Genomic DNA, 72,089 nt, shown 5'->3' with positions numbered 1-72,089 from the left:
TTACCAGTTCCCAATACAAATCTTACACAGTCTCTAATGAGCTTTCCTGGTGGACAACATTTCACACGTGTTGTCACAATTCCATTGGAAGAATTAAGCACGTCCTGTGTGACTCCACTGGGAGAGGACTCTTGGAACCTTGCACCTGGTTTCCTTTGGACTGTGCCCCATGCACCGTTTCCTTTTTTGTTTTTTCTTTGTATCCTTTTACTGTAATAAATCATTGCACGAGTCTGACTATATGCTGAGTCCTGTGACCCCTCCTGGTGAACTGTTGAACCTAAAAGAGCCGTGACACACAGTCATTTCATCTCAGAACACTGGATATATTCCACCATTTTCTGGCTTCCAATCTTGCTGGCGAGAAGTTAGCTGCAAGTCTTGATGTTATCCTTATATTCTCAGCTCAAGCACAGTGATTGTCATATGGTTGGAACTCAAGTACTTGCTCAAAAATGGTGGAGAAGGGGATTCTACAGGAAGAAGAGGTCCTAGGTCGTTAAATACCCAGAGGCTTTCCTGCTCATGATAACTTGTGACCTGGGCTGCCTGAAGAACTACTAAGGCCTGGAAATAAGCAAGAAGGTGTCTCCAGGATGAAAGATTAAAATAGCCTTTAAATAACTCCGGCAACACTGAGGCACCTGCCTCTGTCCACTGGACTCCCAGGTCAAACGTGGGACGCACAGACTGAGAGACATAGAAGCTGAGGATCAAGGATTCCTGATACTGGCCATGTGGGGAGGAGGGTTTAAGGGCCAATGGATGGGAAGACAGGAAGAGGCTGGAGGTCCATGCTTAGTTTCGGGGGAGAAGGAGCAGATCTCCTATGTGGAATGGCTGCAGAGGAAGATACACTAAATGCAGAATTTGGAGGGTGGGGTCAAGCCCCAGAGCAGAGAGATGGTGGGGAAAGTTGGTCTTGGGAAACAGGATACAGGGCTTGTGCAAGTAACCTCTTTCCTTGCTTCCAATGTCTTTTGCCCCAGTCTGTCCTGAGGGAGATGCTAGAAATGAATACAAATTCCCGAAGCTTGGGTTCCAAAAGGGAGTTCTGTGCTCATTATGTTGCTGATGACTCCAGTTATCTGTAAACACTTTAGTTGGTCTACTCCTGCTTGTGACCCTACAAGATCATCTTCTTCTTCTTTTTTTTTTTTAACCTAACCCAGACTTGGTCTCAGGAGGTCCTAATTCCACCTCGAATCACCTTTGAGCACAGCCAGAGGGTGGGAGAGTTACACCCTGGGGTAAGACTGTAAGTGGTCCCTACCAAGGATACAAAAGAACCATTTGCTAGACCACTGACTGCCTACAGCATTCGCCCCACCCATAGCCTGTTTAGCTCCCCCAAGAAGACATCTGGATGCCCTCTCAGGCGAGGCAGTGATAACCACTGGGGCTACCCTTTGGTTGTATGCAAGCTGTCTACTTGCCTTCTGCCAGGACAGAAAGTATAGTTGGTGTAGGAACCAGATGTAATTTAAAGGAGGTATGATAAGCACCTCTTTCTGCACATTCTTTCCTCTTTATGAGTCACACTAATCTGGGCCAATCCCCCTGGGATGAGTGGTGTTTTTTTTTTTTTTTTTTTTTTTTTTTGAGTGTTGTTTTTGATGGATTATTTTGGTCAGAGGAAACAGTCTCAGGGCTTTTACTTGACCTTTCCCACCTTCCCTACAGGCTAAGGACTATGTGGGGTTATTCCCATTGGCAAGCATGTCCATTCCAATGATCTATTTGTGGATCAGGGAAATGAGCATAAGGTGGATCTATGGACACTGTGGATCCACTATGACTTGCCCTGGCCTAGGACTCCACATATGACCTTGCTTTTGTAATGATGATGCTTCAAGCCTCTACTTTTCAGTGTTAACTCAGGTCCTGTGTCCAACAGTCCTTGAAATGTCTGGTTATTCCCCTTTCCTCTGGGGTCCTTTTATTTTTTTAACTTATTTATTTTTGAAAGATTTTATTTATTTATTGATGAGACACAGACACACACACACACACACACACACACACACACACACACACACACAGATTGAGAGAGAGACAGGCAGAGGGAGAAGCAGGCTCCATGCAGGGAGCCCGATGTGGGACTCGATCCTAGGACTCCAGGATCACGCCCTGGGCTGAAGGCTGACGCTTAACCGCTGAACCACCCAGGGATCCCCAACCTCTGAGGTCCTTTTGGAGATCCATTTGGAAAAGGACTGAGGGCATCATTACCATGTACATTTGCCATGACATTGTATAGGATCCTTCCTCATGCAGCCTGGCCTCCCTTTCAGTTAGAAGTCTGAGGGGCAAGGGATCATAATTTTTTATTGGGATGGCTGCCTTGAACCTTTATCATCCATCCTGATTCCTTTTAGTTGTATAAATTAAGCTATATCTTGCCCCCTAGGAATACTATGTTTTAATACTATCTCTCTAATTCTCTGTGAGAACAGACTCCTCTGGCTGCCATGAATCACTACCGTTCTTGTCATGTATTACAGTCAGCTCATCCGTCTTGCTGCTGGCAGTGGCTGGCCGTCACCTGGCCTTGGTTATTCTGAGATTCCGTCATCCCTATTAGGATTAGAAGCATACTTTCTTTCTTTCTTTCTTTCTTTTTTTTTTTTTAGATTTTATTTATTCATGAGAGACAGAGAGAGAGAGAGGCAGAGATACGGCAGAGGGAGAAGCAGGCTCCACATAAAGAGCCCAATGTGGGATTTGATCCTGAGTCCTCAGGATCACACCTGGAGCTGAAGGCAGAGGCTCAACCACTGAGCCACCCAGGCGCCCCAAGCATACTTCTTTCTTAACTGGCATCTCCCATCTAGCCCTGGTCTAGAAAGGAGCCACCACTGAACTTCTCACTTATGCTGCTGGCCGTGTTCACCAGCCCAAGCCTTCTCACTCAAGAGAATAAAACATTCTTCAGGTCTTCTTGTGGACCATAGCCACCTGGTGGGTTTTCTTTTTTTTTTTTTCTGGTGGGTTTTCTGTCTCAGTAGCCTCTCTACACTAGCAGGCCCATTTCTCTGAGTTTTTGGATCCCTTCACCCCTATTTGCCATGGTGGTTCTGACAGTTCTGTTTCCCTTAGTGTGGGCCATTGCTTTTCCTAAGTTTCCATGAGCCAGCCAAGTGGAGCTTTTTTAAAAAAAAAAAAAAAAAAAAAAGATTTTATTTATTTATGAGAGAGAGAGAGAGAGAGGGAGGGAGAATGTGTGTGTATGTGTGTGTGTGTGTGTGTGCATACGTGGGGGGAGGGGCAAAGGGAAAGGGGCAAGCAGATTCCATGCTGAGCACAGAGACAGATGTGGGACTGGTTCCCAGGACTCTGAGATCATGACCCAAGCTGAAGTCAGATGCTTAACCTACTGAGCTACCCAAGCACCCCTAGAGCATTAGTGCATTGCCAGGGTGCTAAATCCTGTACTACACGACAGTGCTCCCAGCTTAATCCATTCTCCCTTATCTAACTTCATGTTTTGCCTTACTTGGTGCAGCATGAGGAGAACCCAGTCCCGTGGATTCCCCAGCTCCTGCTGGACACACTGGCCATGTCCCGCAGTTCCTCTGGTGTTCCATCCCATCCTCACCCTGTAGGCCTGCTATCTTCCTGCTGTGGCCAAGCAGGAGGTAGCCCCGGCACTCCAGCAGCTCTAAGGCCTGGCTGACATGTGGGCAAAGAACAGTGAGCCCTTTTTCAGATTGGACACTTTAAGAATGAAAGAGGGACGCTTGGGTGGCTCAGCGGCTGAGCATTTGCCTTTGGCTCAGGGCGTGATCCTGGAGTGCTGGGATGGAGTCCCATATCAGGGTCCCTGCATAGAGCCTGCTTCTCCTTCTGCCTGTGTCTCTGCTGCCCTCTGTGTGTGTGTGTGTGTGTGTGTGTGTGTGTGTGTCTCGTAAATAAATAAATAAATAAATAAATAAAACTTTAAATAAATAAATAGATAAATAGATAAATAAATAAATAAATAAATAAATAATAAAAGAAAGAAAGAAAAAGAAGCCACTCCATCAAATACTATAGGTAGTTGTGCTGATAGGGACTTAGACCAAATCCTTTTTCCTTCCTTTAGGCAACATTGAATGAGAGTGGACACAACCATGACTTCTCTTAGGACAACAAGGCCAACTTAGAAGATGGATTGCAATCAGGCTTCCCATCCCGGCCCAGGCTAATGTAATATGTCATTATTTTTGGTGCCAGAAGAGGTGTTGGTTGTTGTACATACCCTGCCTTGACTGGTCAGCAGACAGCCCAGGGCAGTGTGATCATCCATCACCACTCACATGAGATAGGTTAGACTGTTTACTAGTGGCAGGCAATTATGTACCTGATATTCCCTGTAAACAGTACTGTTCACTTGGGGCAAAGGTATATTCGAAGTATAACTATCCAGCTATCATATAGCCCAGGCCAACACTGTGTCCTGCCCGAGATGATTTAGATTCTGCTAATAGCAAGTTCAAGTTACCTCAGCAGCAGCATTTTGCTAATGTGAAGCCAAGGTCCAATTCTTACAAGACTGGTGATTGGGATTAGCCATGTAAAGGAAACTTAAGTACCAGAAAGAACCTATAAGAGAGAATACTTTCTAGAAAAATACTTCCAAAGTATTCAAAGGAGGACCTCTCAGTGGTTTGTCAGCAGGGTCAAAAGGGGTAAGACAGATTCAGCAATCCATGGGAATTTTGTGGGTTTTTTTTAATATGTTGGGCCCAAAGTCTCCATTTTCCAGGCCTTAATTTAAGGTCTCCACTAGAATAGGTGTCCTGTAGTTAAGTTGAGGGCAGTAGTGATAGTGTGGGACCAGGTTACTGAAGTGCTCCAAGATGACAGGCAGAGCCAGGTGTTCTGCAGCCAAGAGAGGTCTAAGGTATTCCTTCACCACGAGCCTGGGTGGTTGCTCTACTTACATGGTCGTGTAGTTGGTCCAGTCCCTGCAAGCCTCTGGCTCCTGTTCATGAATCACTGAACACATAGCAACATACATTTTGGAGGGTTTATTTAGGACTAGCACGATTGACTCCAACTGTCCATTGGGAAGAGTTTTCTTTTTCATGCAAAGTTGTAAACACTTGTTTTCTGTGACTGCACGGCTGCACGGACCAAGCACATTCCACTGGCCTTTAACTTGGCTGATCCATCTATGAATGGGGCCCAGGCATCCTCTGAGACCTTGGTGCACTAGTGCCCCCAAGAAGCTGGAGGCGCTGGCATGAACTTTTCCTCTGGGGTCACTGCATCTGGGGATGTCTGATCTCATTTTTATGCAGCATCATGACTCTTTTGATGCCTGGAGGCTCCAGCCTGTGGAGTAGCCAGTCACTGACTTTTGCAGTTTAAAAGGCTCACAGGTGGGGCATCTGGGTGACTCAGTGGTTGAGCATCTGCCTTTGGCTCAGGTCATGATCCCAGAGTCCTGGGATTGAGTCCCACATCGGGTTTCCCACAGAGAGCCTGCTTCTCCCTCTGCCTGTGTCTCTGCCTCTCTCTCTCTGTGGGTCTTATGAATAAATAAAGAAAAAAAATCTTAAAAAAAAAAAAAAAAGACAAGAGAAAAGGCTCACCGGGACTAACTGGTCAGAGGGGGTGGGCAGCGCAGACAGACTGTGGGACAGTGGTCTTAAGCACTCCTGCCCACACCAGCTCTTCCATCAGTGAGGTAGGCTCATTCCCACATCCGTACTGCCTCCCCACACCACAGGGCCTGGCTGGGGCACCTGCTGGGTCCCTCACGGATATTCATTCCACTGGCGCTGTCCTTGTAGCATCTGCCCAGTGGGGTCTCTTACCATCAAGAGAAGTTCTACACATACTTGAAATAGCTGTGTGTCCCCACACTGTGGAGGGTGCATGACCTGGACACAATTGTTCCTGTGGGCTAAGGTCATTCTTGAAGGGGACTCAGCTGGGAGTAACTAGCAGTGAATACCTTGGCAGCTTGAGGAGTGAGTCCTGATAGGGATTCAGGGAAGTGCCCGGAGGTCTACTACTCACCCTAAAGTCATTGTGTTCATACTGCCACCACAATGAGACTCCAGCAGGCTGTCACATCATTCTGGGAGGCTAGCCACTTCTAGGAGATACGGCATGTGGTAACATCAGGGAATTCCATGATTTGGGCACACAGCCCACATTTTTTTGTCATAAAATAGTGTCTCGTGGCCAAATAATTTGTGGGACACTATTATAATTGAATAAGCATTTGTAAATGTACATACAGTGATGTTGATAGAAGTGCTGTGGGCAGGTAAACAAATCCATACCAAGAATATGTTTCGGGATGCCTGGGTGGTTCAGCGGTTGAGTATCTGCCTTTGGGTCAAGCCATGATCCTGGAGTGCTGGGATCGAGTCCCACATCGGGCTTCCTGCATGGAGACTACTTCTCCTTCTGCCTATGTCTCTGCCTCTCTGTGTGTGTGTGTCTCTCATGAATAAATAAATACAATCTTCATTAAAAAAAAAAAAAAGAATATGTTTCTGTTCACTTTCCTTCTTTGCCCACCACAACCACATAGGGGAGGTCAATGCAGATGTGGTAACAGTCATTAACCCTGCATCTTTCAAATTTTTATGGAACTAATTTCTGCAATGTCCCAGAAGCACAGAATTTTGGGGTTTTATCTTGGCTGTAGGAGGCCTATTCAAGGACTTCATTTGGCTGTTCTTACTGTAGTAGTCCTATTCGTCTGGTAAAGGAAGCAAGGCTGGCAAAATAGCCGCACAGTGTGTCTGTGATCCCACCTGACCCTCTATGAGATGGACTCTGGCCAACACTTATCTTTCTGTCCTCTCTAATCCTTTCTCCAATGAATCACAGTGCTCCAGGGATTAGGCTCAGATAAGCACCAGTATCTACAAATGTGGCTTTCAGTAAAATGAGCATAGACTGAGATTAAAGCACCTGATTCCCAATCCTCTCTCTTGCTAGGCGTGTATCGGGAAAAATCCTTAAACTCTCTGAGCCTGTTTACTCATTCGTAAAGCCAAAAATATTCTTCTGATTGTTTCTTGTTTGTGCTGATATGATAAGATTACACATTGAGTGCTTTACACCCTGCCTAGGATACAGCCTAACACCCATCAGGACCATCCACTTCTTCCAGAAAGCATAAAGAAGAATATAAATATATATATTACTATCTATGAGTATTTTAATAGCTCATTTTATGCATTTTTAATAATTTCTCATTTATTTCTAATTTTTTGTTACTTCTTTTTTTAAAAGATTTTACTTATTCATTTGAGAGAGAGAGAAAACACGTGAGCATGGGCAGGGGGTCAGGTAAAGGCAGAGGGAGAAGCAGACTCCCTGCTGAGCAGGGAGCCCAGGACCCTGGGATCATGACCTGAGCTAAAGGTAGATGCCTAGCTGACTGAGTCACCCAGGTGCCTCTTTTTTGCTTCTTAATAACAGAACTTAGGGATAGGAACTTAGGTCTAGGTCACTCATTAGGTTGAATGAATATTCTTATGTGACAGATTGGATAATAAGGACCAGAGAATCAAATGACTTGATCCTTATCTTCCAGTAATTGAGCTATGAGATTTATCTCTTACTTCTTAACATCTAATCTGTACCCCTAGTCTAAGATTTAATTTGGGAAAGATTTTATAAAAGTTCATAAGACTGTAGAAAATATGTGCTCTAACCATAGCTTGTAGCAGTGTGAATTGGTAAAGCATTGCTGTAGAGCAAATATCGTTAAAACACCAATTTCTGGATGCCAGCCTTAGTTTGTGATCCAGTAGGACTGCGGTGGGGCCAAAGAATTTGCATTTATGATAAGTTCCCAAATGATGCTGATCCTGATGCTGCTGGTCCACAGACCACACTTAACTACTGATGTAGAGTATTCAGAGTTTTCTGTTACTTTTTTTTTCTTTAGAGAGAGGGAGTAGGGGAGGGGCAGAGGGAGAGGGAGAGAGAGAATCTTCAGTAGGCTTCATGCCCAGCGGGTGGGGGGGGGGGGTTGGATGGGGATGGGGAGGGGGAGTACGGGGTTGGGTTGGGGTCGATCTCACAATCCTGAGCTCATGACCTGAGCCAAACTCAAGAGTCTGATGCTTAACAAACTGAGCCACCCAGGTGCCCTGAGTTGTGGTAACATTTAATTGAAGCCAGAAAAATATTCATAAACTTCGACCCAGAATAAATGAAGATAAGCAGCCCCCACCTCAACATTTGCTTCGGATGCTCCTCAACTGATCCCCCAGGGTCTTGCCACAGGCCCTCCTGGTCATGTGGATAAGCCCCTCAGCAACAGTAAGCACAGCGGAGGCCTGACTCATGAGGGCAGGGGGTAGCCAGGCTCTCAGGGTGTGGCTAAGGCAGAAGAGAGGTAGGGCATTTGGAGGAGCCTCAGCCCTTCATCCTACTTAAGCGTTTCCCATGGCCAGTGTAAGCATCTAACACATCACAGATTTGACTGATTTATCTCCTTTATTGCTTGACTCCCTCACCCCTCTACAGTGTAAATTCCCTAGAGCAAGAATTTTTGTGTTTGGGCCAAGAACAGTGCACGAATCATAGCAGGTGTTCGATAAGTACTGATTGAATGAATGACTATACACCCACATCTTTATGTTTATGATACTGTTTCTATAAGGATCTGCAAGGAAATGGCAGGAGACCTCCTGTGGGTAAGGGAAATGGGAGAAAGAGTGGGAGTGAGCATAATTTTCACTGACTCTGTTCAGCCTTTGAATTTTTCCTACCCATTGTTAAAAACAAGACAAGAGGCTCCAAATAAAATTGTTCATGCTGCGCCCCACATCACCAAACCAAGAGTGACAGAAAGGGAATAATACTAAAGCAGTCGATCAGGAGTCACCTGATCAACACTAGTTAGGCGACCTGCCTGAGAGACCCGTGCCATCCCCTAAGGGAAATTAACCTTGCAATACCCTATCCATTTTTCCCCCTAATATGACTTCCTTCCTTGTTCTTGCCCCTTCTGGCTATAAAAGTCTTTCATTTTGTATAGCTCTTCAGAGCTCTTTTCTGTGTGTTAGGTTGAATGTTGCCAGATTATAATTACTTTTTGCTCAAATAAGCGATTTTTAATGTGCCTCAGTTTATCTCTTTTTAAGATTTGTTTGAGGGATGCCTGGGTGGCTCAGCGGTTGAGTGCCTTCCTTCGGTTCAGGGTGTGATACTGGAGTCCCAGGATCAGGAACTAGGATCGAGTCCCACATTGGGCTCCCTGCATGGAGCCTGCTTCTCTCTCTGCCTATGTCTCTGCCTCTCTCTCTCTCTGTGTCTCACATGAATAAATAAATAAAATCTAAAAAAAAAAAGATTTGTTTATTTGAGAGAGAGAGAGAGAGAGAAGAGAGAGCACAAGTGGGGGTAGGGGAAGAGAGAAAGGAAGGAGACAATCCTCAGGCCGACTCCCTGCTCAGCATGGAGACCCATGAGGGGCTTGATTCCAGGACTCTGAGATCATGACCTGAACTGAAATCAAGAGTCAGATGCTCAACTGACTGAGCCACCCAGACACCCCTATCTTTTAACACTATGTATTTTACCTAGCTAATCAAAAATAAGTTTGATCCTTATTCTTCTTATTATTTTAAGTAAGCTCTACATCCATTGTAAGGCTTGAACTCACAACCCTGAGATCAAAAGTCACAAGCTCTATCGACTAAGCCAGCCAGGTGCCCCTAGAGCCCTATTATTGATTAGGAAAAACAAGTTGTAAGAGAAATAATGGGAAAAAAAACATAAGGACCACACACCACTAAGTATGGTGAGATGGTCACATGGGGCTGCTTGAGAATACCCCCAGACAGGCTTGAGGGAAAGCTCAATGCTTACTGAGTGTCCTGCCATGTGGCCTACGTGGCCTGGACCTGAGGCCCCACCTCAACCCCTCCCTGTGCCTGGCCTTGCCCCAGACTAACCCTGAGTGGGTGGTTCCCAGAGTTCCCTCCTGGAAACCAGAAGTTTCCAGCCCTTCCCACCCACCCATCTTAGTTACAAGTGTCAAGTAACAGCAGTCGGTAGTTAATGGCAGAAAGAGAGACTTGCCTGTAGCTGCTTCTGGAAGGAAAAAGTACCTCTAACCCCCATGAACTAAAAGGCCAAATGAGCACCCAGAGGTCTAGAAGGGAGACAGAAGAAAATACATAAAGAGAAATGGGAGGAGTTGTGCACTAGGTCTCATGTGATTAGTAAGCATCTTGGGGTGGGAATGAGGGGTTACTGGGAGTGGGGTTGAGGAGCTAGAGGTCCCTGAGACCAAAGGAGGAAGCCCAAGTGGAATCACCAAGAGAAGCAGCTTGAAACTGGGAGAGCCAGACAAGAGATCTGTTAGAGGAATTTCAGAAAGAGAGACAGTAAACTGTAAATGCGCTCTGGCTTTGTTCAGGAGCGCCTTCCACCTGAGGTGACTGCCCATCTAATTATTTATTCAATAAATGTTTACTGTTGTGTCAGACCCTATGTCAGAAATAGGGTCTTTCTGGACTTATCCAGGAAGGCCCGAATATCACTGCCTCGTAAAAAGTCTCTAGAAGACCTCTTCCATGACTATTGGCCTTCTTGACCTCAGCAGATGTGGAAACTCTAGGAGAGGGGGGCCTCCTTCCCCTCTGGATCTTTCTGTTGCCTCTGACCGCACAGCAGCATCTGTGCTTGCCCAGCAGAGGGCAGCCAGAGCCTGGGCACCACTTTCCTAGCAACTTGCTTAGGAAACTGGACAGATGGGTACCTAGCCCCCTCACTGCCCACTGAAGCTTGGGCATGGTGCCCACTTGCTGGTGGCAGCAGCCCGAGAGAAACAGGATGCACCAGGAGGCTGTAAAAAAAAAAAAAGGCTGTTTTGAATTCTCTCTAAGCTGTGGCAGCTCTGCCTGGCAGATGCTCAGCCCTGGCGCTGTGCCACATTCACCCTCTCTAGGGTCCTGGGATGAAGGATCATTTCTTTCTCATCCCATTGCAGGCTGCTTGCCCCGTTTCTACTCGTTCAGGATCTGGTTTTCCAAGGCATAGAGTCCCCAGAACTGGAAGGGACTTGGGAACTGCTGGTCTAGGAGTGGCCATTTCAAATAACTTCAAAGGCAGGCAGGGAGCCTCAATTTGTCTTACTGACTCAGGGTGAGACGGTGGGGAATGACAGTGGCTGTATGAGCTGGAGACAAGCCTGGCCAAAGCACCTACATTCACTGGGCTCCTCACCAAGAGGAAAAGAAAACACCAGGGGCTGCGCTGGGACGCTGGCTTCCAGGCCTCTCTTTCATCTTATGGTGAGAAACTGAGGTCCTGAGAGGGAACACAAGTTGCCCAGGATCAGGCCCGATTATTCCCTTTCTCACCAGTGGGGTCTCTCTGGTGTCATTCCCCTCTTTCAAACTCGGTAGCTGGGCATGATTTGGACTTCCAGCTCCGCCTGCCCTGCGGGCTGCTTGGTCCTGGATTACTTCATTTCCTTCCTTGGCCTCCGATCCCCTGTTTGGAGAAAGTAGCCTCCCCCAGGATACAGGGCCCTCCTTTTCCTCACAGTGAGTCACAGCTTCGGAGCTGACTTGCGGACAGCTTGACTCCAAGACAGAACTTCCCTCCCACAGCTTTTTCCAATGAATACCTCCAGCTGTGGCACACTGTGGCACTCCACTTCCTCTGGCCACCTCAGGACAGCTAGAAACTTCTATTTACTCAGGTCTTTTACTCCTTGAAATGAGGTCCTATGGAGAAGTACCCAGGGGACTTTCAACCTTGATTCCCCAGATCTCACCAAGAAGTAATGCCTAGCGGCATGAAGTGCTGATTCCCCACATGGTGTGAAGAAGGTCCTAGGGATACAGCATGTGTCTGTAATGGCTTTGCAAAGATTGAGCATGTTTTTTTAAAAATCCAGTGTTGGGGCACCTGGGTGGCTCAGTAGGTTAAGTGTCTGCCTTTGGCTCAGGTCTTGATCCCAGGGTCCTGGGATGGAGCCCCACATCAGGTTTCCTGCTCAGTGGGGAGCCTGCTTTTACCTCTCCCGCATCCCCTGCTTGTACTCTCTGTCAAATAAATAAATGAAATCTTAAAAAATTTAAAAATAAAAAAAAATTAAAGTCTTTAAAAAAATAATAAGTTAAAAAAAATCCAGTGTTGTACAAGTGTATCCTCAACGCAGGCATACTGGCATTTTCACTCTGTCCAGGAGAATCAGCAGGCTTGGTGGAGATGCCTCATTAGGGCTCAGCCTCCTGAGTGGCAGGAATAGGGCTATGGCCTCATTACCTGTCATAGAGACACCTTTGGTACCTGGGATGGAGCCAGTCCTGTGAGGAGTGTCAGTTGTTCTCACCATGAGTAATCTGGGTGAGGATTATTAGCTCCTGCTTGCAAGCACCTCCCAAGCAGCTGTACAAAAGATGATCAGGGTCCTGAAAATCCCATCTCAAGAGAACATCATCTCAAGAATATCATTTGGGGGGAGGAAATAAGGGCATTTAACTACTTATTCAAGGGAAAAGAAAGAGAAAAAGTGAAAACTAGACTAATGAGATCAGTTAGCTGCAGGGCATGGTGAAAACAGGATGGAAAGGCCAGAGGGAATGAGGGGGATGATGCTTCTCTGAAATATCTTCTTGTTCTGACTTGGCTTTTGGAGCCGTTTTGATTTTTCAAAAAATAAATTTATTTTCATTTCAAAAATAAATAAAAATAACATGAAAGTCACTAGGATGGGGAAACCCCTAAAAACGGGATATACTTTGAAATAAGTAGTAAAGAATGCCCTTTGACTTCTATCTCACATTCCAGTGAAAATAATTGTTCCCTTATATGTTAAACACTACCCTGCAGTTCACTTAACCTGTGCAACATCTCTAAATGGTAGGTGCTGTTACGATCCTAGTTTTACAAGAGAGGAAGTCATGCCTCAGTGGGATTCAGGAAGCTGCCAAGGTCCCAGGGACTTGAACTCAGATTTTGTACCAGGTCTGTAGGAGGTCTCAGTTCTCAGATCATATTATATTCTCAGCTCTGTGTCAGACACAGAAGAATGAATTAGCCCCCCTGGGTTCTAAGAATCTACAACCTTAGTAATTAACATTTAACACCATGAAGCTATAAAAATAGGGAAATGAATTAGTCCCTTATCATTCATAAAGATGTAAAGGCCATAAAGATTTCAGGAATTCTGAGCATTCCTTGAGGGCTGGCTTCCTGGAGGAGATGAGATCGTAGGTAGGATTCAGGTTGGTGTGGGAAAGGGGGCAAAGGAATTCCAGGCAGTAGAACCCACTGAGAGCAGAGGTGCAGGAAAGGGGTTGGTGCGGGGAGCCAAGAAGACCAGACTTTGCAGAACAATGGACAACATAGAAGAGTGCATACGTAACCTTCTTGGAGATGTGTTGGGGTTCAAAATCAAGCTGAACATTATGGGAGGAAGGTGTCCACAGTGAGGCTGGGATGAGGTCAGTGAATTCTCACAGGCCCTAAACGTTAGCCCTTTCATAGCTGTAAATTGATATTTGATATTTGTCTAGACTCTTTCCAGTTAGTAGGGGCTCAACGAAATTACTAGGAAAAGGTAGACACTATAGTCTGGATCAACAGGTTCAAAACTCCTTTTGCATGCAAAGGAGAAATGAAATGCTAGCTCTTTTGGTTGCTTTTGCTCTCCTCTTCCATCTCTACTTCCTCGGCGGAGATTCACAAGCAGAAAGAGGAGCCACTCCCAGCTTGTTTGCTGAGCGGAAAGGCAGACTGTTAGCCTTGCACCAGTCTCAAGCCAGCCTGTGGGCAGCCCCCAGGCTATGCAAGGAGAGGTGTTAAGGGAAAGCACTTCTCATCTCTTCAGCTGGAGGGTTTAATGCTCAGCCAGGATAATGAGAGGAGACAGGGAGAGCAAGCAAGGAGGCTGGGGGACACAGAGGGAAGGAAAGCAGGCCGAGCCCAGTGGGCAGACACCAGTGCTGGTTCTGGCTAGGTAGCAAAGTGGAAACATGAAGAAAATCAAAATCTGGACATTTGTATCAGACGAATGGTTAACTGTATATCCTAAGTTTTTATCAGCACCCATATTCAGATAAACCTGAAAAGCTTATCTTGAACCAGGGACCATTACAACAATAGCTTTCAAATTGCTGCCCTCAGGACACCTGGGTGGCTCAGTGGTTGAGCGACTGCCTTTAGCTCTGGGTGTGATCCCGGGGTGCTGGGATGGAGTCCCACATCAGGCTCCCCACAGGGAGCCTGCTTCTCCCTCTGCCTTTGTCTCTTGCCTCTCTGAGTGTGTCTCATGAATAAATTACTAAAATCTTAAAAAAACAACAACAAATTGTTGCCCTCTGTGTGGTGTAGGGTCATCCCCTTGTGAAATAACAGAACTGAATCTCACATCTCTCAGAGGATGAAGTCATCATCTGGCCCCTTCTGATCTTTTCATAGCTGCCTGCTGCCTGTTCCCTCCCCAGCACTTGCCCCCAACCCTGCCTTGGGGCAGCCTCACCAGCCCCAGCCACACACCACCTCCTAAGGGAGCCTGGGGACTCTGGGGTGAGGTGGTGGCTCCCTCCTGGGAACTGGGAGGAGGGGCGCCCACTCCTCTGTCTGTGTGGTTTTCATATCCTGTTCCCAGTGACTGTCTTTCCACCCTCAGGCTCGGAGCTTAGTCTTGCTTTTTTTCTGTACTAGAGCAAGATACAGTTTTTGACAGTATTTGTTTAGTATTTGAGGAATGGCCATTTTCCCTTACAACAATGTTCCTTAAACTTTTTAAACCACAGCTCTCAGTAAAAAATATCTTTTACACCATGACCCAGTTTACACAGACTCATCATACACACACCTAACTGAAACAAAAGTTTCAAGAAATAATACTTACTGTGTTAGATGCACTCTGATATTTTCTTTATTTCTCTCTCTTTCCTTCTCCTTTAAAGTGTTTATTGGGACTTACAGGTGCAAAGCCACAGTCCTAAAGAAAAAGAAGCTGTTGTAGCTCAAATGAGAAGAGCTTCCCTTCCAAGCCAGGATCAGATTAGGATTAAGCTGTAAACAAATGAGGGCCTCAGCCAGCCCTGATGTGTGCACCAGAAGGGCCTTGGCCTTATTATGAAGCAGAGGGCTGGGTGGGCTTTATTGACCATTGATGGACCTCAGCGCGGGGCTACTGTGACCATTGGCATTTTTCCTGTTCGGACCCTCACAGTTTTCCGTCTTTCCTTGACATAGCCATCCCCACCTCACAAAGAGTTCCTCCCGTGGCACTCCGTGCAGACCTCTGTGATTGCTCTTATCACGCCAGACCGAAATGTAAGTCTTTTCCCCGTGGCTGGCTGCTCAACTGAATTCCTGGAGGGAGCCTAGCTTTCCTATGTCAAGAAGGGGTTGGGGTGTGTCTGAGATGAGTGGCTGCACTCTTGGGGTCTGCAGGCGCTCGTCTCTTCCTGACTGCGGCCTGGGTAGGGGGTTGCCACGGGCTCAGGGTGGTGAGAGCAGGGAGGAGCAGGATGGGCAGGTGCTGCCCACAGGCAGGGAGCAGTGGTGGCTGGAATTCAACAGGGAATTTACAAAACTCATTTATCTCTTCACTTTGTATAGAAATCTCACAATTTAAGAAATGAAGACGAGGGACACCTGGGTGGCTCAGCAGTAGAGCGTCTGCCTTCGGCTCAGGGCGTGATCATGGGATCCAGGATCGAGTCCCTCATTGGGCTTCCTGCAGGGGGCCTGCTTCCCCCTCTGCCTTGTCTGTGCCTCTTTCTCTTCTGTCTCTTACAAATAAATAAATAAAATCTTAAAAAATAATAATAAAGGAAGACGATAAGCCTGAGCTTCAGGGTAAACTTTGACACTCGAAAGCAGGCTCTTGGGACTGGTGACTGGAGTCACTGATGAACTAATTAGAGTCGCAGGTGGAGGGGCACCTAGGGGACTCAGTTGGTTAAGCGTCTGCCTTTGGCTCAGGTCATGATCCCAGGGGCCTGGGATCAAGCCCCGAGACAGGCTTTCTGCCCATGGGGAGCCTGCTTCTACCTCTCCTGCCTGCCCCTGCTCTCCTCTCATTATCTCTCTCTGTCTCTCTCACTCACTCTCTCAAATAAATAAAATCTAAAAAAAAAAAAAAAAAGGAACGGCAGGTGGCAACCAATGGCCCAGCACCAGGAACACAAAGGTGACCCAAGTCTTTCCTGACTAGTTAATCCAAGCCCAGAGCCTCCAGAGCTCCCACCTCTTCTCTTCTCTGTTATACATCACCCTGAGCAAGTAAGGAGAATACAGGGACAGAGGGTGGTGAATGCCGTGTCCCTCCATCTCTCAATCCAACATGCTAATAGTCCTGGTAGAAAATTTTCATGTAACTGTCAGAAATGACACAGATCATGACACATCAGTAGCACATAAATCACAGCACTACAATGGGACACATAAGTTATGGTTCTGCTTGTCCTATGATGGGGGTAGCCACACTTTCACAAAGAAAGAAACAACAAACATTGCTAGCTCCATTCTGCACAGGGCCCAACACCACAGAAGGGAACCTGGCATCTGATTCCAGAACATTCCAGCTGGTTTCTGCCTGCATCTGGGCCCCACTCCCTTTGTGTCTTTGTTCTTTCAACCTTACTGAATGCCTTCTAGCAGGATAGCACTGTGGTATCTCCCACAGGGGAGGAAATTTAACTTGCAGAAGGATTTGCGCAAGCAGCTCTGCAGGTTAAAAAGAAACAAAAACGAATTCCTCTTAGCTGTTTGCCTAGTTCTGCTTTCTGTTACACACCCAAGTTATAATCCACCGTAAGCATTATCACATGGGGAAGAGAACCTGGCCCTTGTTCCCTCTGAGCTGACCTCTCTCGTGTAACTAAGGTAAAATGAGAAGGCCGTGGCCTGAAAAGAACAAAGGTCTGAGCAGAGACTTTGGCTCTGCCACTCACAATCCCTGTAGTCCTGGGACGAGACTGACTCTGAACCCAATTTCTTCTCCTCTGTAGCATGAGGACAGCCATGCTGCTCCCCAGGCCACTGCAAGGAGGGGAATGAGGGGATAGAGTTGGGAACAGCTAACCTTCGTGAAGCTGGTAACTTTCTGAAGTGACCACGCAAGCCCACTGGCTTCAGGGCAAGGAAGAGAGACAGAGGTGGTGAGCCAGACCGGACAGAGTAGGCTTTCCCCATTGTGAATCAGTGGAAAATAAAGCTGGGTGGTTGAGGGCCCAGTCATGGAAAAACCTCAGCCAGACGGAACTGGCTGCATTTTGTCCTGTAGGCAGTGGTAGCAGGTGAAAGACTTCATGAAAGTAACGGTTTGGCAGATTAGTCTGGCCTAAAGTCTGGTTGGAAGCAGGGTGAGACTGGAAGCTGGGAAGAGCGGTGAGCAGCTGGACTTAGGAGGCTTAGAAGGACTGGGGCGGGCAGGGGGGAGCAGGTGTGAGAGGCAGGCCCCAAGAGGAGTCAAAACTGGGTTTCTGATAGCTCTATATATTCCCCGCACCGCTTCTTTCTTTCTCCCTGTCTGTTTTTCTCCTTCTTGTCCCATCCCCACCCCTACCCCCACCTTCATTATCAGCCCTGTGTCCTTCTACCACCTAAGGAGGCAGGCAAATGTGGCCCAGCAAATGCTGCTGATGATAAGATGCTGCCTGGCAGGCCTTCCTGGGTAAAGCTGCTCTGGCTGGCATTGATTGGGTCATGAGCGGGGAGAGCAGGCCCACGTTTTCTTTAGTATGTGAGTGAGAAAAGCTACTGCAGGTTAGACCTCACAGGAAGCTGGAGCCAAGTGACAGCACCTGACATCAAGTGCAGTACAACTGGGTGGGTGAGAAGAGAGGTGATACCTCTATGCTGCTGAGGCCCATTGCTCCTTCTACTCTAAGCCAAAGAAATCAGGTCACTCGGTTCACTTGCCAGACACTGAGGGACTGACTGCTGCCTCTGGGGGGATCAACTATAAAGAAATGTTCATGAAATAGTGGCTGAGACAAGGCACCTGGGTGAGGATCTCAAACTGGTAGCACCTGGGCTTATGAATTTACCAGTCCCATCCTAGAAGGCACAAAGAAATACAAAGATGTCCCAGGGGCACCTGGGTGGCTCAGTTGGTTAAGTGTCTGCCTTCAGTTCAGGTCATGGTCCTGGGGTCCTGAGATCAAGTCCGGCATCTGGCTCCTTGCTCAGTGGGGAGTCTGCTTCTCCCTCTACCTCTCCCTGCCTCTTCCCTTGCTCGTGCTTTCTCTCTCTCTTTCTGTCAAATAAATAAATAAAATCTTTAAACAAAAACAAACCAAAGATGTTCCAGGAGCTTCCAACATCGCTGGGAAAACTAAAACAAAACAAATACACAGGCCAATATGTTGGGCATACCAGACCCAATGTATGGGGCAGACACTGGTATTTTGAGTTGAGCTTACACAGGAGCTCTACTCCTAATGAGGTCATGAGAAAAGGGTATGTAGAAGTCAGGGGCAACTTGCTGGAAGAGACAGTTCTCAACTGGAGACAAGGTAGGGATGCTCCCAGATAGGGACAGGCAGGAGGAGCCAGTGTTGAGAAGGTGCACATGCAGCTCAGGACCTCTGAGGTGTTTGCACAGGGCGGTAATGATGAACACAAAACACAATCCAGGAAAAGTAGGGGGTATGTGGGAGCTGAATTAGGGAGAAATTTTTTTAAAGATTTTATGTTTATTAAAAAAAAGATTTTTTAAAAAAATATTTCATCAGGATGCCTGGGTGGCTCAGTGGTTGAGCGTCTGCCTTTGGCTCAGGGTCGTGATTCCAGAGTCCTGAAATGGAGTCCCATATCAAGCTCCTTGCAAGGAGCCTACTTGTCCCTCTGCCTATGTCTCTGCCTCTCTCTCTGTCTCTCATGAATAAATAAATAAATAATTTTAAAATATATTTTATCCATTTATTTGAGAGAAAGTACCCAAGCAGTGGGAGAGGGGCAAAGGGAGAAGGAGACTCCCCACTGTGCAGGGAGCCCAACCATCAGGACCTGAGCCAAAGACAGATGCTTAACTGACTGAGCCACCCAGGTATTCCAAGATTTTATTTTTCTAAGTAATCTCTATACCCAACGTGGGGCTTGCATTTACAACCCTGAGATCAAGAGTTGAATGCTCTACCGACTGAGCCAGACAGGTGCCCCAGGTACTTTGACAATGTAAAGACTGGTGTGCAGAGTGGGAGTCAAAGGATCCAAAGGGTATCAGGGAAGCTTGGAGCATCTTAGAGATGCTGTTCTAGACTACGACAGGAAAGTCATCAGAAGGCAGCTGCTTGGGGTGCGGTGCAAGAAGTTGAAAGAAATTTTGATCTAAACGTGTTACATTTGATGGAAGAAATATGCAGCTGGCATTTAGGATGGAGACAGAGGGATGATTCAGGGCAGCAGTGGATTAGATGGGACTACCATGGGAGATGAGGTGGGGCAAGGTGGAGAGAGAGACAGGTAGGGGAAAAGGGGAAAGAGCAACCAGGAGAAATCAGAGGAGGAGACTAACCTGGAATTGAAGGGGTGGAGAGTAAACAGATGTCAGCAGAGAAGGAAGAGGTCTGTTAGCATTATCAACTACAGGATCTTCCAGAAGAACAGAGCAGAGAAAAGCCTGGGGTTTGAAGCTAGGAGGCGACAGGGATTTCTGCTGGTGTGGAGAAGGGGTCAACATATCTCAGAGTCAAGGATGGAGAGGAAGGTAATAACAGGTACAGAGCATTATCTCAAGGAGCCTGTAGTAGATAGAAGCCACAGTGGGAACAAAAGGAAACCCATGAACGTTTGAAGGTAGAAGGAAGGATACAGAGGTGAGAGAACTAGATCTAGTCAAAGTAAGGGATAAAATGAAGAAGACAGGACCCAGAGGAGGTGCAAAAGGTAGATGGACATGCTCACCTTGGATTTCACAACTTCTGCATCTCCTTGTCCCTCAATGTTGGGCCAGGTCCTGGGTACCCCCCCCCCCAACCCCCCTCGCTGTCCATGGTTCTCATTCTTGTGGTTAGGCAGCAGAAGGAAGGGCGGGGGTGGGGGCAGGCTGGGTTCTTCCCTTGGATCTGGGACCCAGAGCACCAGCAGTAATCCCTCATCCCCTTTGCCATGGATTCCTCCCCTTTTCGCTATCACAGGGCCCCGTTAGACCTGGTGGCTCGATACTCTCCAGAAGGCTGTACACAGTAGGGAAGCCTCTGACCCCTGTTTTAGGTGTGCAGGCACAAACAGGCAGACCAGAAGTGAAAGTAGTGTGACCACAAGGAGGAGGGATCGAGGATCGGGTTAATTGTAGGAATTCTCAGCCACATGCTCCCAGCCAGCCTTTGCTGAGACGATGAGTAAGTAACTACAGATGTAGAGCTCTTAGCCACAAAGTTTGTGTCTCTTCAGGGTCTGTTCACCTACGCTGAGACCATAACAACCACCACCCCAACAGACCCGGCAGAGGTAGGAGCATCAACAAGCAAGGAGGTGGTGGTGACGATGACCTCACCCCAAAAGCAAACACATCCTAGGAGGGGAAGGAGGTGCTGGCTCCCAGGGTGGCTGGGGGAGGCTGTTCTGGAGAGTGCAGGGTGGGAAGACAGAGCTAAGCTGGAAGGGACAGTATCAAAGGAAAGGAATGGTGCCAGAATGACAAGGGCTAAAGGGGAAAAGGGAAAGCCCATTGCTGGGGCTGAGAGTCCAAAGGGTTCTTTCTGGCCCAGCGAGAAGACTCTCTGAAGAGGTAGGCTGTATGGATGGACATCTGGGTGGGCCATTAGGCCCTGACATCGTGTCATCTGAAGGAGATCTAAAACATTCTGAGCCTCGAAACTGGCATTTCCCATTATATGGTGGGTGAGCCTTGATATTTTAGAAAATGAAAACATTCACACGGCCAATAGCCCAGCTACTCTATCCACCCTAGGGTGTGCACGTGTACACATGCACACACTTTATAATGGACTCTTATTCAGATATTAAAAGAATGAAGCAGGGCATCCCGGGTGGCTCAGTGGTTTAGCACCGCCTTCGGGCGTGATCCTGGAGACTCAGGATTGAGTCCCACGTCTGGCTCCCTGCATGGAGCCTGCTTCTCCCTCTGCCCGTGTCTCTGCCTCTCTCTCTTTCTCTCTCTCTGTGTCTCTCACGAAAAAATAAATAAAATCTTAAAAAAAAAAAAAAAAGAAACAGCTCTACTGCAATGACATGCATGCAAAGGTATCTAAGAAAATGTTAAGTGAAAAGAACAGGTTGTATTGTTGTACATGGTAGTGTTTCATTTGATTAAAAAAAGAATGATGTAGGGCAGCCCGGGTGGCTCAGGGGTTTGGCGCCGCCTTCGGCCCAGGGCATGATCCTGGAGACCCGGGATAGAGTCCCACGTCTGGCTCCCTGCATGGAGCCTGCTTCTCCCTCTGCCCCTGTCTCTACTTCTCTCTGTGTGTGTCTCTCACAAATAAATAAAATCTTAAAAAAAAATAATGATGTATATTATATATTATAGAGAAATACAAACATGTTTGCATGTGTATATCACAAGGAATTAAAAACACTTTATTGAGGTATGACTGACATACAACCAGCTGTATGCATTTATGTATAAACTTGAATTCATAGTTATTTTGGGGGTTGGATTAGAAAATTGGGGTTCTACGGAGGGCCACATTTAACTGGATAGTCTTCAGTGTTAAAAAACAAAATTCAGGGATCCCTGGGTGGCGCAGCAGTTTGGCGCCTGCCTTTGGCCCAGAGCGCGATCCTGGAGACCCGGGATCGAATCCCACGTCGGGCTCCCGGTGCATGGAGCCTGCTTCTCCCTCTGCCTGTGTCTCTGCCTCTCTCTCTCTCTCTCTCTCTCTCTCTGTGACTATCATAAATAAAAATAAATAAATAAATAAATAAATAAATAAATAAATAAATATAAAAAAACAAAATTCATACAAACCCCCTCCTCCAAATTTGGGGCTCCTGGCTCAATCAGGAGAACATGCGACTCTTGATCTTGGGGTTGTGAGTTCAAGCCCCACTTTGGGTGTAGAGATTACTAAAGAAAAATAAATGAACTTAAAAAAATTCAAGATCAAATTGGCTTTGTTCAACTATCCAGGAACCAGGCAGAAACTCATCTAGCAAAATAGGAAGGAGCTCCAAGGAGTTGCACAAAACAGAAGGATTTTATAGGCAGAAACAGAGGCAGATGGGGGTGGGAGAGTGGGTGGAACAATTAGCAAAAGGAAAGAAAGGATATTTCAGGCAAGGTTATCTTCCCTTAGGGGGAAGAGCAAGGGTCTTACTAGGTGGATTACCTCATCTTCCTTTGGAGGATGGAGAGGGCCCCTGTGACAGATGACCACATTGGTGCTTTCTAGCAAATTCCTGGCTAGTTGGTTAAGACCACATTTCTGGGAAAAGTTGGAACTGCCATTAGATTAAAGATTAAGCCCCAGTTGGGTGACTTGGCCTAGCATAAGTGACTCCATTTAGGGCCTGGATTTTCTTTTTAATATCTGCATGGTGTGGTTTTTAATAGCAGCATATATTATTTAGCTTGATAGTTTCAGTGACCACATTTTGTGAATTAGATAGTCGGAACACAAGGCTGATAAATACGAATTTTTACGGGGACAATGGCACAGAATATCTGCAATGGAGGTCATCCTAGAAAGTGAAGTACACTCTCCTTTTCTTCTCTCTCCCTTATCTGGCCTGGAAGTCTCACTCCTGTAAACAGCTTCTCTGGTGTAAATCTGGAGGGAAAAACGTTGGCCTTTGGGTTATTCATTCATGGACTCCCTGCCAGGGCCTACTGTGCCAGTGTTCTAGGTCCTATTCCCCTACTTACTATCTGGCTGTGGGCTCTTGGCATATCCCTGTAAGATGGAGTAATAATACTTGTTCTGCCTATGAAACCATTTAAAAGCATAAAGTTGAACAAAAATCAAAATGGATGCACTAATGCTTCAGTGAAGTTTAATTTCAAAGGCACCTTTTTCCTCTGTTCTGCAAACCTCCCATCTTCCCTGCTTAGCCTTTTGTTTCAGGAACTTGGTGCCATCCTGAAAATGACTAATGACTTAGGGGGCTGGCAGTACATGCACTGATTTTCCCTATTAAACCCCCCAGCCCTTTCCTCTGGGCAGGCTTGCAGTCTTTGAAGGCCATAGCCTGCTGCTGGGCAAAGCAATAAAGCTATTATTCCTCTTTATCCCAACCTCTATCTTCACATTATGTTTTGGCTCCAAAGCACAGAGTAACAACATCTATATCAACAGATAAAATGAAAAAGCTTTTGAAAATACTGGAACTAGGAGGGTAAGAGTCCTATATACAGATTTGAGGTTTTTATAAATCATTATCAGAGGCATTATCCAAGGTCACAATTAAAAATTTAATTCCTGGAGCACCTAACTGGCTTTATTGGGGGAGTGTGCAACTCTTGATCTCAGGGTTGGGAGTTTGAGCCCCATGTTGCATGTAGAGAATACTTAAAAATAAAATCTTGAAAAAGGAAACAAACTTAAATTCTCTGCAGTTAGTATCCAAAATCTATAAAAAAACTTAAACAACTCAACATGCAAAAACAAGATAATCCAATCAAAATGGGCAGATGACTTTTTTTTTTAGGATTTTATTTATTTATGAGAGACACACAGAGACAGGCAGAGACATAGAGGGAGAAGCAGGCTTCTTGCAGGGAGCCCAATGAGGGACTGGATCCCTGGACTGGGATCATGGCCCGAGCCAAAGATAGAGGCTCAACTGCTGAGCCACCCAGGTGTTCCCAAAATGGGCAGAAGACTTAGACATACTGATGGCTCACAGGCATATAAAAAGATGCGTAACATCACTGATTATCAAGGGAATGCAAATCAAAACTACAGTGAGGTATCACATCATACCTGTCAGAATGACTGAAATCAACAACACAAAAAACAACTGTTGGCAAGGATGCAGAAAAAAAGGAACCCTCTTGTACCCTTGGCAGGGGGAATGCAAACTGGTACAGACACTGTGGAAAACAGTATGGAGGTTCCTCAAGAAGTTAAAAATAGAATTATGGAATTGGATGAGAGAATGAGTGAAATAGGTGAAGGGGATGAAGAGTACACATATCTTGAGCACTGAGTAGTATATGGAACTATTAAATCATATTTTACATGCAAAACGAATATAACATTGTATGTCAACTATACTGGCATTAAAATATAGATAAATAAATAAATAAATAAACAAACAGAATCACCATGTGATCCAGTAATTCCACTAGTGGGTATTTATTATTTTTAAAAAAGATTTTATTATTTTTTGTTCCAATTTTTTAAATTTAAATTCTGTTTGCCAACATGTAGTATAACACCCAGTGCTCATCACATCACCTACTCTCCTTAATGCCCATCACCCAGTTACCCCATACCCCCACCCACTTCTCCTTCAGCAACCCTCTGTTTCCCAGAGTCGAGTCTCTCATGGTTTGTCTTTCTCCCTAATTTTTCCCCACTCAGTTTCCCCTCCTTCCCAATGGTCTCTTTCACTATTTCCTATATCCCACATGAGTGAAAACATATACTTGTCTTTCTCCAATTTCACTCAGCATAATACCCTCCAGTTCCATCCACATCAATGTAAATGATAGGTATTTATCCTTTCTGATGGTTGAATAATATTTCATTGTATATATACACCACACTTTTTTTTTACGATTTTATTTATTTATTCATGAAAGACGCAGAGACAGAGAAAGATGCAGAGACATAGGCAGAGGGAAAAACAGGCTTCCATAGGGAGCCTGGTGCAGGGTTCAATCCTGGGACCACAACCTAAGCCAAAGGCAGACGCTCAACCACTGAGCCACCCAGCCACCTGCACATCTTCTTTATGCATTCATATGTTGAGAGATATCTTGGCTCCTTCTACAGCTTGGCTATTGTGGACATTGCTCTATGTACATTGGGGTAAATACTCAGTAGTGTAATTGCTGGGTTTTAGGGTAGCCCTATCTTGAACTTTAAGGATTTTATTTATTTATTTGACAGAGAGAGAGAGAGAGCACAAGCAGGGAGAGTGAGAAGGGGGTGCCTCAGGGCTTGAGTCCCCAAACTCTGGGATCATGACCTGAGCTAAAGGCAAATGCTTAACCAACTGAGCCACCCAGGTGCCCCTCACTAGTGGGTATTTATACAAGGAATATGAAAACACTAATTTGAAAAGCTATGTACACCCCTATGTTTATCGCAGCATTATTTACAATAGCCAAGATATGGAAACAACACAAGTGTCCACCATAGAGATGGATAAAAAGAAGATGTGGTATACACACACATACACACACGCACATGCATATGCACATATGCACATAAAAAAAGATTGAAACCGGGATACCTAGGTAGCTTAATGGTTGAACATCTACCTTTGGCTCAGGTCGTGATCCTGGGTTCTGGGATCAAGTCCCACACTGGGCTCCCCACGGGCAGCCTGCTTCTCCCTCTGCCTATGTCTCTCTCTCTCTCTCTCTCTCTGTGTGTGTGTCTCTCTCATGAATAAATAAATAAAATATTAAAAAAAAAGATCGAAAGCTTGCCATTTGCAATGACATGGATGGATCTAGAGGTACAATGCTGACTGAAATCGAATCAGAGAAAGAGAAATACCACATGATCTCACTCATATGTAGAATTTAAGAAACAAATGAATTAAGAAAACAAAAGAGATATGTAGGAAAAACCCCAGACTCTTAACTCTAGAACAAACTGGCAGTTAGTTACCAGAGGGGAGATGGTAGGGAGATGGGTGAAATGGGTGAGGAGGATGAAGAGCACACTTGTCATGATGAGCACTGAGTAATGTATAGAATGGCTGAATCACTATGTTGTACACCTGAAACTAACACCACATTGTATGTTAACTATACCGGAATTAAGAAAAAAAATGGAAAAAAAAAAGTTCAGTTCCCTGCAGCTGGCAAGGGGGTAAATTAAACGGACAGTCCTGAAACAGATGCATTTGGAAATGACAGTAGTTTGCCCTCAGGAAATAAAGTAACCTTTGGAAAATAAAACTAGGAAGAATCTGTACATAATAGATGAGATCATCTACTACAGAAGCATTTCAGCCTAAAAGATGGTAAATACAGTACATAGGAAATTTGGACACCCAAATCCAATTAGTATCCAAACGTATTGCATGCTTGCTAAATGCCAGGTATAGTGCAAGCACTTTAGTTATTTGATCCTCATAACAACCCTATTATCTCCACTTTATAGTGGAGGAATGGGTGGCACAGAGCAGTAAAGTGATTTGCCCTCAGTCCTAGCAGGGAAATGGTAGAGCCAGGATTTTAATTTCAGATTGTCTGACCCCAGAGTCTATGTGCTGAAGGACTCCTCAGCTAAAACGGTAGGAGTACTTGCTCAGGAAAAGGGGGACTTAATATAGAAAAAAGGGGTGGCTTTTCAACATCGGACTGAAAGTCTTTAACATAATGTTCCTAAACTTTCCAGTAACAAGAACCATTCTTTTTCTGTAACTGCTTCTCAAGCTGTAATGTACATATGAATCACATGGTGACCTTGTTAAAATGCAGATTCTGATTCAGTAGGTCTGGGTGGGACCAGAGACTGCAAACCGCCTTGCTTGCTGGTCTGCAGACCGCACTTTAAGGAGCCAGGCATTAGGCAGAGGGCTAGAAGGTCCCCATCATAGGAAATGGATTTGCCACTGAAAATGAAGAAACTGCTCAGATCCTTAGGCTCCCACGAGGCAGCTTCCAACTGCTGAAGCTCGTCTTTGAGTCCCCAAAGACCAAAATTTCTGGACCTGATGAAGCTCTGATCTCTCCCCCAAGTCAGCTTTTTCTTCAACTTTACCCATGGAGCCCTGTAGGATTCTTTTCTCTTGCTGAGGAGATCTGAAGACAGGGTCCCTGAGCCAGCGGGGGGTGGGGAGGTAGGGGGTGGGGGTGGGGGAGCCTATGGAGAGCAGGAGGCGGGGCAGGGTGAGTAGGCTGGGATGAGTGGCCTGGCACTCTCTTGCACCCTGGAAATGTTCGCTGAGAGAACAATAATAAGGATGTACTGGAAAAGGAGTCATGCGAGCTGGGTACAGGAGTAGGAAGTCTGGCGTTGGGTAGAAGGTTGACTTTGCCTCCTTGGCTGTTGTGATCGTGGCTGGTCCTCAGTATGAAGTTCTAGATGTAAGAAAGAGTTTGTGTTTTGTGAGGGCGTGGGCTGGTCAATTTTGTTGATCTGCCAAATCCATAGCAGACTATTTGTTGAATGAATGAACAAATGAAGAGCTAGGGGAAGCAGCTGCAGTGCCTGGAGTCCTTATCCTCTACCTCGTCCTTGAGATGGCTATGTGGATGACTCACGTCCTGCTGCCCACTCACTTTCTCAGCCTAAAACCACATGTCCTGGGGTGTGGTGGCAGTGAGCTGACCTCTTCCCCCCTTCTGTTACAGGATCTTCATGACACACAGTTCCTGAGTTTCCAGCCAGCTGCCTTTTCTCCCTGCTTTCCGGGTAAGAGCTGAGAAATTTGGACCTTGGAGAAAATGGGTCCCAGTTCAGGTCTCTGGAGAGTTCTTTCCAAAGAAGTGTTCAACAACATTGGGCTGTCCTGAAGCTGGCTTGAAGGAGAACTAGAGACGTCAGGGCCATTTCTAGCTCTAAGAACTATCCCTCTGCCCCCTCTGTCTGGGTGCTAGGCCACATCACACCCAAAAGTATGAACTTAAAACCAAAGGAAAGAAACCAGGCAATGCCCAGTCAGGGAGGAGGCACATAAACTCTGGAATGGGTAGCCCTGTCCCTCACTCCTGGGATGGGCAGAGGAATGGACTGACCCATTGTCTGAGGCAACTAAAATCTGGCTCTTTATTGCTGTGGGACACTGGCCTGAGACCAGTCTCAACCAGTGTCTCCACATCAGATGTTGGCTGTCTGGGTACTTGAAAGCACCCTCCCCCTGCACTCCGTCTCTGTCTGGAACTTATCCTGGACCTGGTGAGGGCAGAGCCATGGATACTGGGTGCCCAGTTCTATTTGATGGGGAGTGGGGAAAAGTTTGAAGGCAGAGGGCAGCCATATCCACAGCAGGTGGGAAAGTGCTGGTGGCGACGGTGATGTGTGGTCCTAACTTTACTATTATTTATTATTCATTCATTATTATTGTTTATTAATTTATTCTGAACCTATTGCCTGTAGGAATTGACTACAGGTGGGTGCAAGATAGATTTCCTTTCTTGAGAAGTCTCAAGAGAACGGAGTTTTCAGTAACTCGAAGACTGGTCAGGCTACTGAATTGACTTTATTTCAATGTGCCCCTGGCTTCCTGCCTCCCCTTTTTACTCTGGGGAAACTGGAGACAATCTTGGAGTCAGGTGTCCTAGAAATGCCCTTTCTATTCCAGCAGGGTTTGAGGAGGCTTATATGTAGGCAGGAGAGACAACAGGATAAAAACAACAAAGTTAATAAAGAGGAAAGAAAGGGCAAGTAGATGTGTTAAGTGCAAATAAGAATTAACACCTAAGGGCATCATATTTGCCTCTGCACTTACTGACAGCCAGGGAAGAAGCACCTATGAACTTGGAGTTTTTACATGTTGCTTCATTCTCTGTGCCTCGGTTTCTCTGAGTGTAAAATAAGGTATGGCAACCTGAGGTTTATGTAGAGTGTCACATGAGATGATACACACAGACCACCTGAAGCAATGTTTGGCACTTGTAAACATCCAATCAAACAATCATAGATACTATGACCTCATTCATCTGTGACCATAGCCAAGTGGAAAGGAGTGGTGGATAGAGGCGAGATGGTTTTCCTTTATTCAAAGGTTTCTACTTTCTTTTTCCTGCTCCATCCAAGTCCTTTTTTTTTTTTAAGGTTTTATTTATTTATTCATAGAGACATAGAGAGGCAGAGACATAGGCAGAGGGAAAAGCAGGGTCCTTGCAGGAAGCCTGATGCGGAGCTTCATCCCTGGACCCAGGATCACGCCCTGAGCCACCCAGGCGTCCCTCTATCCCAGTCCTAATGGACAGTCTCTGAAATTGCCTCGGATCCTGGTCTGGCTCCAAGATGTTCCCATTGCCACTGCAGTCCCTGCCCCTCCAAGTAGACTATTTCCCGGATACTTGCTTCATGCTCATTGAACAGTGACCTCAGATGCATTTCCTTGACTGCAAGTCTCTTTCAGGCTCAGCCTCCTTTTTCCCACTTCTGCAGGTCTAGAGGGGCTGGTGGGTCTGCTTTCCCAGCTCTCAGAAGCTTAACTCCCTTGAGTTAGTGAGGGATGGAAACATCTTCCAGAAAGCTCCTGTGCCCACAGTGCCAGGTTGGTGTTTAGCAGCATATAGTAGGCTGTCTTTCTCTGTCTTCTTTGAAGAGGATGGGTCGGGTCCTTTGGGCTTCCAAGCTGGATGGCAGGGACTTTGATCTACCAAAGATGTCCTATGCCCAGGCCAGTGAGCCCCCCATATGTTTTGTGCCACACACTGCCCTTCCCCCTCTGGCAGCAAGTCCCAGGATTTTGTGGCCTCATTTTTTTTAAAGATTTATTTATTTATTCATGAGAGATAGAGAGAGAGAGAGCCAGAGACATAGGCAGAGGGAGAAGCAGGCCCCCCGAAGGAAGCCCAATGTAGGACTCGATCCTGGATCCCGTGATGACGCCCTGAGCCAAAGGCAGATGCTCAACTGCTGAGCCACCCAGGTGTCCGTATGGCCTCCCATTTTTTTTTAAAGATGTATTTATTTATTTATTCATGAGAGACACAGAGAAACAGAGAGGCAGAGATACAGGCAGAGGGAGAAGCAGGCTCCACACAGGGAGCCTGATGTGGGACTCAATCCCAGGTCTCCAGGATCATGCCCTGGGCTGAAGGCAGATGCTAAACAGCTGAGCCACCCAGGGATCCCGCCTCCCATTTTTTTTATCAGCAGTGGGAGAAGTCTAAAAGAGCTTGGGCTGGATTGTAGCTTTGACACCTTACACACACACACACACACACACACACACACACACACACAGCAGTGGGAGAAGTCTAAAAGAGCTTGGTCTGGATTGTAGCTTTGACACCTTACACACACACACACACACACACACACACAGAGCAGGGCTTCAGCAGGTAAGGACAGTCTAAAAGAGCTTGGGCTGGATTGTAGCTTTGACACCTTACACACACACACACACACACACACACACAGTAGGGCTTCAGCAGGTAAGGACAGTATGAATGCTGAGGTAGCACTAGCCATGTGTGAGAACTCTAGAAGAGTTTTTTTGCACACTAAGTCCTCACAATGGCCCTATCAAGTAGGAACTCTGCATTTCCCCTCTACAGATGAGGGAAATTAGGCAGAGAATTTATTTGCCCTTGGTCATATGACTAGTGAATAGCAGAGGAGGTAATCTGGCTTTACAGTCTGTGTTTAATCACTAGACTGAATGGCCTAAGATCCTAAAAGGTGTGTACCAACACCTTGACTCTAACAGATAAACATTATCATTAGGATCTCTACCCTCTTTTCCAAGTTTAGTGATAAGGTCAGAACCAGTGTCATTTGTGCATGACTTGGGGGTCCTACCTTCTCTTTCCACACTGTAACTTCTCTTACAGCAGAGTCCTACCTTTCCTCTCCTATGGGAGGATGAAGGTGTCAGGACCAAGGCAAGTCCAGGTCTCTAAGGGCTATACCCCACTGACCCTCTCTTCCATGGTGAGGTGGCCAGGACCCACCCCAATCTCCAACTTCTCTCTCCTTGTAACCTGGTTGGCAGAGGCAGCACTCTGTTGTCCTAAGGAGGAAGGAGAGGATCAGTCTAAAGATGTTGACAGAATTCATCTGTAATGCAAGGGGAAGTCTCTTTGAATCTCTGCTCCAGGGCTCTCCTATTCCTTACCAACCCATTCCAAGGGGCCTGGAGGGTGAACTCTCACCCTGATGGCTACTCACTGTGGCTGCCCCACCCCCTCACACAGAGGTTGTCCAGCAAGTATTTGCAAACTGGAAGGGCTAATACCACAGGCCAGAAAAAGTATGGACAAAATGAAAAAAAAAAAAAAATCAAACAAACCACACATGCTGTAAAAAGTTCTAAGCAATTCCCTTACAAATAGCTGCTCTGAAAATTGTTTTTAAATTTTTATTATTTATTTTTAAAATTCAAGTATAATTAACATACAGTGTTACATTAGTTTTAGGTGTATAATGATTCAACAATTTAACACATTACCTAGTGCTCATCATGATGTGTTCTCTTAATCCCCTTCACCTATTTCACACATACCTCCTCCAACCCAAAATTATTGTTTTAAGTGGCAGAACACTAAGGACCTTTGATTTAATTTTTTCATAACCTTGAAATGAACTGAAGGTGGAGGGAGGAGTATGTTTTAAGGTGCCAGAATTACATCAGAATTGCATTCTTGGGTCATTGCTCCTGGACATGCCCTTTCTGTTTCAGACATGACCTTGGGACCCAGAGCTTTGCAGTTACTCACAGAACTGCACCAGATGTTATGGGCAGGTCAGGGGATACTTACCCGTAGTTTAAGCCCCCATCGATGTCCCAGACATAGCAATGGCTTATAGCATCTTTCCTTCCAGGATTCAGTGCCCTGCTCCTGGAGATGGCAAAAAGGTGGGGAGTGCTCCAGAACATTCTAAGCCTGGTAAGTATTTCTAGTTGAAATTCTTCAGTCTCACTACAACCCTGACAAGAAACCACGACTTTAATCTCCAGGCATGATTAGTTTTGATCTTAAGCCGCACAATAGAATGAATGCCCCCAAATACTCAGAACAAATCTTATTAATGTCAAAACTACATTACATACCCTGTAGGAGATCAGAAATCATTCTTTACATCAAAAGAACAGGAAAGCTTCTGGGATGCACAGAGAACGTCCCCTTACACCCTTTCCTACATCCTAAAACAAGCACTTTTTTTTTTTTTTTAAATATATTAAGAGCAAACCGGAAATTAGCATTCTCTGCCTACTGAACGTTCTGGTCACATTCGCACACGTTAACTCATTTAAGCCCTGCCAACAAAGTAGTCCTGCCACTGTTAACAGTTTACATTCGTTGGCAGTGCAGTCGGAGAGATCTGGAATTTGCTCAAGGTGACACACTGCAGCAAGTAGGAGTCAGGATTTGAATCGGAAGCAGTGTCCTCCCCCCCCCCCCCGCCCCCGCCCCCCGGCCCCAGCCACCACGCAGAAAACACAGGTCTACTACGGGGAAATTAATGATCCACAGCCTTTCAGAGGTTCTGCGCCATAAACGGGGAGACAACCTGGTCCTCGTGACTCTTCGGTCTCTCTGTTCTCACCCAAGTGCATGACTGCGGGAGCAAAGCGACCACGTGAGCCTTCTCCCTCCCCCCGCGCGGGCCAGTGCCTGTCTGGCCAAGGGCAAGTCACAGGTGCGCCAACGTGCCAGGACCGGATCCGGAGCCCGAGGGCTCGAGCTCCCCCGCAGCGTCACTGGACGGACGGGCGGGGACCTCGCCCAGGTGCGGCCTCTGGACGCGGCAGGTCACCAGTGCGCTCAAAGGGAAGCTGGAGACGAAGCGATCAGCACCGTGAAATGGGGCCCGCCGGGTTGGGGGGGCGGTACGAATGACCTTGGTCGCGGCCTCTATAACCCCACAGGACGGCCTCCCGCGGTAGCGCCGGGGTCCCCTACCAGCGAACTACCCGGCGCCGCCACACTCGGCACAGATGCCAGGGCGAGGCTGCAGAGGGGGCTGGCCCGCCCCACGTGGACACCCTCCCCGCCGGGGGCGTGGCCGCCCGCGCGGGCCCGGCCAATGAGCGCCGCCGCTGGGCTCACCCGGTTGGGCACGCCGGCCGGGGGGGGGCTGCGCCACCCCGGGGGCGGGGCTCCGGAGCGGGGCGAGGCGCGGCGGGTCACGCGGGTCGCGGCGCCGGGCTATAAGTAGCGGCCGGCGGCGCGTGCCGCCAGAGTGATGGCTGCCGGCGCGCGCTGCGTGCTGCTCCTTCTCGGCCGCTGAGGCGCCCGCGGGTGCTTCCCGGGTGGGTCGCCAAGCCCCGCCGGACCGTCCTCGGAGCCTCCGCCCGGGCCGTCGCCTCGTCGCTCACAGGTGCGTGCGTCCGTGGCTCCAGCCCCCCGCCGCTGCCTGCTCCCGTCGTCTCCCGCTCGGCCCTCCGTTTCCTCTGGTGAGTGGTGGCGCCACCTTGGAAAGGCTTTCTTCTCGCTGCGGGGCCGGGCGCCCACGCCGTGGCGCGGGAGGCGGCCGGATTCTCGCCTCGATTCTGTCCTCCTCCCTCCCCCACCCCGCCGGCTCGCCCGCCCGCGGGCCTTTTTGGCGGTCCCCGGGCGGCGCGCGCGGGAACGGCCTTTTTCCGGTTTTCGTGGGAAGGGCGCGCGCGGGCGGGCCGGGCGGCAGGCTGGGCGCGCGCCGGCCGAGGAGGTCCCCGGCGCCACGTGCCCGCCGCCTGGCGCGCCCTGCTCGGGTCGGGGCCGGGGGCTGCGGGCGGAGGACGAGGTCTCCCCCGCCCCCCCCCCAGCCGCGTGGGCCAGCGCGGGGCGCCACACCGGTCCCCCAAGGGCGCGCTGCTATTGTTATTTCCCCCCCCTCCCCCAGGATGAACTTGCGTCCTTTCTCTTCTCCGCCATGGAATTCTCCTCGCTTTTAGCCCTCCAGAGCCAAAGAAACCCCAGACAACAGATGCCCATACGCAGCGTATAGCAGTAACTCCCCAGCTCGGTTTCTGTGCCGTAGTTTACAGTATTTAATTTTATATAATATATATTATTTATTATAGCATTTTTGATACCTCATATTCTGTTTACACATCTCGAAAGCCGCTCAGTAATTCTCTTATAATTAAAAACAAAAAAGAAAACAAACCACTAGTCTAGAGAATGGCATCTACCGTGGCAACGCTGATTACCAGTACTATTGCTGCTACTGCTGCTTCTGGTCCCCTGAAGGTGGACTACCTATGGATGCTGATCCTGGGCTTCATTATTGCATTTGTCTTGGCATTCTCCGTGGGAGCCAATGATGTAGCAAATTCGTTTGGTACAGCTGTGGGCTCAGGTGTAGTGACCCTCAAGCAAGCCTGCATCCTAGCTAGTATCTTTGAAACCGTGGGCTCCGCCCTCCTGGGGGCCAAAGTGAGCGAAACCATCAGGAAGGGCTTGATCGACGTGGAGATGTACAACTCGACCCAACAGCTGTTGATGGCCGGCTCCGTCAGTGCGATGTTTGGTAAGTTCTTTTTATGTATTGCCCCTTAGTGGTGGGTGAGCAAATGGGTAGTTCCATTTCTGGGCTCTCCTTTTCAGATTTTTTTTCTTCAGAACGTACTGCAGTCCTAGGAATTTTGTCATTTAATGAAACTTGCCTGTGTTTCAGGTTCTGCTGTGTGGCAACTAGTGGCTTCGTTTTTGAAGCTTCCCATTTCTGGAACCCATTGTATTGTTGGTGCAACCATTGGTTTCTCTCTTGTGGCAAAGGGGCAGGAGGGTGTCAAGTGGTCTGAACTGATAAAAATTGGTATGTTTAATTCTAAATGGTTTTTAAATTGTATTTTTTATTGGAGGGTTTTAAAATTTTTATTCTTGTTATGTGCTACCATGGCATTATATGAAATATGGTGTAAAATGGAGGGATAGGAAGTTTTGAAGATACAATATTAAAATTTAAAGTGGGTTATTTTTTCTTTTGGTTTCTGATTTTCATTAGTTGACTTTTTTTTTTTTTTTTTTTTTTTTTTTAATGTGTTCTGTTCCAGTGATGTCTTGGTTCATCTCTCCACTGCTTTCTGGTATTATGTCTGGAATTTTATTCTTCCTTGTTCGTGCATTCATCCTTCGTAAGGTAATCTTTCACCTCTTTTATGACCTTTGATGGGATTCAGATTGCTGGCATTCTTGCAGATATGATTGGTATGGGTTTGGAAAGTTAAAAAATTTATGTTCGGTATATGTCTTATATGTTGCTGAGTTCTCTCAAAGAAACAAGTTTTCAATAATCAAGAATGCATTCAGGAACGGAAAATTGAATGAATACTCTGGTGTGCCAAGTAATAGGCGAAGCTAGGAATGAAAAAATAAGGAAATTTATTCAGGGTGGCTTTGTACAGGTGTTTGCAGATGATTGCTTTACCTAAACCATCATATGCAAACCAGTTTGACTTATAAGCTTGGGGTTCAATGAGTCACAATGTCTCTTGTGTCTTTTCTTTTCTTTTTTTTTTAGCTAATAGTTCAGTTGAGTAGTTTTGGCCTCCAGGTAGTTAGTTTTGATTATCCTAACCAGTTTATAAGTTTCTAGGTGGGAATTCTGTCTCTCACAGTGACTTGACTAATTTCTTAGACTAGGTAAAAAGAGCCAGTAAAGGTAGTTTTTGGTTTGTTTTGTTTTTCTTGGCAAAAAAAAAAAAAAAAAAAAATTCCAGTCATTTAATTTCCTGCCCCATTTGAAAATCCCTTTTGAGTGACCCAATAGCATTTCTTTTATCAAGAAGTCTGATGCTGGCTCCAAAATGCAGACAACAAGGGATGTTGTTGCTGGACTGAGTTACTTACTGAGTAAGAATAAATGCATTTTTCTCAGGAAACAAAGTTGTCCTTTTTCTGAGGTGAATAGCTCTTAACGGTCCATTGTAAGTTCTTAAAAATGCTCCTAAACTGTAGAAATCTGAGTGAAGGGAGATAGGTAGCTTAATCCCAAGGGGTAAGAATATATTCAGACCCACTTGTTTGGACTAGTTGTAAGCTGCTGTAGGGAAGGGTTTGTACCTCTAGAAATAATGACTGGTAAGTTGATTCATTAATCACTCTTCCTATGGCCTGAGTCTGGCAGGTATAGCAGTTGAATACTTGGAAAATTTGAAACGTGTAGTTGGTTGTAATTTGAGAGTAAATAGTTCATTGTTACTACTAATGGATTAGAAGTTTGGTATTGTTCTACTTCTGAAACAAGTGTGATGAGCACCTACCCTCTCAATCCCCACAACTGCCGTACCATATAACATGATTTTTAGATTTGAGGCTTACCAGTAGTCATAGGTCAGATTTTGCAATGTTCTTATTATAGCCATATAGCCTGCTCCATACTAGAGAACCAGGAGAATTAATAGGATCCCCTATTAGGGATTCCTGCTTTATAAAAGTTTTACACTGCGTCTTTGTTGATTATTGGGAAGCAGATTGTTCTGATTCTGGGGAGGCTTTGTGTATTACAAGACAAAACAAACTTGTCTTCTTTTTTGGAGGGATAATGATGGTGCTCAGAGATGTGAAGAGGGATTTTTAGTGCCCAGGATTTCTCATTTGAGAAATGCATGGCAGGTGTTTTTTTACCCACAATTGAGAGCTTAAGTTAAATATGTTAACTTCTTAACTATGTGTTATTCATGTGGGAATGAGAATGGACATGATCAAGAATGATTGGAAAAGTGTTTAAAACGATATTGATTTTGAGGGACTTCTTTATCTCCAAACCCCCCTTTCCTTGTCATGGCCCATACATACCCTTTTGTCCAATCTATCAGTGAGTTTTTAGGTGATGAATGTGAATAGTTCTGATTACTGTTAGATTATAAATCCCAAGAAAAAAAATCCTTATGCTAGTAAGCTAAAGTCTGAATATTTGACCATTTAGATGCTTTCCAACTTAAGATTTTATTTTATTTTATTTTTTTTTTTAAATTTTTTATTTATTTATGATAGTCACAGAGAGAGAGAGAGAGGCAGAGACACAGGCGGAGGGAGAAGCAGGCTCCATGCACCGGGAGCCTGATGTTGGATTCGATCCCGGGTCTCCAGGATCGCGCCCTGGGCCAAAGGCAGGCGCCAAACCGCTGCACCACCCAGGGATCCCCCAACTTAAGATTTTATTTGGGGAATTAATATTAAAATTGATTTTTCAAAATTTTCTGTTTTTTCAATGTCTGTTCAAGGGTATTGGGTAGTCTAGTAGTAGGAAAAACCAGAAAGGAGGTGAGGTACTTCTCCTTAAGGACTGGGGGGGGCAGTAAACAAGAAATAGGGGAAAAGGGAAAGTTTTCCTGTGGAGTATTTAAATGCTAGTCAGAGAAAACTGGGTTCTTCAGCATTCTCCCTTTTGTTAAGAATCCCATTAAATCTAGGACATCTTTTCAAACTCAGAGGAGCCTTTTTCTTTAGACAAAGGCTTGTGGAAACATCCAGTATGTAAACAGTGGGCTAGTCTGGTTGAAGACAGGGAGTTATGAAGATCTTCTTTTCACATCGCACATAACTGGATGATGAGATATTTACATTATTTCAGGTGCATGTTAGATGGGTCATACAGTAATAAAAAATACTCTATAAAGTTGTTAACTGTGGTTATCTCTTGTGTGGGACCAAGACGAGTCGGAGGAAGCAAAAGGGAGGACACAGTTTGTTTTATCCCCTCCCCTCCCAGCCAATTTATGATCTTAGCCTTTTTTTTAAAAAAAAGATTTTATTTATTCATGAGCGACACATAGAGGCAAAGACATAGGAGGGAGAAGCAGGCTCCCTGTGGGGAGATCAATGTGGGACTCAATCAGGGATCCTGGGATCACGCCCTGATGAGCCCAACGCAGATGCTCAAGCCACCCAGGCATCACTGAACTTAGCCTTTTTTTCAATTATGAGCCTGTGTTTCATAATAAACCATAGTAGCATCATTCATTCCCTACCTTCCCCCCAACTAATTAATTATTGGCTACCTTCAGGGAATATATAATTGGGCTATATAGAAAAATAAAACATAAGCTACTGCCGACTCTTATTAATTTGATTCAGTACCATATTAACCAAAAAGTATTTGAAAATCTGTTAAGGGATGCCTGGGTGGCTCAGTGGTTGAGCGTCTGCCTTCGGCTCCGGTGATCCCGGAGACTGGGCATCGAGTCCTACATCAAGCTCCCTGCAAGGAGCCTGCTTCTCCCTCTGCCTATGTCTCTTCCTCTCTCTGTGTGTGTCTCATGAATAAATAAATAAAATCTTAAAAAAAAAAAATCAGTTGAGAGGTTCCTATATAATGTTTATAGAACCCTAACAGGTTTTGGCTTTGGGGGGCTTTTAAAACCATGGATAGTTCTTAGAAGAAAAATGCATGTACGCATCAAATTTATAACTTTATTGACTGTCCTTGGAGTGTGACCCACACTGTTGAGTTATTCCAGGATGCTTAACAGTTTCTAGGTATAGAATAGTTGCTAGGCCATAGCTATTTTTATTTTATTTTCCTATTTGTAGCATTTATTTGTTTGTATATTTATTTATATATTATATATGTATATTTAAAGTATGGCTACCTAAAATTCAAAGTGGTTTTCTGGTTTTCATTGCTAAAGTATGGAAGCTAAAATTCAAAGTGGTTTTCTGTGAGGGCTCATTTCTACTGATTTGGAACAGCATCTTCTGTTGTGTGCATCTCTGGCCTCTACCTCCCTCGTCCTAACGTCTGATTATCCTAATCAGAAGCTTTATTTATTATTTTTTTTTAAAGATTTTTTTTTTTAAAGGTTTTACTTATTTACTCCTGAGAGAGACAGAGAGAGAGAGAGAGAGAGAGAGAGAGAGAGAGAGAGGCAGAGACACAGGCAGAGGGAGAAGCAGGCTTCATGCAGGGAGCCTGACATGGGACTTGATCCCCGGTCTCCAGGATCCCACCCTGGGCCGAAGGCAGTGCTAAACCGCTGAGCCACCAGGGCTGCCCAAAAGATTTTATTTTTATTTTTATTTTTTTAGATTTTATTTTTAAATACTCTCTGTGCCCATTGTGGGGCTTGAATTCACAACTCTGAGATCAAGAGTCACATGCTCCACCGACTGAGCCAGCCATCCGTCCCTAGTCAGAAGATTTAGAATCACTTTGGGTCTTTTTCTCAAGATTTTCTTTTGGATTGTGATCAAGACAACATTAAACCTTTGGATAACATCTTCAAAGTTTTCTTTGAAAAAGTCTTTCTGTATATTCAAATCTGTGTTCTCTTGAAGTGTTTGATTTTAGTGTTTTCCTGTAGAATTATTACACATTTGTCGTAAGTGGAACTCTTCTTACTTCTAGTCACACTGGCCTTGCAATTCCTTAAACATTTTGAGTTTTTGCCTCAGGGCTTTTGTACTTGCTGATATCTCTGTCTGGAACATTCTCTCCCCCCCGCCCCCCAAGTGGCTTGCTTTATTTTTTTTTTCCACCCTTAGGTATGTACAGAGTTTGTTGACTTAACCACCTATGTCTTTGTACCCCTCATAGTCCCAGTGTGCCTCTCTTTCCATCACTTCCCTTATCCTTATTTTCTTCATAATATTTATTGCTACTTTATTCTGTACTGGAATGTAAATGTAAGTTCACTGAGGGCAGGAATTTTGTCTCATTTATTCCCATATTTTAGTGCCCAGGATAGTGTTCTGCAACAGTCTGTTTAATGAAGAGGAGACTTAGTGTACAGTTGATTTTTATCTTCGCACTTTGATAAACATTAATAATGGCATGTTTATTGATGTCTAGAAAAGATGATTGCAGGTAAATTCTGCATGTTTTGGTTTTAAGAAATCTTTGCAGACATGGTGAGAAATGTCCTAACATCTCAGTCTATTTCTTTCTTTTTAAAAATTTTATTTAAATTCAATTTTGCCACCATATAGTATGACATTCAGTGCTCATCTAATCATGTGCCCTCCACAGTGCCTGTCGTTACTGATTCCCCCCACCCACCTCCCCTCATATTTCTTGACATCTTTTTTTTTTTTTTCTTGACATCTTTTATAAACGTATAGTACATCTCAGATGTATGTTCAGATTTACATCTGGACATCAGGTACCTTAGAACAGTGGGTCATGGGAATCCCTGGGTGGCTTAGCAGTTTAACGCCTGCCTTTGGGCCCAGGGAGTCCTGGGATCAAGTCCCATGTTGGGCTCCCTGCATGGAGCCTGCTTCTCCCTCTGCCTGTGTCTGTGCTTCTCTCCCTCTGTGTCTCTCATGAATAAATAAATAAAATCTTTAAAAAACAAAAAAAAAACAGTGGGTCATGAAACTGATTATTTGAGATATTCCCAGTCATTGGTATAGGTAGCCTTGTTAGAAATAGCACCCCCCCCCAATAATTAAAAAAAAAACAAGTAGAAACTTAAATTTAGGTAGATGTAAAAGATGAGATCAGCCTTGGTAGGGAGACTTCCAGGAACAAGGCCAATTGGGCTTTTCCTACTATTATGGAGGCCATTAACTGGCACTATAATTCTTGAATCTACCCTTTTACAAGGTTCTGTGGAAATAACTAACACCTTTTAAGGTATTGATCTTCGTGATCTTTTACAGGCAGATCCAGTTCCTAATGGTTTGCGAGCTTTGCCGGTTTTCTATGCTTGCACAGTTGGAATAAACCTTTTTTCCATCATGTATACTGGAGCACCTCGTAAGTACATATCAAAATATTTAAATGTGAATTTAAAGTTGTTTATAAAACTTGCATTAAATGCCCAATTTACCCCTTTTTGCTTTACAGGGCTGAAATCTCCTAGAAGGTGGCTGGCCTGTGCCCATTTCAGAAGGCTGCAGGCTAGTGTATGCTGAGTTAACCTAGATAGTTTTTCAACCAAAGAGACCTGCTCAGATTCTAAATCACTACAGACCTTTACTCTTTAGTCTTCACAGGATCCACCGATAATATGATCTTCTCCCTCCCTTTTTCTTGTCTATTGTGCTAAAAAAATACTGGAATTATACTGACCTCGACTACTGACTACTGAAGAGTCATTAGTTATATCTGGTCTTCAATAATCGGTCATTTAGGACTGGTTTGCTGGATATTCTCATTTTTCTCTCCCAAATGGAGCTACTTTGGTTTCTAAGCATTAAATTTACTTCCTGAATCTGCTTGAATGAGAAGAGTTGGGATGTTTAACAACTGGTCTAAGTGCACTTGGAAGAAGAATTTTTGCAGCTATGAGGAAATAATTTGTGAGGATATAAAGATTGAAATGATAACTTTTATTTTGGGACTAAGGCAAAGTATGGATTAAATTATACATGTTTAATTTAGCAACTGAAAAAGATCAGTCACTTGTAACAGATCAGGACAGTACATGCTTTGATCAGTTCAGTTTTGCTCTCTAGGGTCATTTGACTTGATGGTCAAGTCAGTGACTTTTGATCTTTTGATTGTGACCCACTGGAAAAAATACATTGTACATTGTACATACATTGTATGTATACATTGTATACATATGTATACATTGTACATACATTGTACATACATTGTACATCTACCCAAGACACACGTGTAGAGACCGGGAGGAGGGAAAAACAAAATAGTATTTTTTTTTTTAAGGATTTATTTATTTATTCATGAGAGACACAGAGAGAGGCAGAGACCTAGGCAGAGGAAGAAGCAGGCTCCATGCAGGGAGCCCGATGTGGGACTCGATCCTGAGACTCAAGGATCACATCCTGGGCTGAAGGCAGACACTCAACTGCTGAGTCACCCAGGCATCCCAACAGAATAGTATTTTGAAGCTACTTACCCCTCACTATATGCTGTATACTTTTTTTTTTTTTTTAATTTTTTTTATTTATTTATGATAGGCACACAGTGAGAGAGAGAGGCAGAGACACAGGCAGAGGGAGAAGCAGGCTCCATGCACCGGGAGCCCGATGTGGGATTCGATCCCGGGTCTCCAGGATCGCGCCCTGGGCCAAAGGCAGGCGCCAAACCGCTGCGCCACCCAGGGATCCCTATGCTGTATACTTATATTTTCAGACAGTTCTCTAGCTTTTTTTAATGCTCATTGGGGCCCACTAAATTGATCACTTTTCTAACTAATAGACTGTGACTTGCTTCTTAAACTTCACTGAAGTAATAAGTCACCAAAAATGGAATTAGCTAAGTATTTTTAACCTTGTCTTTAATTTTAGAATAATTAGGAAAGAAAATGGACAACTTTATGAGAATATTGGTCCTACTTAGGAGATATAAGATTCCTTAACCAAATGGTACAGGCAAAGAAAAACTTGGATGCTACATTTCTTTTGTTTTAAATTGACTGCTTGTCCTAAACTAAAAAAGTCTTGTGAGGAGGCTCTGAGCACTGATGTTTTAAATGGTAGAGCAAAGCTCATAGGTCAGTGAAATCAGAAACGTAAACTTTCAATTGTTTTTAATTGTTTTTTTTTTTTTTTAAACTTTTCTTTTTTTTTCTTTTTTTTTTTAATTTATTTATGATAGGCACACAGTGAGAGAGAGAGAGGCAGAGACACAGGCAGAGGGAGAAGCAGGCTCCATGCACCGGGAGCCCGATGTGGGATTCGATCCCGGGTCTCCAGGATCGCGCCCTGGGCCAAAGGCAGGCGCCAAACCGCTGCGCCACCCAGGGATCCCTCAATTGTTTTTAAAGAATGAACTTGGAACATTTTCTGTTCTTTGTGGATCATTTACAAGAAAAATTTCCCCTCTTATTTCGAAACCCTTTTGGACTTTGAATATAGGCAAATTTAAATTGTGATAGAGATTGATTAAATTTCATGTATATTTTAGTTAGTGTGACTAATCACATGGTTAGAATTGATAGGAATGAAAATGGAAAGATTTATAGTCACTATAGAACCTTTAGTTTTGAAGAGACTATAATTTATATCTGATTTTTAAATATCAATCATTGGGACAAATAGATTTTCCATTTTATAAGTAATTTAATTCCTAATCAGAAGAAAAAGCAAAAGAACTGCAGGTAGCCAAGCTATTCTTGGATGAACTATAGATTATTATAACATCTTTTAGGCTTAATAGAATTCTATAGTGCATTGCTTCTGTCATTAGTCTAGGCTAGTAGCTTGGAGTCTGTTGGCATTTGAGTCATAAGCAGGTGAGGAATGATACTAATGATCCCAAAGTCAGGTGAAAAGTAGGCAAGTCTCTAAGATAGGGCTTGTTAATGAAATTACCACTAAACTATTTTCTTTTTGTGAAAGATAGCCCTTTGAACTATTCTTATCTTTTGATAGATAATATTCTGGTTTTCTGTATCTTAGTTTGATAACGTCTCCTAAGAGATAATCTCGTTAAAGGATTTTACTGGAGGGTAATACAATGGATGTGATAACTTCCACAGAGAATTCTGTCAGTATGACAAATGTGACTCTTGGGGACCCTTTCTTTTTTAACATCAAAATCTGTATGTGCAAACATAATGTGTGGCAGCTACCATCTGGAGTTTAGGGAGTGGAACACTTCCATTTTTTTTTCCATAGCTAGTTGCAGATCCTCAGTATAGTGATCCTTATTATCTACTAAGCAAAGAAAGGAAAACAGCTAGTTTTCGAAGGAGGTTGGGATACTTGAATCTAACAGGTGTGGAGAGTGGACCAGAGGTGGAGGTGTGGGTTTTAGATGCCCATGGGATTTTTCTCCCCTCCTGAATTTGTGTAGTCGTTAGCACTATAAACCCTGTGGACCTAAGGCTGGCAGCAGTTAGAAAGGGTGATGGGCTGGCTTGGGGAACCCCAGAGTCCCCAGAGGAGGGTTTACACATTGTTGCAGGGGGCTGTTGCCCTGGGGTTTTCAAGATGCACCATTTTATCTCCTAGTGCTGGGCTTTGACAAACTTCCTCTGTGGGGCACCATCCTCATCTCGGTGGGTTGTGCAGTTTTCTGTGCCCTTATCGTCTGGTTCTTTGTATGTCCCAGGATGAAGAGAAAAATTGAACGTAAGTACCAAATTGTGACAGATCATTTTAACTAGCAATGTGCTTATTTCTTCTTTTGTGATCACTTAATAAAAATCCACTATTTGGATAGATTGGCAAAGTCAAAATTTTAAATGAGATTTCAGGATATGGCTTATTGTCCAAACTATTTTTGTTGACTTGTAATGACCTGAGATCTAGTCATAAAGAAATATTTGACAGTGCTGGGGACAAACTGTTTATTTAACCTACTTTTTAGTGTACCTTGACATCAGTTGCTGGTAGCAAAGAGAGATGTAGCTTAACATTAATTGGGAAGTGTGAGGATATTTTAATGTGTTAATAGGGGTGTAGGTACAAAATATATATATATTTTTTACAAAATATTTTAAAGGAGGAAACTTTGTCCTAACCTCTTCCGTGTGTAACTTCAGATTTAGACATGCAAAGCTGAGTCACATATTAATATCTGACTTTAGATTTGGCTAATTCTCAAAATTGTGGCAGAGATTGTAGAGGCAGACATTTTCTGTGTTAATGTGAAGGAATCATTTAGACCATTACTGCGTGCGATAGTAGAGTGTAATTAAATGGTGGAATAAATTTTGTCAGTGTCCGTCTTCTTTATATCTTGTATTTAGTTCCTTATTGGCTAAGATCTGTTAGAGTAATCTTTTTCTGCCCTTTTCATTTGCAAATGCTTGGTTAGTGATTTCAGGTTCCTCTTTGGGAAGTGGAGGGATGCGTGGACTGCAGGGGCACTAGGAAGAGTGCTGCGTCACACAGCTGCACTGAGGTGGCTCAGAGAGGCTCTAGTCTGTGCTAGCCTGCTTGGGCCGAGCACATGGTGGGAGTGAGGCTTACATGACTTCCTGACCTCATTTTTCCCCTGGTTTGGGAGAAGATGAGACCAATCATGCTAATGTTTTATGTCCTGGTCTGTAGCTTGGTTGTGATGCCTGAATGAACATGTAAACATACGGGCCTTGGTAGACTGGGCAGAAAACGCTCCTGCCTAGTCATGGCATTTAGAACCGTAAGGCAGAACCTTAAGGCACACCTGTGTTTTACAGAGCTGGAAATTCAAGGTGGCAATCTTTACCAGCATTGAGCTGTGTTTGAGGGCATTCCTCTTTTAAAAAGAACATGAATTGGATGCAGTGTAAATTTTCAATCTCTCAGCGTCATGCTTTTGAGGTACCTTTCACCTTAGAATGGGTCAGCAGGGAACTAGGAATGGTTTTTACCCTTGTAATACCAAAACCTTTGTTTCGTAAAGGAGAATACACAGCAAAGCCCATAAAGCCTAAAATATTTTACTGTCTGGCCCTTTACTGAAGAAGTTTCTGACTTCTGAAGCATTGCTGATTTCTTCCCAAAGGAGAGATACATGATACGGCAACTGAAGTAGATAGGGAAATTTATCCTGAATTTTCACTGAAATATATTATTTTGAGATGGATTTTTTGGGGGGAGAAGTGAGATACGAAACAAGTGAGTTTGGTCAAAACCAAATCAAAAACCCCTTTTTTTCCTAGGAGAAATAAAGTCTAGTCCTTCTGAAAGCCCCTTAATGGAAAAAAAGAATAGCTTGAAAGAAGACCATGAAGAAACAAAGTTGTCTCTCAGTGATATTGAGACCAGGAATCCCATTTCTGAGGTAGGGTCTGCCACTGTGCCCCTTCGGGCTGTGGTAGAGGAGAGAACAGTTTCGTTCAAACTTGGAGACTTAGAGGAAGCTCCAGAGCGAGAGAGGCTTCCCAGCGTGGATCTGAAAGAGGAAACCAGCATAGACAGTGCCATGAACGGTGAGTGGAGTTTCTTCAGTGGGGAAAATAGAATTTTACTTTGTTACTTGTACTGGTGAGGAGGCTCACTGTTTGGACCTGATGCTTTTTGTATTTAGTGTTACTGTTTTGGTCTTGGCCAGGGGCAGTGCAGTTGCCTAATGGGAACCTTGTTCAGTTCAATCAAGCCGTCAGTAACCAGATAAATTCCAGTGGCCACTATCAGTATCACACCGTGCATAAAGATTCTGGCTTATACAAAGAGCTGCTTCATAAATTACATCTTGCTAAGGTGGGAGACTGCATGGGAGACTCTGGCGACAAACCCTTGAGGCGCAACAATAGCTATACTTCCTATACCATGGCAATTTGTGGCATGCCTCTGGATTCATTCCGTGCCAAAGAAGGTGAACAGAAAGGGGAAGAAATGGAGAAGCTGACATGGCCTAACGCAGATAGCAAGAAGCGAATTCGAATGGACAGTTACACCAGTTACTGCAATGCTGTGTCTGATATTCACTCGGCATCCGAGATGGACATGAGTGTCAAGACAGACATGGGTCTGGGTGACCGAAAAGGGAGTAGCAGCTCTCTAGAAGAATGGTATGACCAGGATAAACCAGAGGTGTCTCTCCTCTTCCAGTTCTTGCAGATCCTTACAGCTTGCTTTGGGTCATTCGCCCATGGTGGAAATGATGTCAGGTCAGTTGACTTGGAATCTCAGCATCACACTTTCTATTTTTATGTCACCTTATCCCTTTTATACGGCTATGCTGTGGCTTTGGTACTCAGACCACCCCATGGGACATAAATAGTCTAAAGAGGATGCGGTAATAGCAGTTACTGACTTAATAAAATATGCAGTAAATTTTTTTTTTTTTTTTTTTTTTTTTTTACCAACTGTGTCTGGCACAGTTGGTAGAACACACGACTCTTGATCACAGGGTTGTAAGTTCGAGCCCCATGTTGAGTGTAGAGATTACTTAAAAATAGTCTTTAAAATACTTTTCCTTTAGAGATTACAAAGAATGTTACTGTAGATGATAAACACAGATACTTTTCATGGAGAGATCTTCTTGTTTATTGAGATAGGATCCAGTTCTGTGATAGTAAATTCTGTGGACTGAGATGAAAAACTTAAAAATCACTGACCTAGGTAATGAAGTTGGAGGCTGTTAGTCTCAGTTCTGTGGTTTGTAAATTGGTCATTGGAACCTGAGTTCTAGGCTACCTGTTGGAAAATAGGCCACCAAATGCATGGGATTTTTCTCTGCGAGCAGCTTTCATTTTCTTCTGCTATGCATGTTGGGGTTCCATTTATTTCTCTTGAAAGGACCATTTCCTAAATGAGCTTGACCACTTTGCTTTAAATAATCTAGTAGGTCATTTAGCAAACTGGACCTTGCCAAGTTCTAGTTCTGCCTGAAAAATCATCTTTGTCCTCTTTCTTCTTTCAGCAATGCCATTGGTCCTCTGGTTGCTTTGTATCTGGTTTATGACACAGGAGATGTTTCTTCAAAAGTAGCAACACCAATATGGCTTCTGCTCTATGGTGGAGTTGGTATTTGTATTGGTCTGTGGGTTTGGGGAAGGAGAGTTATCCAGACCATGGGGAAAGATCTGACACCAATCACACCTTCTAGGTAAGTTGGTAAAGCAGATCTTAAGCTAATGCTCATTTTCTTAGGGTGTGTAATACTATGTAGTATTAACACACAAATGTTCAGCTAATGTAATCCAAGCTTGTGTAGGTTCCTGATAGTTACTCTTGTTGTGAACTTTTTAGATTTTTATGTATTGTCTGGCCCTTATGCATGATTTTGGTCAAATATTCATCTCTGGTGGTCTCTTAAAAATGTAACTTTTCTGAGAAAGGGGTGTGTGTGTGTGTGTGTGTGTGTGTGTGTGTGTGTGTGTGTATGTGTGTGTGTATGTATGTAGTGAATAGCTCTGTATACTTGTTTATTTGTCTTAGGAGCTAAGACTGTTTATTAAATTCTTTATAATAAACATGCAGACTTTAATAATGGGTCCAATAAAACTTGAAACCTCAAAACATTAAAGAAGAGGGAAGAGAGCCTGATTTAAAGTAGATTTCAGGAGCTATATAGCAAATTAAAGATGTTAGTGAAGGTTTTGTCTGAGTAGAGCACAGTAAGATTGTCTTAACTTTGAGGTAGGGTTAGCTTATAAAAAAAAAAACAACTTCCATTCTTGACAAGTAATCTTTTTATGTCTTCAGTGGCTTCAGTATTGAATTGGCATCTGCTCTCACTGTGGTGATTGCATCAAATATTGGTCTTCCCATCAGTACAACACATTGTAAAGTAAGTGTAATGTATATGTACTGTGTCTATTGGATGGTTCTAGTAATACTTTTGTTTTTAAGCGTGATACTGTGGTTTAGAAAGTTTTATGCAATTGAAGTCTTTGAAGAGTTTACAAATTTAGGACAAATGACCACAATAACGTAAAGGCTTATAATTTACAATTCCTTGGGTCAGTACTCTTACTTAAGCCAATAATGTATGTTATCCCCAAATGATGGCAAAAGTCCGTTTAGCCCATCTGTAAGGCTTACTGGGCTACTGAAGGGCAGCATGATTTATGGAAGGCATATATTCATAGCCTCTCAGAACTGAAGTACTAAGAATCTTGTTGAATTCTGAAGTTGCTTGATGGCCATATAATAACTATAGAAAAAGGAAGAAACTGGCTTCCTTGAGGCAATTTAAGTTGGTTCGTCATGGAGCCTGTGAGTCATCCTTTTTCTTCTAGGGTATCTCCAGGTGATTGGCTATATGAGGTCTAATATCTGCCCCCCTCTAGAATGATGTTTGGAAAACTTGAAAATTAATTTATTAAAAACAGTCATTCTTAAAGCAGTTGATTACATTCCAGTAGCTCAGGAAAGAGAAAGGAAGTATTTTCATCTTTTACCCCAATTAACACAGATTTAATGATTGGATTTTTATATTGCCTCCATCTTCCCATGAGTAATCTGTTTCTTAACCTGTTACAGACCATCTTTCATGGAATCTGTCTCATCCAGCAGTCTGGGGCTCCTTACCTATGTAGGGTCATATGTCTGTTACCAAAATATCATTGGCCTTTACTAACCAGTTTCCTTGATACCCCTTTCTCTGCTAGGTGGGGTCTGTTGTATCTGTTGGCTGGCTCCGATCCAAAAAGGCTGTTGACTGGCGACTCTTCCGCAACATTTTTATGGCCTGGTTTGTCACGGTCCCCATTTCTGGGATTATAAGTGCTGCTATTATGGCACTCTTCAAATATGTCATCCTCAGAGCCTAAAGCTATTTGAGATTAAAATTCATGTCAATGTTTGGGGCCACCTTACACATTCCTGCTCCTTTGAAGAAGGATCACAGTGTTACAGAAGACCGACAAGAGTCTTTTTAAAGTTTGGGAGCTGTGGGAGGGAAGTGTTACTTGTGCTATAATTGCTTTTGTGCTAAATATGACTTGTCTCAAACTTAGCTATGTAAAATAGCCAGGTTTCCACTGGTTCTTATTGAGGTCCCTTTTCCTTCTGGGCTGTGAATTCCTGTACATAATTCTCTACTTTTTGTATCAGGCTTCAATTCCATTATGTTTTAATGTTGTCTCTGAAGAAAACTTTTTTTTTTTTTTTTTTTTAAACCATTCAGAGTCATTTGACAATGTGCTCTGTTTTGGTGGTTTCACCAGCTTCTGCCCTAACATGCACAGGGACTTAACAACAGAAACATAACTGAAGCTTCCCTTGTAGTCTCTTAGAGAAATAGAGCCATTTGTTCTCTGCCCTCCTGTCGGTAGTGGCAGGTTCCATTGGCATATGTGGGAACTTCTTATAGGGACGAGGTTCTTTGGACACTGAAAATTTAAGTTAGTAGTAACTTCTTTGCAAGCAGTTCATTGACTATTATTGCTAAAAAGAAGTAGGAAGAAAAAGCCTTCTGGCAGTCTGGGTTATTTAAGAGTTCTGGCAGTGTGGGATGGATGAATGGAGTGGAATATGAACTTTGGACAAGTTAAATGGGACAGCCTTCCATGTTCATCTGTCTACCTCTTAACTGAATAAAAAAGCCTACAATTTCTAGAAAATTTTGTCCTCATGGTTTTTGTTCTTATTTGAAGCATCTGGACTCCCAATGAATTAGCCCTAGGCCATTTTTAGGAGAATGTGAATATCTTAAATGGGAACTACCGACCCACTTAAGTTTCCCCCCACTCCTCCTTGTTAAGTTTGTGATCACAGAATATATATGACTGTTATAGCCTTTTGGCATTTTTCCTTGTAATAGCACAGTCTAGATACTTTCATGTTAGCATGTGTAAATCTACTCATTGTTTGATAGCCACAAAGTTTCCCTGTTTGAATGGTCTGTTTTACCAGATCCTTTAGAGTGTTCCTAGCTTTGCTGTTATGAAGGATGCTAAGACGGGGGTGTGTATGTGTGTAGAGCTCAACTTATTTAAAAATCCTGTGTTGGGTTGAGTATTTTTTTTTTTAAGATTTTATTTATTTATTCGTGAGAGAGACAGAGAGGCAGAAACATAGGCAGAGGGAGAAGCAGGCTCCCTGCGAGGAGCCCAATGTGGAATTCCGTCCCAGGACCTTGGAATCATGACCCTGAGCTGAAGGCAGACGTTCAACCACTGAACCACCCAGGTGTCCCGGGTTCTTGAGTCTCATTCCTTTATCAGAACAGTTTATGAAAAATGCATTGCTTTGCAAACTAGGAAAGGAACTTGAAAGTTCCTGTCCTGAGAGTTGTGTTTTAAGAAGAGCTTTTGAGAAGCCACACTGTACTGCATAAAGCTATGCCTGCCTGACTTAATGCCTGAGAGAGACATTAGATCACTGGTTGGGTACATGCCATAGACTTGCTGAGTCAGTATTCACCATTTAAGGTCAGACACTGGGCTAAGCTTTTCATCTACATTTAACTCTCAGGACCTCTTTGAGTAAGTCTTACAGGTGATAGAACCGGCCTGGGGAGCTGTATCTTGCCCAGTATTACATGTTAGCAGAGAATGGACATCAGTTGTAGCCTTTGGGGCTGGTGGAATGTAGCCTTGTGACTTTTATTTGAGGAAGGAGGGAGGGGGCCCTGTATGGTAAAGAGAATTTAGCATTAATCCCTGAACTGAAGGTTTTGGGGGAGACACTCCTCTTAGTTTTGGTATTAGCTTTCTTTCCTCGTGACCTGACACAAGCCTCGATCCTGTCTTCCTGTGATGAAATGAACTCTTCTGAGCATTTTCTCCTTGGCTTGGGAGAGAATAGCTGAGAAAATACTTGAATCAAGGATGTGTTTCTCTAGGAAGAGCAGCTAGATCTGGGGAAGAGGAACCCCAAGAGCTAGGAAGAGACCAGAAGAAGTTTGTATTTCTGGATACAGTAATACACACTGCCATGGGTCGGAGATACATGCTTTGGAGAACCTTGGTCTGTGTTTCTTGGGCATAGATGTCTTTTTTTAAACAACGTTTTTAAAATCAAGGTTGTATGTGAGGTTATGGAGGAATCGTGATTCAGTAAAGCTTATAACAGAAATGAGTCTCCCACCACCATCTCTCTTTTCCTGATGCTGCTCCACTCAGTCTTTTTTTAAAAAAAGATTTTATTTATTCATGAGACATACAGAAAGAAAGAGGCAGAGACACAGGCCAGAGGGAGAAGCAGGCTCCATGCAGGGAGCCCGACTTGGGACTCGATCCTGGGTCTCTAGGATCTCTTAGCTAAAGGTGGTGCTAAACTGCTGAGCCACCTGGCTGCCCCACTCAGTCCACTTGGTATTTGCCTCAGTGTTGCCGAATGATAACATGTTTGTAAAACTACTTGGCCCTTGGATGCCTGGGTGGCTCAGCGGTTGAGCATCTGCCTTTGGCTCAGGATGTGATCTCGGGATCTGGGATTGAGTCCCAGGTCGGGCTTCCTGCATGGAGCCCGCTTCTCTCTGCTTGTGTCTCTGCCTCTCTCTGTCTCTCATGAATAAATAAATCTTAAAAAAACAAACAAAAAACTACTTGGCCCTTCAGCTTTTGGCTTTTGACTTCCCATTGTGGAAAATGATGAAAAAAAAAATTTTTTTTTAAAGATTGTATTTATTCATGAGAGACACACAGAGAGGGCGGGGGGAGAGACACAGGCAGAGGGAGAAGCAGGCTCTGTGCAAGGAGCCCGATGCGGGACTCGATCCCGGATCACTCCCTGAGCTGAAGGCAGATGCTCAACCTCTGAGCCACTCAGGAGTCCCTGATGTAAAGTTTCAGTTGTCTTTAACTTTTACCATACACTGACCCAACCTCCCACTTTCACTGTATAATTGGGTCTTAATTTTGCTAAGATTATACTTGTATTTAGAAGCTGTTACTGAACTTATGAGCTTGTTTTTTTTTTTTTTTTTCCCAAATTCATTTATTTGAGAGAGAGCACAAGCGAGAGGGGAGCAGGAGTGGGAGAAGCAGACTCCTCACTGAGCAGGGAGCTGGACTTGGGGCATGATCCCAGGATCATGACCTGAGTCCACGGCAGACAACCGACTGAGCCACCCAGGCACTCTGATTTTCATATATATCTTAATTGCCAATGGTTTTTTCTTGCCTCATGCCAAAATTTTGTTAAGTGCTCCAAATTTTGGTTCTTGATTTCCTACCTGTGGTGTGAAACTTGTTTCTTTGTAATACTGTTCTCTGCCTTTCTCTTCTGCTCTACTTGAGAGATCTAAATCTCATCCATTGTTTCACCTGAGACACTGAGCTCTATGAAAAGCTGAGAGGGGTCAGCTGGCTGTAAATTGCTGAGGTGTTGATACCAAACTATTCCTTTTGTGACAGATGGAGACTTTTGAGAGTTTATGAATAGAGTTTTTAAAAAATAACTAAAAGAAAACACTGGAACTGCTCATTGGCCATAGTCTTTGCCTTTGTAATGATTGGGCTTTAATGTAAACCTGTTTTGTTATATTCAGAGATGATGCTGGATTTCTCTCATCTGAGCATGCTGTGGTGCAATGCAGAATGCTACTTATTAAGAGGACAAGATGGTTATTTTCTGGGGACTGCTGATATAGCAAGGTCTCTCCTCCCATAGTATTATTGCTAAAGACCTAGATAGCAGGTTTCTAGTTCCCATTCATTCTATTTCTAGAAGCAAGCAAATGTTCTCTAATTGCAGGCTTGGGCTGAATGCCTCAACAGTGTTTCCCACTGTGCTAATTGGAAAAATATAATTCTGAACTAACTGTGTCCTGCTTTGCAAAATAATAGTTGGCAGCTGAGTTGCCACTTTGGTTCCTAAAGTAAAGTGGTGCTTTTTAGGTTAGCTTTAAGGATAATGGATCTTTGGAAATTCCAGGGAGAACTTTTTTTTTTTTTAAAGATTTTATTTATTTATTCATTAGAGACACAGAGAAAGAGAGAGAGGTGGAGAAGCAGGCTCCATGCAGGAAGCCCGATGTGGGACTCGATCCTGGGTCTCCAGGATCAGGCCCTGGGCTGAAGGCGGCACTAAACAGCTAAGCCACCCAGGCTGCTCCAGGGAGAACTAACGCTGTGTATAAGGACCATTAGAGATCAAGCTTCAGCCCATACAAACTCAGTGCCTATTGATTTGGTACCTTTTTCTAGGAGCTTTTATTACATTTAATTTCAATTAAAATTTTTCAAGGGGCAGGTTCTGGGAATGTTAGTCAATATTTCCCATTAGTTGAACAGTCCTAGGAGATGCCTTGTATGTACTTTATAGATTTGGAAGGGAGATAATTTTTTTTTTAGCTAAGATCTTGGGCTTCTGGCGAGCTTTCCATCCACATCAAATATGGTTAGCCTTGCCAGCTCTTTGGGAATACTGTCAGCTTGTGTGTATAGAGTTGGTGTGACACTTCTGTTTAGAATCTTTGGTTTTTCTCAAGAGTTCCTGTTAGAGTCACTGTCTAGTATAGAGAAGGGCTTTAAACTCAAAGTTTCCTTTGGAATCAGAGGTCTTAAAGGCAGTTGATTACCTCATGTGTGCAGTATAGTATAGTGGTTAGGAACATAAGATCTGGAGCCACATTTATCTGGGTTCTAATCCCAGCTTTAGCATTTGCTAGTTGTATATCTTGGAGGCTGTTTAATCTTTCTAAGCCTCAGTTCCTTGTTTAGATTGGTGATAATACTGGTACTTATGTCACAGGATTTTCATGAGGTTTATATGAAATAATGCATGTGAAGTGTGTAATGCCTGACACTTCATAAGCCCTTTGTAAATAATGTTAATGGATCTCATCCTCCAAATAAATATAGGTAATGTTTTTGATGATGTTCAACTTGACATTGATAACCTTTCCTCCTTGACTGGTGGGACAAATAATTTTTCTTAACTCGATCATCATTTCTTTTTTCTTTTTTTTTTTAAGATTTTATTTTTTAAAATTTATTCATGAGAGACACAGGGCGAGAGAGAGAGAGGCAGAGACACAGGCAGAGGGAGAAGCAGACCCCGTGCAGGGAGCCCGATGTGGGACTTGATCCCAGGTCTCCAGCATCACGCCCCCGGCCGCAGGCAGCGCTAAACCGCGGCGCCACCAGGGCTGCCCTCCATCATCATTTGTTTTTCTTTTCTTTTTTTAAAGATTTTATTTATTCATGAGAAACACACAGAGAGAGGCAGATAGAGGGAGAAGCAGGCTCCCTGCAGGGAACCCGATATGGGACTTGATCCCCAGACCTGGGGATCGCGCCCTGAGTCAAAGGCAGATGCTCAACCGCTGAGCCACCCAGGCGTCCCTCTATCATCATTTCTTAAGTCTAAAATAAAGGACCTAATTTTGGAGTGTCTTTGAGGAAAAGTACATAGGACTCTATAAATTTTTTTATTGATTTATGATAACAGAGAGAGAGAGAGAGAGAGAGAGGCAGAGACATAGGCAGAGGGAGAAGCAGGCTCCATGCACCGGGAGCCTGATGTGGGATTCGATCCCGGGTCTCCAGGATCGCGCCCTGGGCCAAAGGCAGGCGCCAAACCGCTGCGCCACCCAGGGATCCCACATAGGACTCTATAAATTGGGATTAGATTAAGCTGAGTGACAGGAAATCCTAAGAACAGAGAAAAAAAAATTTTTTTTTTGTTTGTTTTTTATAATGGCTGTTAAAGGGGCATGATGGTCATTGGGATAGATTCTATCTTTCCTCATCTTCAGCATGGGACTATTACCTCAAGACTTAAAGACCCAAACATGCCAGTTTTATCATTGGTAATATTGTTTGAGCAGGAAATGCACGTAGTTTAAATGCTTTAGTAAGATATGTGTACATGCTGGGGGGTGGGGTGGGATATAAACCCCACTCTTGGTACTAATTTCTGCCTCTGAATCCAGTCAGAAGACAAATTATAGGTGTTTTAGGAGAATTAAAGAGCTAACAGTGCAACTGAAATGGCAAAAGGCAGACACAGCAGTATCCTAGCAGTAGCATACTGGGGAAACAAAGATAAGACGTTGGAAATATTAAAACCTTAGAAGCAGAAGAACCCCGGTGAAGGTGAAGCTGAAAAACTCAGACCTCTGAGGAATGGTTGCTGTGGGCTGGAGCAGGGCCCGAACCATTGAGGGCATGCTGGCGTATAGTGACTAAGGTCTGTGAAGAGGCTGATTCTGTGAGGGCTGCTGTATAGGAGGGGATTGCTGCTGTCCTAGTGAAACCACCAGGAACAAGAAGCAAGCAAGGGGGAAGCTCCTTTCCCTCTGGTCTCCTCCTAACTCCCCCTAGTGGCAGACTGCAACAAAGAAGCAGCTGCAAGCCAATGTGGTTGGGGGAGTAGGTCTCGTGTCGTGTGTCCTGCACCCAATATCCCCACAAAGCTTAGAGGCTGAGATATGAGCTTATCCAACACTGGGGGTGCCTGCCAGATGTCTCCATTTTATTTTACTTTCTAGAGTTTTATGAATTCTTTTTCAGATTTTTTTAAAAAGTAATTTCTATACCCAATGTGGGGCTCAAACTTACAAACCCACGATCAAGAGTTGTGTGCTCAACTGACTCAGCCAACCAGGTGCCCCAGATTTATCCATTTCAGAAGAATCTTTGGAATTAATACCTGATCAGTGGAGTGAAAGTGAGATTGTGTGACTGTCCTGTGCTCCAGCAGTCTTTCACTCAGTTGCCTTAGTATCCACTGATGAATGTAACTTGAATCAATTACCACTAAGATGGTTTTAAAATGGTGATTTTGGGGGCACCTAGAAGGGTTGGTTAAGTGTCCAACTTTTTTTTTTTTTTAAGATTTTTATGTATTCATGAGAGACATAGAGGCAGAGACCTAAGCAGGGCTCCCTGTGGGACTCAATTCCAGGACCCCGGGATCTTGCCCTGAGCCAAAGGCAGATGCTCAACCACTGAGCCACCCAGGTGTCCCAAGTGTCCCACTCTTAATCTCAGCTCAGGTCTTGATCTCAGGGTCCTGAGTTTAAGCCCTATGCCCAGGGTGGAGCCTACTTAAAAATAAAATAATGGTGATTTTCCTGTTTCTCATTCCTTATATGTTTATTAGTTGACATTCTTTGGTAAAGGAGAACCTTTTCTTCTTCTCTTGCCATAGGAAAAGTGGTTTTCACTTGGGTGGCCACATACCCAGCTGAGTTGGAGTTCTAATAATACTTAGGAGCTGGGATGGAACAGACACTGGTGTAGGCAGCTAACACTCTTAACAATTCCTGGCCTAAGCAGTCTTTTAGATCTACAATTGGGTCTATAATTAACTTGAATAGTAAAAGTGTTTAGAATAAGAATTGTGTTTTACATATGGAAGGATGAAGAAAAACAACTGGAATTAGTGTTTCAGGGTCCTCATTCTCCTGAGACGACAACATAGGCCAGTGGTTCTCATCATGGCTGCACCCTGGACTCACCTGGACAGATGAGGCCTGAGTTCCAGCCTGGGGCATTAGGACGTCATAGGTATAGATGTGACCTGGGTATCAGGATTTTGAAAAGCTCTCATGGATTCCAATATGCTTCCAGAGTTGAGGGCTCTGGAACAGGCAGCTTACATTGGTCACATGGAGTAAATTAAGATTATCTGTTTCATTCCATTGGATGGGAATGAAGGAATTGAACTGGGTTTATTGGCATGCCTTGCTTTCATATCTGCACTTCCAGAAATCTATCCACTGTTAGTGTTTGACCACATGGCATGTTTGTAAATTTGACTTCTCCCCTTCAAAGAAAAAAGTTCTCAAAATCCATTCTGACCCAGCTAGTCCAGATCCAGGCAACCAGATTTAGAGCAATTCTCATGACTAATCATAAATTCATTTGAACTTCTGTAAAAATGGAAACATTTTTGTATCTTATGCATGCAGTGAAGGAGAGAATCCCCAAATGAGTAAACACAAGAGGTGAAATGTCTCAGTAAAAAGGATAGAAGTTGTTACTAGTATATGGAGCCTTTGCCTATCCCCAGCATTGTGCTACATAATTATATAAAGTAGGTCTTTAAAACTTTTAAAATTTGATGTGAAACATTTAAGACACGGAAAAGGTTATATAAAGGATAAAATAATGAACACTCTTGTACCTGCAATATAGCTTAAGGTTCCAGGGCCTGGATTGTTTTCCCTTTTTTCCATTTAGGGCCTAACTACTTGTGTTCTTTATTCGTTATGTGATAATAGATAACCAGAGCTACAGGCAAGATAGAAACTGAAGGGGAGACATTTCTTACCCTTCATGGATATAGAAAAGTATATTTAACTAACATGTCAAAATTTGAGATCCACCCAATACAACTATTTGGTGTTTATTTTTCCCATGTTCTGCAAGTAGCACATTTATAAAATCACCTACCCATGACTCCCAATCTTTTTTCATTTTTCCATGTTCTGTTCTAGTCCTTGCTTTAATTAAATACTTAATTTCTAATTAATTATGCAATTATGAAATAGATGCAATTTAAATTTCCCATGTTAAAATTTTCAGATGGATTTGGTTAAGGGGAAATCACTGTTAGGGTGGTATAAAATTATTCGTAGTTAACGTTAATTTAGCACTCACTGTGCTTTAACTCATTTATACAATAACTCAGGAAGTTACATACTACAAATGAGAAGACTAAGTCAGGGACGCCTGGGTGGCTCCCGTGGTTGAGCGCCTGCCTACCTTCGGCCCAGGGCGTGATCCTAGAGTCCCAGGACAGAGTCCTACATCGGGCTCTCTGCATGGAGCCTGCTTCTCTCTCACTGCCTATATCTCTGCCTCTCTGTGTCTCTCATGAATAAATAAATAAAATCTTTTCATTTTTAAAAAAGACTAAGGCATCCTAGGGTTTAGGAAACAATGCAAGGTCACATAACCAGCACACTAAGTTATGGTAATGGAGACATTATGGTAATGGAGAAAGTTAAAGTACAAGAAACAGTTTATCTGTGGCCCTTACAGAGAGAACACATTCATCAAGTGAGGCAGGAGCATTTCCATATCAGATAAATGGACTGCTAGATGCCAGTTGGACTGCTCCTCCTGCAGTGACCCAGTGCTAGGAACACAAGTTAAGGAGCATGGAAACAACATTGGCTGTGTGCTTTGGCAATAGCTCCTTCAGAAAACTAGCCAGCAGAAGAGCTGGATACCATAAAGGCAACCCACTGAGACTTGTGCATGTACTTGGAGAAAAGAGTCCTTACTAAGGAACCCAAGACCTGGGGCACCTGGGTGGCTCAGTTGCTTAAGCATCTACCTTCAGCTCTAGTCATGATCCCAGAGTCCTGGGATTGAGACACTACTTGGGCTCCCTGCTCAGAGGGAAGTCTGCTTGAGATTCTTTCTCCATCCCTTCCATCCCTCCCAACTCACCTGCTCACTCTCTAAAGTAAATCTTAAAGAAACAAAAACAAAACAGGGAAACTAAAGAACAGTGAGGTGGTTGTTGGCTTAGTAGATGGTAGAGATGCCTTTGTTCCCCACCTCTGGGGTTTTGGTGCTGGGAAGCTTGTACTCTACCATATTAGTGAACCAAGGTGAAGCGCTGGACTTTAAACAGTCTGATTTGCAAGTCTAATTATGGTGGTACTGATAATGCTGCCATTTTCTGCATGCCTGGCATGAAACTGGCATTCCCAGTGCAAACCTGTGGCTTATGGCATATTGGTCTACCCTGACGGCAGAAGGAGGCTTGAGGCATGATGGCGTCCTAATGGGCTAAGCCTGGTTTGCCCCCACCCTGCGTGAAAGAGGCGACTCCCCACTCTCACCTTGTACTTTAAGGCACATGATAGAGTTCATAGATAGGAGCCACTGATCTACTTGACACAAAACTGCTGGGACAAGCAGATGAGAAACCTGCTCTGGAAAGGGGCTGTTCCTGGAATTGCCTTCATAAAGCTGCTGGGTTAACACCAGACTGAGGCTGGCTTCTTTGCTTCCTTCATCCTGAGCAGCCCTTCTGGCACCAAGGAATAACCTGTTACCTCAGGATAGACAGTGGCCTTGGCAGGCAAACTTGCATCACAAGGGCCCTTTTTGTTGTAATAGTTGGAACTTGTTTCCCACGCAAAGCCCTGTTACACATCCCCATCCTTAGAGCTCGTGTGTACGCTTTATTGAGAGACTGGAATAGACAGCAGGAATTTGGCTTTTGAATCCTGAGCTTGGGAAGAAATTTTAAGGATATTATAAAGACAAGTGATGTTGTGAGTCCATCTAAAGTTTAGGAGGCAAGTTTCCTCCAGTGACAAGTATTTCTCTCCACATTTCAAGATCCAGGTTCCAGGCTGCTTCCCTTCCAGTTCCTTCAGAAGCAGGAACAATGGATACTTGTGGACATCTCAGCAGCCACTCCCTCTTCCCTCTCCCCCTTCCTTCTTGGCAGCTCCAGATTTCTGGTGGAGGACGTAAGTGGTTCCAGCTCTAAGCCAATCAAGACAAGCCAATTCTATCTTCTTCTGGGATGGACATGTAAACAAGTGTGGTCTAATCAGAGGGATTCTCAGGACTTTTGCTGGGAATTTCTGCTTTGTGATTATCACCACAATCAATCCAAAAGGAAGCATGCGGCAGCCCCAGGTATCCAACCAAAGATGCCACTAGCAATGAGAAAGTGCAGAGCCAAGGATAGAAACATTTTTTTAAAAAATATTTTTTTATTCATGAGAGACAGAGACACAGGTAGAGGGAGAAGTAGGCTCCCCGCAGGGGATCCCAGGACTCTGGGATCACAACCAGAGCTGAAGGCAGACGCTGATAGAAAAAGCTACCCAGGTGCCCCGAGAAACCGATTCTTTTTTTTTTTAAAGTTACTACAATGCTTGGCATATAGCAGGTGAGACAGCAAGGATCCTTCCCACTAAAGATCTTTGCTTTTTTTGTTTTGTTTTTTTTTAAAGATTTCATTTATTCATGAGAGAGAGGGGCAGAGACATAGGCAGGGAGAAGCAGGCTCCATGCAGGGAGACCAATGTGGGACTCGATCCCGGGTCTCCAGGATCACACCCTGGGCTGAAGGCGGCACTAAACTGCTGAGCCACCCGGGTTGCCCTAGAAACCGATTTTTAAAAATTTTTTCATTTATTTATTTATTTATTTATTCATGAGATACACAGAGAGAGGGAGAGGCAGAGACACAGGCAGAGGGAGAAGCAGGCTCCATGCAGGGAGCCCGACGTGGGACTCGATCCTGGGTTTCCAGGATCACGGCCTGGGCCAAGGGCAGTGCTAAACCGCTGTGCCACCGGGACTGCCCCTAGAAACCGATTTTTAAAACATTACTGAACTACTGGAGGAAGCCTCACTGTGGACTCTTCCACTCTGCTTCTATGAATTTCCATTGTTATTTAAGCCAGTTTGAGTCAGGTTTTCTGTTTTTTGCAACTGAAACCATCTTAACTGGTACCTGTGGGATGCCAGTTACTACTTTGATCTGAGCTGTTCTTTCTGATGTAGAGGAGGGACAACTTGGGAATCATGGCATAGGCCCTTCTGAGAATTCTAGAACCCCAGGGCTGTAGACTCCGGCGGGGGGCGGTGGAGGGGGCAGCCCTGACTTGTTCATCCCAATAGTCCTAGCAGAGGTGGAGCCCTTCTTCCCAGAGGTGAGGAGGACCTAACTGCCTGGTCCTGAGAGAGTTGACTGTCAAGCAGTTATGCCGTGTGAATATGGTTTGCCCACTGGGCTTAAAGGCCTAATTCCATATAGAGCTATATTCAAGTCCCTTTAGAACAAGGGAAGTCTAGATACCCTGTAAATAACCACAAATGTCACATTCTCCATCCTTCCCCTATCTTCATTTAATACCAGCAGCTTGGTTAAGCCTCTGACTTTTTAAAAATATTTATTTATTAACTTTTATGAGAGAGCATGCGTGGTGGGAAGGGGCAGATGGAGATTGAGAGAGCCTCAAGCAGACTCCCCACTGAGCACAGAGCCCAACGTGGGGCTCCATCTCACAACCCTGAGATCATGACCTGAGCTGAAATGAAGAGTCAGACTGACTCTAGAGTCAGAGTCAACTGACTGAGCCACCCATGCACCCCAAGTGTCTGACTCTAAATCTCAGCTCAAGTCGATCTCAGGGTTGTGAGTTCAAGTCCTATGTTGGGCTCCATGGTGGGCCTGGAGCCTACTTAAAAAAACAATAAAATGAATAAAAGATTCTGGCAGCTCAAAACACTGTCTGCCTTTTGTTTTTGTTTTCTGTCACTCCTTCCCTTTGGGTCTCACTGGATGGTCCTGGGGATGTGGCTTTCAGGTGCTGTCAGATGCCTTTTTCTATCAGCCTAGGCAGCCCTATGCCTGTCTGCACCACCCAATCTGGGACTTGATGGCAGGAAGGCAGGGCCTCCTTTGCCTCAGATTCCACTTGGGTATCTTGTTCCTTTCCCACCTAGTTGATCAATAAGATTAAGTATCCTCTAGGAGGGATTTAAAGAGAGAGGGAGAGGGAGAGGGAGAGCATAACTGATTAAAAATTAATACAAAACCACAATAACGGAAACAGTTTAGTGCTACTTTACATAAGGTCCAAGAATAGATATCAAATCATTGGAAAGTACTGAAACAGACCTAAGTGTGTAAGGATTCATTGCCAATGTAAGAGGAGTATTTCAAATCACTGGGGGAAACAATAAATCAGTAGTTATCAACTGGGGGTGATTTTGTCTCCCAGGGGATACTTGGCAGTGTCTGGAGACATTTTTGGTTGTCATACCTGGAGAAATGATCCTGGAATTTGATAGAGGTTGAGGATGCTGCTAAATATTTTACAATGTGCAGGTAACCCTGCGTCAAAGAAGTTTCTGGCCCCAAATACCAAGAGTGCCACTTTCAAGAAACCTTGGGATAAATGAGATAACTGGAAGAATTGGCTAGCCATTCAGGAAAAGGAAATGGAGTTAGATTCTGAATCATATCACAATAGAAATAATTTCAGGCTAGATAAATACATTTTAATAAGTAGAATCTTTAATAAGACCCTTAATAAAACTTAGAAAAAGACCTAGATATTTATCCTTATAGTGTAGAGACTTTTTGAACCATACAATCAGAAACAAAGAAGGAAATACCAATAGATTTAACTCTGTAATCATGACAAAACACCATAAAGACAATTTAAAAAATACCTACAAGAGTTGCAACATGTGTGACAAAGAATTAATATATTTATTTTTTCACATTGGGAGGATTTTATTAACATTGAAAGAGATTAGTCAAACATCATTTTGCAATGACTTTTTTCCAGCTATATTGAGGTATGATTGACACTAAAAAATTGTATGTCCTTAAGGTGCACGATGTGGGGTGCCTGGGTGGCTCAGTCAGGTTGAGCATTTGCCTTCAGTTCAGGTCATGATCTCAAATTCCTGAGATTGAGCCCCACATTGGGCTCCCTGCTCAGCGGGAGAGTCTGCTTCTTCACCCTCTCCTGTGCTTTCTCTCTTTCAAATAAAATCTTAAAAAAAAAAAAAAAAAAGGGATACAATGTGGTGTTTTGGTAGGAGTGATGATAATGATCAACACAACACAATTAACATATCTATTACTTCACATAGTTAAAATTTGTGTGCATGTGTGTATATGTGATGAACACACTTAAGATCTATTCCCTTAGCAAATTTCAAATATAAAAACTTACTATAGTTATCATTCTCTACCTTAGTTTTCTAGAATGTATTCATCTTATAACTTAAAGTTTTTCCCTATGACCAACATCCCCGACCTCTCCACTACCTAGTCCCTGGAAAACAATTTTTTTCATAATTGATTTATTATTGTCTAGAAATGATAATGCAAAACTCCTATAAGAATATTCATTATGCTAAGTGAAGCTATGAGCCTCATACATTTGACAAAGAAATGCATTTCTTTTTCTTTTTTTTTAAGTTTTAATTTTAATTACAGTTAACATACAGTATAATATTAGTTTCAGGTGTACAATATAGTGATTCAACAACTCCATGGGCACCTGGGTGGCTCAGTGGTTGAGCGTCTGCCTTTGGCTCAGGTCGTGATCCCGGGGTCCTGGGGTTGAGTCCTGCATCAAGCTCCTCAGAGGGAGCCTGCCTCTCCCTCTGCGTCTCTCATGAACAAATAAATAAAATCTTAAAAAAAAAAAAAAAAAAAGAGTCTGGGGACACCTGGGTGGCTCAGTAGTTTAGCGCCTACCTTCGGCCCAGGGCGTGGTCCTGGAGTCCTGGGATCGAGTCCTGCATCAGGCTTTCTGCGTGGAACCTGCTTCTCCCTCTGCCTGTGTCTCTGCTTGTCTCTCTGTGTCTCTCATGAACAAATAATAAAAATCTGAAAAAAAAGAATCTGTTTCTTGATTTGTCTCTTTTCCCTTTGCTTATTTTTCTATTTTTTAAATTCCACATATGAGTGAAATAAGAGTATTCGTCTTTCTCTGACTGACTTGCTTAGCATTATATTCTTTAGCTCTGTGTTGTTGCAAATGGCAGTATTTCATTCTTTTTATGGCTGAATAATATTCCATTATATAATATAATAATATTCCATTATATTTCAATATATATTCCATTATATGTATATATATTCCATTATATGTATATCTATCTATACATATATATGTACATATATACACATTATATATACATATATTCCATTATGTATATTTCATCCTTTTTTAAGAATTTTATTTATTTATTCATGAAAGACACACAGAGAGGCAGAGACACAGGCGGAGGGAGAAGCATGCTCCATGAGGGAGCCTGACGTGGGATTCGATCCGGGGTCTCCAGGATCACACCCTGGCCTGAAGGCAGGCGCTAAACTGCTGAGCCACCAGGGCTGCCCTCATCTTTTTTTTTTTTTTTTAAGATTTTATTTATTTATTCATGAGAGACACACAGAGAGGTAGAGACACAGGCAGAGAGAGAAGCAGGCTCCACGCAGGGAGCCCGATGTGGGACTTGATCCCGGGACTCCAGGATCACGCCCTGGGCTGAAGGTAGGTGCTCAACTGCTGAGCCACCCAGATGTCCCAATCTCACCCCTTTTTTATCCATTCATCAATTGATAGACACATGGGCAGCTTCCATAATTTGGCTAATGTAAATAATGCTGCTATAAACATAAGGGTGTATCTTTTTGAATTCCTGTTTTTGTATTCTTTGGCTAGAACCTAGAAGTGCAGTTGCTGGATGGTAGGGTAGTTCTATGTTTAACTCCTTGAGGAACCTCCATGCTGTTTTCACAATGGCTATATAAGCTTGCGTTCCCACCAACAGTGCATGAAGTTTCCCCTTTCTCCGTGCACAAGGGTTCCCCTTTCTTCACATTCTCACCAAAACCTGTTGTTTCTTGTGTTTTTGATTCTAGCCATTCTGACAGGTATGAGATGATATCTCATTGTAGTTCTGATTTGCATTCCCCTGATTGTAAGTGATGAACATCTTTTCGTGTGTTGGCCATCTGCATGTCTTCTTTGGAGAAATTTCTGTTCATGTCTTCTGCCTACTTTTAAATTGGATTATTTGGAAAACATCATTTCTTAACTGTTTCTCCAAATTTGATAATTTTATTTATTTTTATTTTTAAAGATCATTTATTCATTTGACAGAGAGCACATAAGCAGATGGAGTGGCAGGCGGAGGGAGAGGGAGAAGTAGGCTCCCCACTGAGCAGAAAGCCTGATGCAGGACCCTAGGATCATGACTCAAACCAAAGGAAGCTGCTTAACTGACTGAGCCACCCAGGTGCCCTCAAATTTGATAATTTTAAATTCTACATATAAGTGATATCCTGCAATATTTGTCTTTCTGTGACTAGCTGTGTTCTCCAAGTTCATCCATGTTATTGCAAATGGCAGAATTTCTCTCCTTTTTTAAGGCTAAGTCATATTCCATTATAGTATATATAATATAATGAAATAAAAATATATATCATAAGATATCTATTAGAATTCTTTTATTCATCCATCAACTGAAATTGGTTGTTTCCATATCTTGGCTATTGTGAATAGTATTGCAATGAACTTTGCAGTGCAGATATCTCTTTGAGATGCTGATTTCATTTCCTTTTTTTTTTTAAGATTTCATTTTATTTTTAAATTTTTATATTTTTATTTTATTTTATTTTTTATTTTTTATTTTTAAATATTTTTTTATTTATTCATGAGAGACACACACACACACACAGAGAGAGAGAGAGAGAGAGAAAGAGACAGAGACACAGGCAGAGGGAGAAGCAGGCTCCATGCAGGGAGCCGACCTGGGACTCCATCCCGGGTCTCCAGGATCAGGCCCTGGGCTGAAGGTGGTGCTAAACCGCTGAGCCACCAGGGCTGCCCTAAATTTTTGTATTTTTAAAAGATTTACTTATTTATTTGGGGGGGGAGGGGCAGATGGAGGAGGAGAGAGAGAATCTCAGGCAGACTCTCTGCTGAGTGCAGATCCCACAACCCTGAGATTGTGACTTGAGCAGAAGTCAAGAGTCTGACACTTAACTGAGATACCTAGCCACCCCTTTAAGATTTTTCTTAAAAATTATTTATTCATTTATTCATTTACTGAGAGAGAGAGGGAGGGAGAGAGAGAGAATGATCTGAGAGAGAGGCAGAGGGAGAAGCAGACTCCCTGCAGAGCAGGGAGCTAGACTTGGGCTTGATCCCAGGACCCAGAGATCATTATCTGAGCCAAAGGCTGATGTTCAGTCACCTAAGCCACCCAGGCACCCTAAAGATTTTATTTTTAAGTAATCTCTACACCCAACATGGGATTGGAATTCAGAATCCTGTGATCAGGTATTGCATGCTCCATGGACTGAACCATCCAGTCGTCCCTGATTTATTTTCCTTTGGATATATACCCAAGAAGTGGAATTGCTGGATCATATGGTAGTTCTATTTTTAGTTTTTTGAGGAACCTCCATACTGTTTTCTATCATGGCTGTACCTGTTGACATCCCACCAGCAGTGTACAAGTATTCCCTTTTCTCCATAACCTTGCCAACACTCCGTATCTCTTGTTTCTTTCTTTCTTTCTTTTAAATAATAGCCGTCCTAACAGGAGTAAGGTGATACCTTGTTGTGGATTAGTTTTGATTTGCATTTCTCTAATGATTAGTACTGTTTTTTTTTTAATTTTTTTTTTTATTTATTTATGATAGTCATACAGAGAGAGAGAGAGAGAGGCAGAGACACAGGCAGAGGGAGAAGCAGGCTCCATGCACCGGGAGCCCGATGTGGGATTCGATCCCGGGTCTCCAGGATCGCGCCCTGGGCCAAAGGTAGGCGCCAAACCGCTGCGCCACCCAGGGATCCCTAATGATTAGTACTGTTAAGTACCTTTTCATATACCAACAAATGTTGGCCATTTGTATGCCTATTCAATGTCTTTGGCCATTTTTTAATTGGGCTATTGTTACTACTATTGAGTCTTGTGACTTCTTTGTATATTTTGGATCTTAACCCCTTATCAGATATATGGTTTGTAAAGCTTATCTCATGCTCTGGAGATTGCCTTTCCACTTTGTTGATTGTTTCTTTGGCTGTGCAGAAGTTTTTTAATTTGGTGTAGTCCCATAATTTTGCTTTTGTTGCCGGTGCTTTTAGTGTCATCGAAAAAATCATTGCCAAAACCAGTGTTGGAGAGCTTATTCCCTATATTTACTTTTAGAAGCTTTATAGTTTTAGGTCATATGTTTAAGTATTTAACCTATTTTAGGTTGATTTTTGTATATATTATAAGGTTCCAATTTCATTCCTTTGCATGTGAATATCCAGTTTTCCCAGGACCATCTGTTGAAGAGACGATCCCTTTCCCTCTTATATATTCTTGGCACCTCTGTTAAAAATCAATTGACCTTATAATCAACTAAAAATTAATTGATCATTAATTAATCATATATTGGGTTTATATCTGGGCTTTGCATTCTGTGCCATTGGCCTATGAATTTATTTTTATTACCAATACCATACTGTTTTGATTACTTTAGTTTTGTAATATAGAGTGAAATCAAGAAATGTGATGCTTCTAGCTTTGTTCTTCTTTCTTAAGATTGCTTTGACTATTTGGAGTCTTTCTGGCTCCATACAAATTTTAGGGTTGGTTTTTTATTTTTTTGTAAAAAATGCCATTGGAATTTTGATATGAATTGCATTAAATCTGTAGATCATTTTGGGTAGTATGGACAGGTTAACAATATTAATCCTTCCAATCTATGAACACAGGATATCTTTCCATTTATTTGTATCTTCTTCAATTTCTTTCATCATCAGTTTTTAGTTTTCAGTGTAAAGATCTTTCACCTTCTTGGTGAAATTTATTACTAAGTGTTTATATTCTTTTTGTGCTACTGTAAATGGGATTATTTTCTTAATTTCTCTTTCAGAGAGTTAATTGTTAGTGTATAGAAACACAACTGAGTTTTTTTTTTTAAGTTTTTATTTATTTAGTCATGAGAGACACACAGAGAGAGAGAGAGAGAGAGAGGCAGAGACACAGGCAGAGGGAGAAGCAGGCTCCATGCAGGGAGCCTGATGTGGTACTCAATCCCAGGTCTCCAGGATTAGGCCTTGGGCTGAAGGCGGCACTAAACTGCTGGGCCACCCAGGCTGCCCCACAACTGAGTTTTGTTTTGTTTTGGTTTTTTTTTTTTTATTTATTTATGATAGTCACACAGAGAGAGAGAGAGAGGCAGAGACACAGTCAGAGGGAGAAGCAGGCTCCATGCACTGGGAGCCCGATGTGGGATTCGATCCTGGGTCTCCAGGATCGTGCCCTGGGCCAAAGGCAGGCGCCAAACCGCTGCGCCACCCAGGGATCCCGACACAACTGAGTTTTGTATGTTGATTTTGTATCCTGCAACTTTACTGAATTAATTTATTTGTTCTAAATATTTTGGTGGAATCATTAGGGTTATATATATATATATATATGTGTGTGTGTGTGTGTGTGTATATATATATAAACTTGAGATCATATATGAACTTGATCATATGTATATACACACACATATATACGTATATACGTATATACACACACACACACACACACATATATATATATATATATATATATATATATATATATATAATCACATCATCTATAAAAAGACAATTTTACTTCTTCCTTTTCGATTTGGATGCTTTTGTTTCCGTTCCTTGCCTAATTGCTGGCTAGGATTTTCAGTACTATGTTGAATACAAGTGAGCGTCCTTGTCTTGTTTCTGATCTTAAGGAAAAGTTTTCAGCTTTTCACAATCAAGTATGATCTTAGCTATGGATTATCATACAGGGTCTTTATTGTGTTGAGGTACCTTCCTTCTACACTCAATATGAGAGCTTTTATCATGATAATACATTCAGTTTTGTCAAGTCCTTCTTCTTCATCTACTGAGATGATTGTAGGTTTTTTTACCCTTCATTCTGTTAACGTGGTGTACCATGTTTATCGATTTGCATATGTTGAACCATTTTTGCATCCCAGAGATAAATCCCACTTGATTGGTGTACAATCTTTCCCACCCCTCAGCTTTATTGAAATATAATTGATGTATATGTATGATCTTTTTAATATGCTCTGTGGAATTTGCTTTGCTAGTATTTTTTTCTTGTGTTAAGACCTTTTAAGATTTACTCTCTTAGTAACTTTGAAATATGTAATACTGTATTATTAACTACAATCACCATGCTGTACATTACATCCCCAGGACATATTTATTTTATTTTATAACTGGAGGTTTGTACTTTTTAACTGCCTTCACCTACTCCATCCACTCCCTAATTTGATTTCTGTATCTATGAGCTTGGCTTTTTTTTTTTTTTTTTAGATTCCACATATAAATGAGATAACACATTATTTGTCTTTTTCTGTCTGACCTATTTCTTTTTTTTTTTTTTTAAAGATTTATTTTTATTTTATGATAGACAGAGAGAGAGACAGACAGGCAGAGGGAGAAGCAGGCTCCATGCCAGGAGCCCAACGTGGGACTCGATCCCGGGACTCCAGGACTGCACCCTGGGCCAAAGGCAGGCGAGAAACTGCTGAGCCACCCAGGGATCCCCTGTCTGACCTATTTCACTTAACCCCTCAAGATCCATCCATGTTGTTGCAAATGATAACATTTCACTTTTTTCATGGCTGAGTAGTACTGGATATTGGCCTGTAATTTTCTTTTCTTGTAGTGTCCTTGTCTGGCTGTGGTATTAGTCTTAACATATAAGGAGCTATTAGAAATAGTCAAGAAATGGGAGCCTGGGTGGCTCAGTTGGTAGGGTGTCTGACTCTTTTTTTTTTCTAAAACTTTTATTTAATTATTCATGAGAGACACAGAGAGAGAGGCAGAGACACAGGCAGAGGGAGAAGCAGGCTCCATGCAGGGAGCCTGATGTGGTACTCAATCCCAGGTCTCCAGGATTAGGCCTTGGGCTGAAGGCGGCACTAAACTGCTGGGCCACCCAGGCTGCCCCACAACTGAGTTTTGTTTTGTTTTTTTTTTTTTTTTTTTATTTATTTATGATAGTCACACAGAGAGAGAGAGAGAGGCAGAGACACAGTCAGAGGGAGAAGCAGGCTCCATGCACTGGGAGCCCGATGTGGGATTCGATCCTGGGTCTCCAGGATCGTGCCCTGGGCCAAAGGCAGGCGCCAAACCGCTGCGCCACCCAGGGATCCCGACACAACTGAGTTTTGTATGTTGATTTTGTATCCTGCAACTTTACTGAATTAATTTATTTGTTCTAAATATTTTGGTGGAATCATTAGGGTTATATATATATATATATATATGTGTGTGTGTGTGTGTGTGTATATATATATAAACTTGAGATCATATATGAACTTGATCATATGTATATACACACACATATATACGTATATACGTATATACACACACACACACACACACACACATATATATATATATATATATATATATATATATATAATCACATCATCTATAAAAAGACAATTTTACTTCTTCCTTTTCGATTTGGATGCTTTTGTTTCCGTTCCTTGCCTAATTGCTGGCTAGGATTTTCAGTACTATGTTGAATACAAGTGAGCGTCCTTGTCTTGTTTCTGATCTTAAGGAAAAGTTTTCAGCTTTTCACAATCAAGTATGATCTTAGCTATGGATTATCATACAGGGTCTTTATTGTGTTGAGGTACCTTCCTTCTACACTCAATATGAGAGCTTTTATCATGATAATACATTCAGTTTTGTCAAGTCCTTCTTCTTCATCTACTGAGATGATTGTAGGTTTTTTTACCCTTCATTCTGTTAACGTGGTGTACCATGTTTATCGATTTGCATATGTTGAACCATTTTTGCATCCCAGAGATAAATCCCACTTGATTGGTGTACAATCTTTCCCACCCCTCAGCTTTATTGAAATATAATTGATGTATATGTATGATCTTTTTAATATGCTCTGTGGAATTTGCTTTGCTAGTATTTTTTTCTTGTGTTAAGACCTTTTAAGATTTACTCTCTTAGTAACTTTGAAATATGTAATACTGTATTATTAACTACAATCACCATGCTGTACATTACATCCCCAGGACATATTTATTTTATTTTATAACTGGAGGTTTGTACTTTTTAACTGCCTTCACCTACTCCATCCACTCCCTAATTTGATTTCTGTATCTATGAGCTTGGCTTTTTTTTTTTTTTTTAGATTCCACATATAAATGAGATAACACATTATTTGTCTTTTTCTGTCTGACCTATTTCTTTTTTTTTTTTTTTAAAGATTTATTTTTATTTTATGATAGACAGAGAGAGAGACAGACAGGCAGAGGGAGAAGCAGGCTCCATGCCAGGAGCCCAACGTGGGACTCGATCCCGGGACTCCAGGACTGCACCCTGGGCCAAAGGCAGGCGAGAAACTGCTGAGCCACCCAGGGATCCCCTGTCTGACCTATTTCACTTAACCCCTCAAGATCCATCCATGTTGTTGCAAATGATAACATTTCACTTTTTTCATGGCTGAGTAGTACTGGATATTGGCCTGTAATTTTCTTTTCTTGTAGTGTCCTTGTCTGGCTGTGGTATTAGTCTTAACATATAAGGAGCTATTAGAAATAGTCAAGAAATGGGAGCCTGGGTGGCTCAGTTGGTAGGGTGTCTGACTCTTTTTTTTTTCTAAAACTTTTATTTAATTATTCATGAGAGACACAGAGAGAGAGGCAGAGACATAGGCAGAGGGAAAAGCAGGGTCCCTGCAGGGAGCCCAATGAGGGACTCGATCCCAGTTCTCCGGGATCATGCCCTGAGCCAAAGGCAGACACTCAACTGTTGAGCTACCCAGGCATCCCAGATGTTTGACTCTGGATGTCAGGTCTTTTGATCTCAAGTTCAAGCTCCTCCCATTGGGCACGGAGCCGACTTTTAAAAAATAATGAAGAAAATGGTAACAGACTACAGTTGAAAATGAGCAATGGAAGTGGATGGCCAGGAAGATATTAAGAAAAGAAAGAAGGTCAATAAACCTATGAACAATGCTTAATTAATTAATTAATTTTTAAAGATTTTATTTATTTACTCATGAGAGACACAGAGAGGCAGAGACACAGGCAGAGGGAGAAGCAGGCTCCCCGCGCGAAGCCTGATGTGGTACTCAAACCCGGGACTCCAGGATTACGCCCTGGGCCGCAGGCAGGCGCCAAACCTCTGAGCCACCCAGGGATCCCTAATTTAATTTAATTTAATTTAATTTAATTTAATTTAATTTAATTTAATTGTTTTGGAACAATGTTTGTTTGTTTGTTTGTTTGTTTGTTTGTTTATTCACTCATGAGATACACACACAGAGAGAGGCAGAGACATAGGCAGAGGGAGAAGCAGGCTCCATGCAGGGAGCCTGACGTGGGACCCCATCTCAGGTTTCCAGGATCACACCCTGGGCTGAAGGCAGTGCAGAACCGTGAGCCACCTGGGAGGCCCATAATTTTAGCAATTAACAGAGAAATAAAAATTTAAGGGTAGATGCTTAGTTTACCTGGGATACTGGAAAGGAGGAAAAACTAATAACCCCCATTATCGCATAGATAAGGGTTGGAGAAATGGATACTCTCATGTATCATTGAGAGAACGCAAAGTTATATCCTTTTGAGGGGCAGTTGTCAATATAAAAAACTTAAAAAGTGAATGATCATGAAAGTATGCAAAAAAGAAAGAACCCTGCAAGACTTCCCATTATAGCACTATTATAATAGATAAAAATGAGAAAAAGTCCGTGTCCAATAA

General features: G+C 43.4%; 1 protein-coding gene across 1 annotated transcript; it reads left to right on the top strand.

Moving 5' to 3' along the window:
- Positions 1-32,906: 32,906 nt before the first annotated feature.
- On the top strand, positions 32,907-49,506 carry SLC20A1 (solute carrier family 20 member 1). Its single transcript, XM_041755865.1, has 11 exons — positions 32,907-33,117; positions 33,546-34,175; positions 34,323-34,463; positions 34,702-34,787; positions 40,253-40,349; positions 43,517-43,636; positions 45,154-45,423; positions 45,546-46,104; positions 46,860-47,045; positions 47,645-47,729; positions 48,553-49,506. Exons 2-11 carry the CDS (start codon positions 33,827-33,829, stop codon positions 48,712-48,714), a joined length of 2,055 nt encoding a protein of 684 aa, XP_041611799.1. The 5' UTR covers positions 32,907-33,117; positions 33,546-33,826; the 3' UTR covers positions 48,715-49,506.
- Positions 49,507-72,089: the final 22,583 nt, after the last annotated feature.

This window comes from Vulpes lagopus, chromosome 5, assembly GCF_018345385.1.
Source record: "Vulpes lagopus strain Blue_001 chromosome 5, ASM1834538v1, whole genome shotgun sequence".
Lineage (NCBI taxonomy): Eukaryota > Metazoa > Chordata > Mammalia > Carnivora > Canidae > Vulpes > Vulpes lagopus.
This window is presented reverse-complemented; position numbering and strand designations above follow the sequence as displayed.

What these genes read in the sequence shown, in the direction of transcription:
- SLC20A1 (XM_041755865.1), top strand. Translation starts at nt 33,827, where the DNA reads ATGGCATCTACCGTGGCAACGCTGATTACCAGTACTATTGCTGCTACT. An exon ending in CTCCGTCAGTGCGATGTTTG is followed by an intron (nt 34,176 to 34,322) that starts GTAAGTTCTTTT and finishes CCTGTGTTTCAG; the next exon opens with GTTCTGCTGTGTGGCAACTA. An exon ending in GTCTGAACTGATAAAAATTG is followed by an intron (nt 34,464 to 34,701) that starts GTATGTTTAATT and finishes GTTCTGTTCCAG; the next exon opens with TGATGTCTTGGTTCATCTCT.